Source organism: Dromiciops gliroides, chromosome 4, assembly GCF_019393635.1.
Source record: "Dromiciops gliroides isolate mDroGli1 chromosome 4, mDroGli1.pri, whole genome shotgun sequence".
Classification (NCBI taxonomy): domain Eukaryota; kingdom Metazoa; phylum Chordata; class Mammalia; order Microbiotheria; family Microbiotheriidae; genus Dromiciops; species Dromiciops gliroides.
In genome coordinates, this window is record NC_057864.1 from 20132380 (window position 1) to 20203314 (window position 70935).

General features: G+C 45.6%; 1 protein-coding gene and 1 long non-coding RNA gene across 4 annotated transcripts; one reads left to right on the top strand and one right to left on the bottom strand.

Moving 5' to 3' along the window:
* Positions 1-2847: 2847 nt before the first annotated feature.
* Positions 2848-16916, bottom strand: LOC122726434. Its single transcript, XR_006352794.1, has 4 exons — positions 16732-16916; positions 5789-5891; positions 4054-4151; positions 2848-3543 (listed from the first exon to the last, which is right to left on the bottom strand). It is a non-coding gene; the product is annotated as an uncharacterized LOC122726434 (long non-coding RNA).
* A 220-nt stretch (positions 16917-17136) lies between these two features.
* On the top strand, positions 17137-47491 carry MYSM1 (Myb like, SWIRM and MPN domains 1). 3 transcript variants are annotated; one of them, XM_044001592.1, is made up of 21 exons: positions 17159-17243; positions 19594-19672; positions 19965-20035; positions 22027-22104; positions 22212-22235; positions 23580-23658; positions 25087-25185; positions 27326-28056; positions 31022-31152; positions 32466-32569; positions 32971-33048; positions 34431-34519; positions 35259-35313; positions 36115-36165; positions 36757-36831; positions 37243-37431; positions 38629-38761; positions 42178-42283; positions 42435-42492; positions 44962-45161; positions 47104-47491. In XM_044001592.1, the coding sequence occupies exons 1-20, from the start codon at positions 17176-17178 to the stop codon at positions 45127-45129; spliced, it is 2466 nt and encodes an 821-aa protein (XP_043857527.1). In that variant the 5' UTR covers positions 17159-17175; the 3' UTR covers positions 45130-45161; positions 47104-47491. The 3 variants fall into 3 exon arrangements, with proteins under 3 accessions (XP_043857528.1, XP_043857527.1, XP_043857529.1); XM_044001593.1 differs by lacking the exons at positions 19594-19672; positions 19965-20035; positions 22027-22104 and having other exon boundaries at positions 17137-17243; XM_044001594.1 differs by lacking the exons at positions 19594-19672; positions 19965-20035; positions 22027-22104; positions 22212-22235 and having other exon boundaries at positions 17175-17243.
* Positions 47492-70935: the final 23444 nt, after the last annotated feature.

Consider the following 70935-nt stretch of genomic DNA (forward strand, 5'->3'; position numbering starts at 1 on the left):
TTCATAGAATCTTGGGATCTCAGAGTTGGGAGGGAGCCCAGAAATTGACTACTCCAACTGAGATCCGAAGCAAATCCTTCTCTGACAACATCCCTGCTAAGGGATTCAACTCTGACTTGAAGAGTTCCAGTATGGAGCAGCACTAGCCTCCTAAAGGAGTTCATTCCATTTGGGGATAACTTTAATGATTAGAAACATTTGTCCTTGCCCTGAGTTGAAATCTGCCACTTTGTAGTTCACTTGTTTACAAGTAGCATCCAGAAACCAGCAGGGCTGAGCCCCTTCTGTAGCCCTCATGTAGAGTGAACAAGCCCTGGCTTCCCCTCCCAGAGCTGTGCTCACTCTGCCCTCAAGGGTACCCTGATAGGTTTCCCTAAATGCTACTCACTTGAGCCCCCACTGGTGGTATTTCTCTTACTGTTAGGTACCAGTGATTCTTTTTCTCCCCTTCCCCTTCAAAAGCTATTATTGATAAAATTATTGAAGGTTTGCAAAGAGCTTGACATGTTTTATTTTTTTTTTTATCTTCACAACAACACTATGAGGTAGGTGCTATTATTATCCTCATTTTGCAGGCTAGGGAGCTTGAGCTTATGAGGTTAAGGAACTTGGTTGGGGTCATAAAGCTATTTAGTATCTAAAGGAGGATTTGAACTCAGGTTGTTCATAATCCAAGTCCAGCACACTCCCCTCTGAACCACCCTGCTGCCTTTTTAAAGGCAGTCCAAGGGGAAATAGCTCACTGACTTTGTAACTGCCAGGAAAGACTACTAGAGTAGTCTGCAGAGTACAGCCACGGAGAGAAGCAGGAAAGCATTAGTAAGCAGATGAGGTTAGACCAGAAGTATGTGATGCCTTGTTGCATTACTCAGTGACAAAACAGCACCTAGATCACACTGACCTGAACTAAAATCTAGCAAAATTTTAAAATAAAGCTACAAACCATTATTCAAAAAGATCAACAATGAAGTATGCTGCCCGCCTCCTGACAGAGAGGCGATAACTCAATACGCAGAATGAAACACACATTTTTGGACATGGCAAATACAGGAATTTGTTTTGCTTGACTACACATATTTGTGACAAGGATTTTGTTTTTCCCCTCTCCTCTTCCCCAGTAGAAAATGGGGAAAGCTGGGAGGGAGAAAAAATTATTATTAATTGAAAATATGAAAATTTAATTTAAAATAAAGATGTGGGGTAGCTAGGTGGCACAGTGGATAGAGCACTGATCCTGGAATCAGAATGACCTGAGTTCAAATCTGGCCTCAGACACTTGACCCTTACTAGCTGTGTGACCCTGGCCAAGTCACTTAACACCAATTGCCTCACTTAAAAAAAAATAAAAAATAAAGATAGGATCAAGATTGCATCAGAGAGGAATCTCGTAAAGAGCCGTGTTGGCAATACTTACCTTGCTATAAGGCATTTAGGCCGATAATTATGGCTTTTATCTTCACCTGCAACTTTCTAGTTTCACAGACAAGCTAGAGTTTCAGTCACCTCCCTTGATGTAACCATTCTCTTATCCACAATATTAATGCTACATAAGCTTTCTGTTCTATGCTTGGTGTTAATTATGAGTTTACTGTGTTGGACTTCTTTTGACCATATAGATTCCCCCCAAAATTCTCTATCTTCCACCTTAAGGAACTTTCCCTTCTAATTTCTTTATTTCTCAGGCTTCTATGATGCAGCTTTGGATGGATGTCAGATTGTTTATTTTGTTCCTTGTAGCTTTTTGACTCATTGCATACATTTAGTTCTTTGGCTTCATTTTCAATTGTTGGTAAAGCAGATCAAGAATTTGTGTTATACTTCTATTTTCCAGGTTTCATTCTACATAGTTATTTTGGTTGCTGTCATTGCTTTTAAATATATGACATGGAATTAGCTTTCCACTCTGTGTTCAAGCTAGATGGTGATAGAGTCTTTCAACATCTTTCTCCGGGCCCTCAACTGTCTTCTCAAGCTGGTCTGTCATGACAATTTGATGCTTGTTCTTAGGAATATCTCTAAATAGTTTCACCTTTCCCTGATGATCCTTCCCATGGCAATGATCACCACACACCATCTATAGATTCTGGAATGTTTTTACACTCTGGAAAATATTGTAGCAAAATGCATTTATTCACAATGGCTATAACAGACACCAGCTTTTCCAACTTACTCCATTTTAATATAGTTAGCCAACGAGTTGAATTTGAGCCATTAAACTCAAGGGCTTTTTAAAATTCTATTCCGAGTGTGCCCATAACTCTTTGAAATTCTAATGAGGCTTGATTCTTCCCATCTGTTTACTTTATTATTAGGTAGCACTTCTGGAATTTGCACGCATGTCATCAGATTCTTTGGCTTTTCCCTCTTCAAATATAAGTAGCCACTAAATTTCTGCTCTAATTTCATCTAATGTAAGTTTAAGAATGAAATTATTTGGGCAGTTAGGTGGCTTAATGGATAAAGCACTGGCCCTGGATTCAGGAGGACCTAAGTTCAAATCCAACCTCAGACACTTGACCCTAGGTAAATCACTTAACCCTCATTGCTCTGTACCCCCCCCAAAAAAAGAATGAAATTATTCCATATAATTGTACAAAATTGATTGTAACATTGTTGTGCAAGTTGAAATGGAGTATATCATTGACAAAAGGCAATATATGATAAGGCAATATAAAGTCCTTGCCTATATCACATTCCTTAGCATAATGCCTGGTGCATAGTAGATGCTTACTAAATGTTGCTTGATTGTTAATTGTTCAGATCTGTTTTCAGATTTGTCATAACATAGTACAGGCACACAATTAAAGCATTTGTATCTTTAATATATTTTATGCATTCTTACGGGTTAGCAGTTTTAAGTGGTCATCTCCATCTTCACCGAAGCATTTAGAGTAGGTAGGGTCTTGGTTCTCTTGATTTGCCCTGATGTATCTCACCTTCTTGTGGTACCAGAAGATGAAACAGAGCAACTCACTTCAGTCCTTCTTGTCAAGCTGATCATCACAACAATTTCAAGTAGGACCAGCCTGTGACCCTATGCTGACTCATCCCTTTCTCAGATTTATAAGAGTATGCCCCCCAGGGAGATCAAAGAAAGAAGAAAAGGTCCTCTAAGTATAAAGAGATTTCTAGCAGCTCTTTTTTTGTGGTGGCAAAGGGCTAGAACCTATAGGGATGGCCATCAATTGGGGATGGCTTAACAAATTATGGCATTTTGGTACTGAATAAAATTATGAAGGAAATGGTTTCAGAGAGACTTAGGAAGTCTTGTATGAACTGATTGATGCAAAGTGAATTGAACAGAACCGGGAAAACAACTAATACCAAAAAACATTACAAAAATGAAGAATTTTTAAAATTTAAGAACTCTGATCAATATAATGATCAGAAGTCCAGAAGATTGATGAAGAATGCTCTCTCCCTCCTGACAGAAAGATAATAGACTAGCACACAAAGTGAGAACCTAGTTCTGGGACTTGGCTAATGTGGGGACTTGTTTTGCTTGAACATCCTTTTCATCACAGGGGTTTTGTTTTTCTTGTCCTAGTGGTGGAAAGGATAGGAGTGGAAGAGAGAAAAAGAAATGATTGGTAATTGGAAAAAATGAAATTTAATTTAAAAAAGAGATTCACATGAATAGTTACAGTCTACTGGCTGCTATGTTAATGCTATCGCTAGGAATGCCAAAACCCAAATTTGTTGGTCTTTTAGAGTCTCTGCTAGGCTCTCACAGCTACCACTGTGGGTCTATTGTGGACACACAAAGATCCTAATGGATGTCCATCATGCTGGCTGGCATAATGGATGAAGAGCAGGGCTTTGAGGGGGATGACGATGATGTTGACTGTGGTCGTGGTGGTGATAAGCTTTAGGTAGCATTTTAAAGTTTGTAGAGCTCTTTACTTAAATGATTTCATTTGGTCCTCACATCACCTGTTGTGATAGATGCTATTATTATCTCCATTTACTAGCTGTGTGACCTAGAAAAAAAATCACCTAGCCTTTCTGAATCTCAGCTTCCTAAAATGAAGGAGTCAGGCTATGTCAAGGTACCTTCTAGCTCTAAATATTAGATTCATCCCAGAGAACACTTCATCACATGCATGAGGGTGATCCCAAATCATGAAGAAAGGGTCAAAGGATGACTTTACCTAAAAAGGAAAGAGAAGTATAAAAAGGTTAGAAAACTGTCCCTTCCCAATATAGTTAAAATTTAAAAGTGTGGGTGCTTAAAGGGTCAAACTTCAATGGATTGGAAAATTTTACATCAGAAGCCTTTTATGATTCCATAAAAACAAGGTATTGCAAGAAGGCTGAGGGATCTGCATTCAAATCCTGCTTGGAACAATTAACATCTGTGCAACCATAGACAAGTTAATTACCTTGTTAAGTCTCATTTTTCTAATCTATGAAATGGAGCCAATAATAATAAAGAGTGGACTGCAGTGAGGTTCAAAAGAGAGAACTCGGGTAAAATGTTTTGCAAATCAGAAATGCTGATCATTATCATCATTAAGATAAGATTGTTGGCAGAATCTACTTTAACATATTGAAGGCAACTTTCTGGAAAGGGGTGCCTTCTGGTTTCAGGGAAGAGAAATATACACACACACATACACACACACAAACACACACACACAGACACACACACCACACCATACCACACCACATCACATCTTACCCTTTCTGGAAATATCAAAGCCATTTCAAACACCCTGCCAAGCACAACTGCATAAATCTATAGCTTTCTCTATTACCTCTCCTCTATACAGATGAATTCCCTGTCCTCCCCTTCCCCCCAAATTAGCTTTTTAAAATTTTTCGAATGTGAACTATTTAGTATCGAAAATAATAACAAGTTTACTGGCAGTTATGAGCCATCATGTAATAATAACGAGCTTTAAGGAGAGCTCTAACTTCTGGGCTCCAAAGAACTTTGTAAATATCACCTAATTAACATGGACGCTAACGTGCCAACTTTCTCGGTATTGATACTGAAATTATGTTTTGCTGTTCTCAGAAGAAAAAAAAAAGCCCAGAGATCTGGGTGGCACGAGGAAGGAAAGAAAAGAGAGCTAAAGAGAGGGATCGCAAATGGATTGCAGTCTTAACGCTGATGAACCAAGAGCAGAGCTCTTTATTGACTTGGTTTCTTCCAACCCCACAAAGGGGAAGTTGGAGGGTAGTTTGTCCTTGCTCATTTTGATTCAGTCAAATTGCTCCAGCCAGAAGAATGGATGAAACTGGTTTAACAAGAATGTCCAGGTATATGACGCTCTAAGGTTGATCCACATGAGCCCCAAACGACCCTGTGAGGTGGGTGCTATGATTATCCCCATTTCACAAATAAGAAAGAGTAGCTTGGAGCAGTGAGTGGTGTGGTTTACCCAACTCACCAGAGACTACAAGTTGCTGAGGATATGCTGACTTGTGTTAGTAGAGGGAGTTTCCTAACCTGAAAATTTTCTGTATCAATAAAAAGAGGTCCAGTCCTTATGCACAGAGAACTGAGACTCAGAGAGGTACTACAGATAGGAAATGGAGGGAATGGGATTCTTCCTGGTACAGTGGAGTCCTGAGAATCCCAACTTTACCAGTTACTGCCTGTGTGATCTTAGACAAGACCCCATTTTCATATCTGTGAAGTTGTCCTTCCATCATTTTCAGTCGTGTTGGACTCTCCGTGACCTCCTTTGGGGTTTTCTTGGCAAAGATACTGGAGGGGTCTGCCCTTTCCTTGTCCAGCTCATTTTACAAATGAGAAAACTGAGGCAAACAGGTGACTTACACGGGGTCACAAAGTTAGTGTCTGAGGCCGAGTCTGAACTCATGAAGATAAGTCCTCCTGATACAAGCCCAGTAATCTATCTCCTGTCGCATCCAGCTTCCATCTGTGAAAAAGGGATGTTAATTAATAGTTTAAATTAGAGAAGTAGAAGATGAACGCATGGAGTTGTTTCAAGGTTTCAATAAGATCATATCTCTAAAGCACTCTGTAAACCAGAAAATACTACATAAAGACGAGCTACCCTTAATCCAAGTTCATAAATTCCCCCCCCCCGTTATTCTGTAGAGTACCTTTGCTGAATCAAAATTAGTAACAGACTCTAACCTGCAGATCTCCCTAGATGGTGTCAGAAGAATGCCAAGTCAGTAAAGCATCTGCCTCATATTTGATATCTGAAATGAGAGATTTGTATTAGGTGGCCTCGAAGGTCCCTCTAAATCTCTGACCCCCAAGTCCAGTGTTCTGGCCCCTTCCCCACTGAAAGTGGAGGGGGGTGGGGTGGGGAATACAGCTTATCTGTATCAATCAAATGAATAAACATTTATTAAGTACTTACTATGGGCCAGGCAGTATGCTAAATACTAGGGTTACAAAAAAGGGCAAAAGACAGTTCTTACTTCAAGGCCGGGTTTTTTGCCTTTTTTTTAATGTATTGTTTATTGGGGGGGGGGTGTCTGGGCAATGTGGGTTAAGTGACTTGCCCAAGGTCACACAGCTAGTGTCAAGTGTCTGAGGCTGGATTTGAACTCAGGTCCTCCTGAATCCAGGGCTGGTGCTTTATCCACTGCGCCACCTAGCTGCCCCTCTGTATTGTTTATTTTTAACACTTTAAAAATTTTGAGTTCTAGATTCTCTTCCTCCCTCCAATCCTCCCCCATCCATTGAAAAAGCAAACAATATATCAATTATACCTGCGAAATCATGCAAACCATTTCCATATTAGCCATATTGCAAAAAAAAAGCCGTGAGAAAATTATACTTCAATTTGCATTCAGAGTTCACATGTTCTCTCTTCTCTCTCTCTCTCTCTCTCTCTCTCTCTCTCTCTCTCTCTCTCTCGGTGCATAGCATTTTTCATCATGAATCCTTTAGAATGATCAGAGTAGCCAAGTCTTTCAGAGTGGATCATGATGACAACATTTCTGTTACCATGCACAATGATCACCCAGATCTCACTTCACTTTGCAACAGTTCATATAGGTCTTGTCATTTTTTTTCTGAAACTACCCCCTCTTCACATCCCACAACACAATAGTATTTCCTCACAACCATATAACATGATCTGTTCAGCCATTCCCCAGTTGATGAGCATCCCCTCGATTCCAGTTCCTTGCCACCACAAAAAGAGCAGCAATAAATATTTTTGTACAGACAGGTCATTTTCCTTTTTCTTTGATCCCTTTGGGGTACAGATCTAGCAGTCGTACTTCAAGCACCTTCCTCACTTATACAGGGAGCATCACCACCCAGCTACCCAGGTACTCTTTCCCCTCCCTAAGTCTTGTGGATTAGACCTATACAATGCCTCCAGAACCTCTTCTCCTTTCACCACCAATGTAATCCTGTAACTCAATCCCTGCTTGCCTGACTCCCAACCACTCCATTCAACAAACAAAACTCAACCAATATCTAGTAAGCACCTCTGTTATTCTGGGTGCTAGGGATACAAAACCACAACATCACCTAAGAAAGAACTCCCTCATAATTATAGCTCTTCCCAAAGAAGAAAGAGCAGTGAGCTTTGAATCAGGAAAGATTCCAACTCACCCTCTGTTCCTTATTAGCTAGGCAACGAGGGACAATTTCTTTCATTTCTCCAGGCCTCATCTTTCTCTTCTGAAAACAAGAGCATTGATCCATATTCTACCTACCTTTTAAGGTTGTTGTGAGGAAGGTGCTTTGGAAACTTTGCAATACTATAAAAATGGGAGTTATCATTATTTTGCAATCTGTTGCCTTCTCAGAAAATGTTCTTTAAGTGGAGACTGGATGCCTTTATTATGGGCGGCTAGGTGGAGAAATTCAGAGAGCGCTGGGCCTGAAGTCAGAAAGACCTAAGTTCAAATATGGCTTCAGATACTTCCTAGCTATGAGACCCTATTTAAGTCACTTAATCCTCTTTGCTTCAGTTTCCTCATCTCTAAAATGAGCTGGAGAAGGAAATAGCAAACCAGTCCAGTATCTTTGCCAAGATGACTCAAATGGAGTAGTGAAGAATCAGACAAGACTGAATGACAATAAAAAGATGCCTTTACCTTGTGGAGATTGTAGGGATTGTTGATGCTTTCAGGAAGACTTGACTTAGATAGCCTCTGAGCTCCTTTTAAACTCCATGAATCTATAATTCTATTTTTGCAGGAAAGGGGGAGGGAAGTGTTTTCTTTAAAAAAAATAATAACAATAATGAACCAATCTTTCTACACCAACGATTGAGATTTGTTTTTAAAGGGCACCTGGGAAGTTGGACTGATTGAATTTCTATTACCCCTTGGACTGAATCGATGAAACAAGGCCTAGGAGGGGAAAGGTTCATTTCTGCAGGGAAAGTCTAAACAGGCTGGTTGCTGGCAGTTTACATAGTGGGAAAATTCACAGGTCTCGAGTTCAAGGTCATTTATTTTGCACAAGGTAGCTTCTATTTCACACATGCCAAAGCTGGGCTGGCAAATGTGTATTTGGCTTTCTCAATATTCATTACATTGTAATTGTAGCTTTTGAAAATTAAAAAGCCAAGAATGCAAGAAAAAAAAGTTTTACAAGGCTGGAAAGAGCTAATATTTTTGTAGGTGTGTTTGCACATGGAGCCAGGTTATAGGAGACAGAGTTCTCCCTCCCCACCCCCTTCATTTTTCCTCTCTCCTAGACTTGGGGACATGACTAACATCATAACGAAAAGCCACCTTTGTGAAACTGATGGATTTCCAATAAACTCAGAGCTCATTAGTACTAGATTTTTGTAAGAGAAATTTTAATCTGGCTTGCTTTGTGGGTTTGGGGAGCATTTTCCCAACTGCTAGCAGTCGGGACTAAGCTTTGGGAATCCCACAATACTTTTGCCTTTCAATCTGTGATGCTGGGAGTTCACATCTAGAAGTTCTTAATGGGAGATTTTGGAAGAAGGGGGGTTGAAAATGCCCTGATTAATCCCAAGTAATTTTAGTCCTCCTAGACCACTTTAGACTCACCAGAAACTGTTTAAGATACCTACGTTCAAGTTTCCTCTGTTTCATCTTCTAATTGTGTGATTCTGGCACAGTCGTTGTATATCACCGAACCTCATTTTCCTCATCTGTCAAACTGGAATGGTTATACTTATAGTGATAGTTGCCATTTATAGGCTGCCTTAAGGGTTTTGCAGGTGATCCTCACAACAATTCCATGAGGCATGTGCTCTTATTATCCTCATTTTACTGATGAGAAAATCGAGGGACAGAGAGGTCAAATGATGTGCCAAGGGTCACACTGCTAAGGGAGGATCTATCGGACTCGGGTCTTTTGAATCTAAGTCCAACATTATCTATATGCTTGAACAGCTGGCTGTCTCTGCAGTGATGATGTTTATACTGGGGCTCCCATCAAGGCTCCCTGGGTAGGGAGGAAGCAGAGTGAGCTGGAGGCTCTGAGGTGACAGTCACAAGGCTTTGCACAGGAAGGAGGGAACCTGAGAGACCAATGCTGAGCTACGGTGATAGAAAGGGGTGTCTGAAAGAGGCAAAGGAGAGAATAGAGAGGCTCCCATCACCTGCTAGCCCTGCGTGGGAGGCTGGGTGAGAGAAGCAGCAGCCAGACTTGGAGAGAGCCAGAGTTCAGGGAATGCAAGGAAGCAGCACCCGGGCCTGCTCTGGGTCCCTCTCCCAAGACCTGGTGGAGGACCCTGAGGTGGACACATGGGGGAATCAGTCTCTGCAATGCTGTGAGGGAGAAGTGCCCCATCCTCTAAATATGAGGGAAAGCCCTGCCTCTGGTTATGAGGCTCAAAGTGAGAGAGACAGAGAGACAGAGACAGAGAGACTGAGAAACAGAGATGCAGAGACAGAGAGACAGAGACAGAGACAGAGACAGTGAGAGAGAGACAGAGACAGAGAGACAGAGACAGAGAGACTGAGACAGAGACAGAGAAGCAGAGATACAGAGAGACAGAGAAACAGAGAGACAGAGACAGTGAGAGACAGAGAGACAGAGATGCAGAGAGACAGAGACAGAGAGACAGAGACAGTGAGAGAGAGACTGAGACAGAGACAGAGAAACAGAGATGCAGAGATACAGAGAGACAGAGACTGACAGAGACAGAGAAACAGAGATGCAGAGATACAGAGAGACAGAGACAGAGAAACAGAGGTGCAGAGATACTGAGAGACAGAGAAACAGAGACAGAGACAGTGAGAGAGACAGAGAGACAGAGACAGAGAAACAGAGATGCAGAGATACAGAGAGACAGAGAAACAGAGAGACAGAGACAGTGAGAGAGAGACAGAGATGCAGAGATACAGAGAGACAGAGAAACAGAGAGACAGAGACAGTGAGAGACAGAGAGACAGAGACAGAGACAGAGAAACAGAGATGCAGAGATACAAAGAGACAGACTGAGAAACAGAGAGACAGAGAAACAGAGATGCAGAGATACAGAGAGACAGAGACAGAGAAACAAAGATGCAGAGATACAGAGAGACAGAGACAGAGAAACAGAGAGACAGAGAAACAGAGATGCAGAGATACAGAGAGACAGAGAGACAGAGACAGAGAAACAGAGGTGCAGAGATACTGAGAGACAGAGAAACAGAGAGACAGAGACAGTGAGAGAGAGACAGAGAGACAGAGACAGAGAAACAGAGATGCAGAGATACAGAGAGACAGAGAAACAGAGAGACAGAGAGACAGAGACAGTGAGAGAGAGACAGAGATGCAGAGATACAGAGACAGAGAAACAGAGAGACAGAGACAGTGAGAGAGAGACAGAGACAGAGAAACAGAGATGCAGAGATACAGAGAGACAGAGAAACAGAGAGACAGAGACAGTGAGAGACAGAGAGACAGAGACAGAGAAACAGAGATGCAGAGATACAGAGAGACAGAGAAACAGAGACAGAGACAGTGAGAGAGAGACAGAGATGCAGAGAGACAGAGAAACAGAGAGACAGAGACAGTGAGAGAGAGACAGAGATGCAGATACAGAGAGACAGAGAAACAGAGAGACAGAGACAGTGAGAGAGAGACAGAGATGCAGAGATACAGAGAGACAGAGAAACAGAGAGACAGAGACAGTGAGAGAGAGACAGAGAGATTTCTATACATGTGTGTATATACGGGTACATATGTGTGTACCCGTATATACATATATGTATGTGTCTATATGTGTATGTGTGTACATATATGCATCATGTGTTCATTCGTCTATACATATGTGTGTGGATACACATGTGTATCTGTTTGTGTGTGTATGCACATATGCACATTGTGTGTTCATGTGTCTATACATATGTACGTGTATGTATAAATCACTGATACAAAGAAGACCCAGGGCCAGGTAGCTCGTTTTCTTAGTCTTTACAGAGTGTGGTGCTAAGTAGTGAGGATAAAAATGGCAGAGACAAGATGTCCCTCCTCTCAAGGAATTTACATTCTAATGGGGAAAACAAGACACAAAGGGGAGTTGTGAAGAGGCCAAGCAGCCTGAAGAACAGGCTCCCAATGGAGCCATCCCCAGGTGGAAGGTAGAAGCTAAAGGAGATGAGAGAGGGGGGTTGGGGGAACAAGGCCCTCGGAATCGCTGCCTCCCACACAGGGCACCAGGAAAAGTTACCCCATGTTAAAGGTGGACTTTGGGTCTGTACTGACTCAAAACCAAACGTTTTGAGCACCCCACCCCCCATATGTTTTCTTTAACATTGGCCAGAAGACATAATTAGGTCCAAATGAAGGGTTTTTAATGGAATGGCATAATAAGAAAAGTGCTAATAGGTCCCCCATAAACCTGGGGCACACTCTCTCAGAAACACACCATGCCTGCCATTAGCAGGAAGAATGGACACATCGGAGTTGCACATGTTTGATCAGGGGATGTGTGGTGACCCACAGAGGCACCACCTCTGTCCAGATCATTCATGATTCCCACGTCACTCAGCATTTGGTGTCTTCCAATGATGTCATTATACTGCTCTAAATGGACCTCTTTCTAGCTAGGTCTGCTCCCCTTGGAATCCTTGGGGTCACATCCCAACCCTTTCACTTACTACCTATGGTTGTGACCTTGGACACCTGGTTTGACCTCTCTGGCCCTCAGTTTCCTCCTCTATACAAAGAGTGGGCTGGGCTAGATGGCTTCTAAGGTCCTCTCCACTTAAAATCTATAATCCTAAGATTCTACTTGATGCCAAATCAACCACGCCCTGTTTCCATCACTGGCCCCTACTTGGCTTCAGCAGGAGTGCTCAGCTGAGATGCTCCTTCTTCTCACTAAGAAGAAGAATAGGCTCTGCCATTTCTCTTTTCACTTAGATCCCAGAAGCTCTGTTAGAACACTCATATACTAGGGCAGCTAGGTGGCGCAGTGGATAAAGCACCGGCCCTGGATTCAGGAGGACCTGAGTTCAAATCCAACCTCAGACACTTGACACTTACTAACTGTGTGACCCTGGGCAAGTCACTTAACCCTCATTGCTCCACACACACAAAAAAGGACACTCATACACTAGTCTGAGCAATACAAGGATCCAAGACAATCCCAAAGGACTATTGATGAAGCACACTATCCACCTTCCAAAGAAGGAAGGAACTGATATTGATGGAACACAGACTGAAGTATGCTATGTTTCACTTTCTTTCATTTTTTTCCTTTTATTCAAATTTTCTTGTACAAAATGACTAATATGGTCATGTTTTACATAATCGTACATGTATAACCCGTATCTGATTGCTTGCCACCTCAGGGAGGGGATAGGGGAGGGAGGGAAGGAGGGATTTAAAAAATGGAACCCAAAACTATAAAATTAAAATGTTTATTACTAAAAAAAAAACAAAAAAAAAATACAGGACAGACACTCAGTCATAGGACAAAGTTAATACAAGTCTGTCTGTCTGTCTGCTCTTGGAATCTAAGCTCTCAGTGATAAAGTTCTTTTGAAACACAGAACAGTGAGCCAGGTCATTAGAACCCATAGACATAGTCTCTTTTGAACTCACTTCCTTCTAGGTAGAATCAGTGCCTTTGTCCCAAGCCTTATAATTCTCATTTAACCATTTAGTGGATCTTGTGACCCAGAATAACGATTTCAGAGGACTCTGTCATAAAAGCAACAACAACAACAAATGTATAGGAGCTGTATGGCTGGGAGATTGGGAAATGCCTTAGTTTCCCTCCACCATACAAGATCCTTTGGATCTAGCAAATGACCTGGAAGGAGAAAAAACAAAAAACAAAAAAATTGAAAATTAAAAAGCATTTAGGTGTAGCAGCTGTGAGCCTATTGGTCTGACTACTTACAAATGCTGCCATTTCCAAACTACCCAAGCTCTGAGCTGCCCTACAAAAGGAAAAAGAATATAAATTTGTCACATAAGAGAGGCATCTGATTTAAATCAATATAACAAACCTTTTATAAGCACTTGGACGATGCAGCAAAAGCCAGTCTGCCCCCACCACCACCACTGCCACCGCCGCCTTGACAGTCATGGAGCCTCAGACCCAGATTTAGACAGCCCAGGAGCCCTGGGTAAAGCCCCCAGCCTCCTGGCTCTTCTTCCAGTTAAGCCCCTTGTTGAAATGACTCAAGATAAGAAATGGACACGATTTTATCAAAGGAAATAACATTTTAAAAGATGTATTATGAAGTGCCTAAGGCAGGATTCAAACTCTTCAGGGTCTTCCTGGCTCAAATCCAGTGTTCTATTCAATGACATGACCATTAGGGCTCTCTATATAGATACAAGATCTAAGAGCTAGGCTAACTCCCTCATTTTGTACATGGGAGACCATAAATGCTGGACTAGGGAGTTTAGATTTCATTTTAACAGCAAATGCAGAGCCATGAGAGGTGGTTTGTTGGGAAGAAATGGCTTTGTACACCTTGAAGGGCTGTCGAAATGTGAGTACAAAGGATCATGGGATTGGGAGCTCCAACCCTCCCTCCCCCCTTTGGCAATTGAGGAAACTGAGGCCAAGACACATTACAGACAGGTGAAAATCGCACAGCAGAACTGGGATTCAAACCCGAGTCCAGTGAATAACTTAATCCTTCTTGTTCCTCACTAATTTATTAGTCTACGCTGGTCTGTATTCTATTGCCAGTGTAACCAAATGCCATCGACCACTTCAGCCCTTCTCTAATATTTGAAACCCTTCTTTTCTTTCAAGACCCATTTCAGACGTCTGTCTTCCCAGCTGAAAGTGATTTCTCCCCCCTCAAAGTTTCTTGAGTCTTTCTCCCTTTGGACTTGGACACATCTACACCTTAATGTAGCGTGGGATCTTCCTCGATGTGGGTTCCTGGAGGCTACACCCAGGTTCAAGTGGCTCAAAGCCACAGTCGAAGAGCCCCCACCCATAATTTCCTTTTAACCCACCAAACCAGATTATACATCAATCAAAGCAAAAGGCATTTAAATAGAAGAGAACAGCAAAGCAAATAACAAGGGAAATGCCCCATACATACAGGTCTGTGACCTGGCTAACAGACCTCTTTGCCTCTGAAGCCTCCACTTGCTGCTTTATCCCATAGCTGCTGACAGTGTTTCCAGGCGGATGTTATCTTCTGGTTCTCTGATGAGCTATGCCTGCCATCTACTGAATTTTCCCTGAATTGCAGAGGCAGGGGAGTGGTCTCAGATTTTTGATTAAATATCTCAGTGCCAGAGAGAAGGGGTTTTCCTCCCCGTGGGGTACACAGACACTCCCTTTAGGGGTTCACAGATAGACTTCAGGGGGTCCGTGAACTTAGATGGGAAAATAAGTACATCCTCATTTTCACCAACCTTTAGTTTCATTCATAATCTAGTGTTCAATTTTATGCATTCACAAACATGATAGATCCTGAGAAGAGGTCCCTGGTAGGTTTCTCCAAATTGCCAAAGGGGTCCATGACATGAAAAAGGTTGGGGGCTCTCTGCCTCGGAGCTATTTTAGCATTTTTGTGAGTTAGATTACTCAGCAAAAATTCCCTCAGATAAAATTTGTCTTAGGGGGTGGGGGGGGCAGCTAGGTGGTGCAGTGGATAAAGCACCAGACCTGGATTCAGGAAGACTTGAGTTCAAATCTGACCTCAGACACTTGACACTTACTAGCTGTGTGACCCTGGGCAAGTCACTTAACCCTCATTGCCCTGCCAAAAACAAAACAAAAATTTGTCTTTTGGAATGATTTTACTTCCCCTTCAGAGCAGCTTCCCCAGCCCCACCTGACATGTGTGCACTGGGATGAGTGAATTCTGTCCAACTCCTGGCACAGATGATGTCCTGGAGTGTTACTCAGTAAGACTTGGGGGGAATAGGTTGAAGAGGAGCTGCTAAAGATGGTCCTCCAACGAAGCTGGAATTTCAGCCAAGTTAACTGCTCAGACTTATCCCACCCAATCCTATTCTTTTTCTTTTTTTTTTTTTCTTTTTTGCGGGGCAATGAGGGTTAAGTGACTTGCCCAGGGTCACACAGCTAGTAAGTGTCAAGTATCTGAGGTTGTATTTGAACTCAGATCTTCCTGAATCCAGGACTGGTGCTTTATCCACTGTACCACCTAGCTGCCCCCCCCCCAATCCTTTTCAAAGCTTTAGAGTTCTTAAAAACTAGATGAGGTTCAACCCTCTCATTTTACAAAGGGGGAAACTAAGCCTCAGAGAGGTTATTCAAATCCAATTTTGGACACTCCCTAGCTGTGAGACCTTGGGCAAGTCACTTCACCTCCATCTGCCTCACTTTCCTCATTTGTAAAATGGGGGTAATAATAACACCTGCCTTCCCAAGTTGTTGAGAGGATCAAATGAGTTAATTGATCTATGTAATGTGTTTTGAAAACTTTCAAAGTGCTGCGTAAACTCCAACTTTTACTGTTGGGATCATTATGATCATCATTGCCCAGGGTCACATTTGCAGGGTCTGTAAAGTCCATTTAAGATCATAGGTTTGCATTATTAGTCTGTGATGCTATGTGTTATATAATAATACCAAATGTCATATATTATAAATGTTTATGGATTGACTAACAACCTCTCTGTTCCTGATCTGTGAAATGAGGAGGTTGTCACAATCTGTAAGTCTCCTTTCGGTTTCAGATCTAAAGAGGGGTCAGTTCTGTGACCCTAGGCAAGACTCTCTAGACCTCAGATTCCCCGCTGGCAAAAGATGGGAGTTTGATTAGGTCTCTGAGGCCCCTTCCAACTCCAGATTTATAACCCTACGTAAACTTTGAGGCACTACACAAAATCTCAGCTGCAATTATTATTCCCTGTGACCTTGGACAAGTCACTGTCCCTCTCTAGGACTCAGTTTCCCCATCTGTAAAATGACTAGATGGCCTGAAATCCTAATTCACTTGAAGCTTCCTGGCCATTAGTTCTTTCCTCTTTCCATTAAATGGTCCTCCAACTCGGTGATGTAAAGTCACTTAAGCCTTCTGGGCTTCGGTCACCACCTCGAAATCTCCTCCAGCCTCGATCCTGTTCCTTCCCTTCCCTGGGCCTTGGCAAGTCGCAGTGACACTCAGACCACGGAATGAAACTTACTATAAAGTAAAGCATGGATCACGTGGGACTTTGCCGGATGACGAAGCTTTGTTAAGAGGCTTTTGTTTTTCAATGGTGTGGGGGGGGGATAAAAATGGGGGGGTTGAAAAAATGAAATTTAATCTAAATGCTCATCAAATCGAAGATAAAGTCAATGGCAAAAAGAAAGCCAACGCACCAGCCCTGGATTCAGGAGGACCTGAGTTCAAATCGGGCCTCAGACACTTAACACTTACTAGCTGTGTGACCCTGGGCAAGTCACTCAAGGAAGACAGCTCGGCACAAAATTGACAGCGTCACAAATTTAGAAGTGGGGGGACATCGGAGACCATCCTGTCCACTGTTCTTGGGGGCCGGACCCCTGGCTTCCATTCCATACCACTCTCCGACCTCTGCAGGCTCGCCGCTCCGCCGGAGGCACGAGGCCCCGCCCCTCGCCTCTGGGTCCGCCCCTGAGCCTTAGCCCCGCCCCCCACGCTTAGCACGCTCTCCCCCACCTGTAAGTACGCTCCCGCGCTACAGCCCCTCCCCTTACCGCTCGCTCCAACCCTGCCTTAGCCACGCCCCCTCCCGCCTCTCCTCTCTGCTGTCGCTCTCTCCCCTCCCCATAGCTTTTTCCAAGTCTCGCGGGATCTCACGCAGGGTCGCGCGGGGCCGCGGCGGGGTCGAGAGTCGCAATCATGGCGGCCGAGGAGGCGGAAGTAGACATTGAGGGGGACCCGGGGGCAGCGGTTTCTCCTCCACACGGGTGAGGCCGGGGGCGGGGGGGAGGTCGGGGCCGCCTCAGGCAGAGGCAGGGCCTTTCAGAGCGGGCCAGGCCGGGGTCACGGTCAGGGTCACGGTCAGGGTCACGGTCAGGGTCACGGGGCGTGCGGCGCCCGGGCCGGGCTGGCCTCGCCTTCTCGGTCTGTGAACTGGGAAGGTCGCACTCACACGTGACCCCGGGCCCGGGGCCCTCCCTCCTCGTACCGAGGAGGAAACTGAGGCAGCTCCTTCGGGCTTTGCACAGCCCTTGGTGGCTGGTCTAGCCGCGCCACGTGACCCAGGGAGGCGGCGCCCCTCGCAGGGTCTCCCCTCACCTCCCGGGCACACAGTAGGTGTTCAATGAGGGGCTTCTAGGCTCGGCTCTGATGATGCCCCTCCCCCTCCCCCGGGGTCCTCCCGGTGACGTCAGCAGCTGCCTTGTCATCCCACGTGACCCCCTTCTCCCCCCGGGGTGGGGGCCAGGCCTGTCCTAGGGAGTGGGGGGTAGTGTGAAGCCCAGGGAAAGGGCCGGCAGATCGGGCCCTCCTCGGGCGTCCCTGCCCGTCCCTGCTCGCTGGGTCCGGGGGGACCTCCTCTGGCCGTTGCTGAACCCCTAAGAGTCAGACTCTCCCCCTTCCCCCCAAAATGGCCTCGACTCTGGAGGTTTGCGTTCTTTCCACTGCCCCGGTGTCGGAATTCCCCGGGGGCTTTGGTCTCAGCACTAGCCCGGGAGAGCCCCTAATAAGTGCTTGTGGATGGAGCACCTACTGTGTGTCAGGTGCTTCTCTTGGTGCCGGAGTGAAACAGGCCCCGCCCCGCAGCCTTGACTTCTGTTCTGCTGGAGCTGATGGGCCATGGTGCCCTAGGGCAGGGGGTGGCACAGTGGATAGAGGGCCAGGCTTGGAGTCGGGAAGACCTGAGTTCAAACCTAGAAGACATGTGCTAGTTGTGTGATCCTGGGCAAGTCACTTCACCCTGTTTGCCTCAGTTTCCTCATTTGTAAAATGAGCTAAAGAAGGAGGTCCTTAGGTATCTTTGCCAAGAAAATCCCAAATGGGGTCACGAAGCATTGGCTGTTACTGGCACAACTGAACAAGAGCTGTGCACCTGAAGTCAGAGCAGAGTCTTAAGTATCTGAGACCCTCATTACACCCACTCCAGCTCCTAGTTACTTTACCTTCTAACCTCAGTCGCTTTGTCCTGGCCGGGGAAAAGACCTTCAAATCTCACTGGTCTGTTGAAATCCCATGTCCTGTGTCAAGTCCAGTGTGAGGAAAAGCTTGCTGGCTTACCCAGCTAACAGGGTGCTTGGGTGCCACGAGTTCAGGGAATTTACAGCTGGAAGGTGTAGACTAATATGCACCACATACACACACCCCTTTATGTGGCTGAAGTCACACAGTGGGCAACCCAGAATTAACACTCGGACTAACCTTTTCATTCTACAGAGGAAAAAATTGGTGGCAGTCAGATTAACTGATTTGCCCAGGGCCACACACAGCTCTCCTTGCTAGGAAGCCTTGCTTGACGTCCAGCTTCAGGGGGCCTCTTTTCCACTTCTCGGGGCTCTTGGTTCTGCCTCTGGGCCAAACAGAACATTCTGCTTTCACATGGCCAGCTTTCAAATGCTTAAGGACAGCTCTCACGTCCCCCTTGAGCCTCTTCTTCCCTGGGCTAACTGTCTTCACTTCCTTCATCCTTTCATGTGGCATGGACCCAAGGATCTTTGTCCTCCTTAAACTGCTTTACAGACCTGAATGTTGTACTCCAGATGTTGTCTGACCAGGGCCAAGTTCAGTGGGACTCTGCAGACATCAGGTGCTAGTGGCTTGTTTGGCTGGCACATCACACTTCTGACAGCTCTGTGTTTCATCATCATGCTTAGAGATGACTCTATTGGCAATGGGTCTGTTTTCTTGATGCCTTAAAAAAATTCAAATTGTTAGCCGTTCTGGCTGTGTGCTTATCTTCTAATATCATCATACAAGGCAACAGCAGGGAGAGCTCTAGAGACCTGGCCTGGAATCCTCATGGGCATTGGCACATTACTTTTATGAGCCAGCCTTGGTTTCCTCTCTGGGAAATGGAGATGGTTGGACTTGTGATATGCACCTCCCACGGTTGTCTTGAGAGAGAGGCCCTCTGTCAGTGTGAATAGAGTTCTTTTCGGGAGCTGCCAGCCTGTATGGATGACTGATGTCGCTGTGGGGGCTGGTCCTGCAGCCCACAGGCCAGAATGGGTGTTGTATCTCAAGCATTGAGAGGAGGCCTTCAGGCGTTGTGCAGCCCAGGAGAGGCCCCCAGCAGGCTCATTGTTTTAAGCATCTTTGTGCCCATTTTCTTATTTATTACAGAAGCCATGAAAATACAGCATCTGGTTTACAGCAAGATCACTACCTTGATTCCACCTGGAGACCTGAGCATGGCCTTATCGTAAGTGCTTTAGGAGAAGAACGTGGCATTTTCCTTTTTACAATCTGTAGATGAGAGACGCTTCCTTTCTTGAAATACCACGTTTTCTAGCTTCTCTCTTTGTTCTTGGCCATTGCAGATAACACCCTGGGAGATTTTCCTTGATTTAAAAAATATAAGAAATCATATCTCTTGATCTTGAAGAACGTCATAGTGGGGTCTTTCACTTTGCCATCACACCTTTTTATTTGATGTAGCAAATATTCTCAAAAATCAATTCGTGTAAAAAAAAATTACCTCTCTCTTTTAATAGCCTTGGACTCTGGATAATACCATCAGTGCTGAGAACAGGGCTGTCATCGAGAAAATGTTACTGGAAGAAGAGTATCCTTTCATGCTTATAAGGAAAAAACCCCTCAAGTTTGATTTTCAAAGCTACAAAAAAAAGTTTGGATTAGAAGGCCCTGAGAGGAAGTCGCCAAGGTCTCTGGCTCTCTGAGTGCTGTTCGGGGTGTTGTTGGACCCACTTTTAACCCCCCTTGAGAGAGCAGTGTTGTTTGAAAGTCTGCGATAGCTCCCAGAAGCCACGGCTCCTCTGCTTAATGTTGTTTGTTAATGCTGTGGAAACGGTAGACGAAAAGTAACAGGGCCGTGCTCAGGACACGGAGGCTGGGCCGGAGCCTTGTTCTCCAAGTGCTTGTCCAAACGCTAGTGCGGCAGAGCTTCCCGACAGCGCCTGTAATGTATTCAGGGTGTTAGAGTGAAATAACACGGAGAGGGGCGGCCTCATGCGACGTCTCAGACTTAGCACTTGGTGAAAGTGGTCCTTTGTGCCCAGCCTCTTGCTTCCTTGTCACTTACGTGAATTCATCTTTTCCTGTTTGATTTACAAACGTTCCTCCTGTAGTTAATCTTCAAGGACCCAAGTAAAGCACCAAAAAACCACAGAAGGGAAGGAAACAGAAGCTCCCAACAGTTAAATGATCTTGTAAAAGGTCGTGTGGTTCAGTGGGAAGAGCACTAGAGTGGAAGCAAGAAAACCTCGATGCAAGTTTTATCTCTGCTTCTGACCAGCTGTGTGTGGCCTTGCTCAAATCTGGATCTTGGAGACTTCATCTTTAAGATGACAGTGTTGGACTCCCAGTGGGAGCATTCTAATCTCTTAAATACCCATAGTTGTTTCTCCAATGACATCAGAGCATCTCCATCCTCTAGTGATTTTTACTTTTCCCTGTCCAAGTACAGGAATTAGCAGTCCTCATTTTACCTAGGAAAGATGATACATTTTCATTACGTTCTCTTACTCCTGGTCCCCCCCAGCCATCCCTGTGACCATTTGAAGAGTCACTGGGCCCTTGAGTTTGGGGAGGCAGAATAAGGGTATGGAATTCCATTTGGTTATTCTGACCTGCAAATGCTGTGGTCAGTTAGTTTGATAAACTTGGGAGGATCCTTAGTTGCCTAGCAGATTTTCCCCAACGTGATCAAGGAGTGGCCCAAACCATTTCTCCCTGGAGAGCAGAGATTCTTCACCTGGTATCCAGAGACTGTGGATCTCAGGTCTCTGAACTTGAATGGGCAAAAAATATTCCATCTTTAATCTCACAAACTTTTGGTTTCCCTTGTGATTCTGTGTGTTGCATGAAATTTGTTTAAAATGTTATTCTGAGGAGGGGTCCTGGGCTTGCCAGGATGTCAGAGGTACCAATGCTGTACAAAAACAGGTTAACATGGGGGCATCCAGGTGGCGCAGTGGATAAAGCACTGGCCCTAGATTCAGGAGGATCTGAGTTCAGATCCAGCCTCAGACACTTGACACTTACTAGCTGTGTGACCCTGGGGCAAGTCACTTAACCCTCATGGCCCCCAAAAAAAAAGGTTAACACCCCTTGCCTGTAGAGAAAAGAGGTTCAGATGGCTTTGATTGATGTGAGTGAAATATACTCTGGCCCTCAACCTCATGCAGCCGACTAGAACATCTCATCGAGCCAGCACTTTTGTCCTACGTGCCCTATAAAACAGAATGGGAGAGGGGGAGGTGGGGAGAATAAGGCTGCTTCGTTCTCTTTTCTTCCCAGGCATTCCACTGTAACCTAGGTCAGGCCTTACTAGGACACTCTGCATCTTTTCGTGCCATTAAAAAATTAGGCATCGGTTCCTTAGAGGTAAGAATGGGTTTGGTGATATCATTAGTGTATCATTATAGAAAAATTAGTTTAACTCATATTTTCAATCACTTAAATCCATGCAGTCTGTTGCATTTTAAACTTAATTTAAGGCGATGCTTGTTCAGTGGATAATAACATCTACTGTGCGTGTGAAAGGCATCCATTTTTGCTTCATGTATTCAGAAAGTTTCCTTAGTAACTTCACAGATATTATATGTCTAACAAATCAGTTCCAGACAGATTCTGGCTTGATCATAAGGAAAATAATAAAAAGTACATGAAAAGGTAAAAAAATAAAATAAAATAAAATTGGACAATACCTTGGGAGAATGCAGTGAGTTATAAAAAGTTAAATACAAAAACCATAATTTTCTTCTTCTTGTCTTTTACAGTCCACAAAAATCAGGAAAACTCACGTATGTACTTTTTATATTTTTAAGGCCTTTTTTGATTGTATGAGTTACTGTATCCCATTATCCTTGAAGTAATTTGTAAATCTATATGACAGAATTCTCTTGACCGAGGATTATGTAAAAATGTGAGAGATAATGAGAAAGTTGGGTTTCTTTTGGAAATATGAGAATGTGAGTGTCATTTTTTTATGATATGCATGCAGTTAATTTTAGCCAACCAATGTGATGTGCCTCTTATATACTAGTTTTTTGTTTTGTTTTGTTTTGTTTTGTTTTTTTAGTGAGGCAATTGGGGTTAAGTGACTTGCCCAGGGTCACACAGCTAGTAAGTGTTAAGTGTCTAAGGCCGGATTTGAACTCAGGTACTCCCAACTCCAGGGCGGGTGCTCTATCCACTGCACCATCTAGCTTCCCCACCTCTTATATACTAGTCATTGTAGGTCAATCAGAAAAATTGGCCTCAAAATGACATTTGCAGCTTGTAAATGATTTTATCTGATCATGGGTAAGGTGGTTTGCTAACTCTGAATAGAGCAGTTTGAGGTGCCACTCATTTGATTCTCTGGCATGTTCCATTGCTACGAATTTCCAGGATTATGTTAAGGGCTAAAATTCTAGCTAAACTGTCTAAAATATCTAATGAGTGGTCGCCAATAAATTATAAGCTTTAGCAAGAGTTAGACTTTTAAGCATTTATTAAGGAGAATAAGAATTTGGTAAAGAGAGAGAAAAAGGCCTAGATTCCTATCTATTAAAGGGAGAGCACATTTCTAGCTCCCTTCTCCGCCAGAGTCCAGAGGAAAGAGGCCCGAGACTCCGCGCCAGTCTCTTCCTTCCTCCTCCCACTAGTTCGCGTCACTTCCTGATACCAAAGACAAGACTCCTGGTCTTGCCCTCAAAGACCTTCGCTTCATGGGCAGAACTCTTCTACAGTTAGTATCCAGCAGGTGGCGTTATTCCAATCGTTACAATTACAAAAATAGTCTTTAAGCAAAAGTAATTAAGTACAGAATGACAGAATTTGGGAGTTAGAAGGAAGCTCAGCAACCATTAGGCCAGACCCAGACACAAAAAGCATCTGTTGTAACATACCTCCCTTAAGACCACCAAGAAGGGGAGCTCTAGGCCTCCCATCCCAATTTTGGACAGTTCTCTGTTAGAAAGTTTTCCAGATGTTTCCCAGAAGAACTTGCCTCCCAAGTGTCCCTGAACTTGTGTTTTCTCTGATTTGGGCCTCAGAATTTGAGTGTAACCCATAACTGCAATTTCTGGTTGTATTGAATATGGGTTGTTTGTTTGAGATTCTGTTTTCATATGTTATAATCCCTTTCCCCCTCTCTTCATTAGGATTCGGTCACCTACAAAGCCAGCCAGTCATTCAGTCAAGTGGACAGCGGGAGAAAAAGAGCTGTTCGAGCAAGGCCTGGTAAATAAGAGTCTTCTTGTCATTGCAGATAAAAGTATTCTGGAAGCTCTTTTTCCTAGACACAGACAGGTATAACAGCTGCTGGTAAAGAGATCAGGTGTTATGTATTTCCAGTTCAAACATTTTTTATAATTGCAACTTTCATGGTTTTTAAATAGATGAATGAAATAGTAAACTAGCTCTAAAATAGGCTGCCTGACATAGTAAGCCACTGAAGTGATTGTGATTGTTTTAAGCAGCTTAATCCACAAAAGAAGTTTTTTCTGGCCTCGAACAAACCTAGAGAAATAAGACTATGTGGTGCCAAGTATCAAGACAAAAAGTGAAAAAACCTCCTAGTTCTTAGGTGTTTCTTTACCTAATGCCATCCCATCTGGATCGTTAACAATATCCCGGCAATTGCCTGAAATTTTCATTTTAATTCAAGTATTTGGAATTCTGTAAGCAATCAAAATGCCTTTTTTCTGGTTGGAAACCAGAAACACCCTATTTGCATAAATGCTTCATAAAGATAATTTTAAATGTTTACAGGTAATCAATGTGGGAAAATGTGACACACCCTCCCTGTGCCCTTTGTTAAAAAAATACATACAGAGTGTATTTACTTTTAAATCCTGCTGACTGGCTAAAATAGAGTTTTTTATGCCTTTGGAAATTTGTTTATAATTATCAGAGATTGTTAAATGAAATTAATATGATTGAATCTTAAATATGAGCTTTTTAAAATAAAATTATCTTCACTACGACACCACGATAATACTTGAACGTGGATGTTATTGCATCTAGGAGCAGAGGCAGCCATTTGTCAGTATTTTAGTTGCTCACGGACTACCTGTAGACTAACCTAGAATGAGAGGCTCCAGTATAGGTAGACAGGAGTCATCAGGGGACTGGGGAATAGGCCCCAGAGGTAACCACAGCTGCCCTGGTGAAAGGCTTGTGCTTCGGGAGGAGTAGCCTCGATATTTGGTTGGTCTTAAAAGATAAGCGAGAAAAGCTGCTATCTTCAGTTACTGTCTAACTTTTGTCCTTGTGCCTGGAAGAGCTTTGTTCTGTTGACATAAGTTTATCAGTATGGGCAGGTGTACAGTTGATGGATTGTTTCTTTTTTCAAAAACCCACATATGACAGGGAATATCTTTCACTGTTGAGGGTGAAAGGGTCCTGAGGGTTTTTGAGTTTGTTTTTAAGGTTTGCAAAGTCCTTTACCTATGTTTGTGCAATAGGGGCTGCTGTTATCCCCATAATTCCAGGTCTGTGCCACTTAATTGTGCAGGGTCCTCAGTTTTCACAGGTCAGCAGTAATTATAACTTGATTAACTGTGGGCTAATTTAGGGGAACTTCTCGTTTTTTAGAAGTCATACCTATCCAGGTTATGTTTCCAAGCTAACAAAAACATTTAAAAATTGCTCTTTTTCGTATGGCAGGCCAAGTTTGGCCGGAGGTGGACCAAAATTGCAAAACTGATCGGAAGCCGCAATGTTTTACAAGTCAGGAGTTATGCAAGACAGTACTTAAAGAAGAGGGTAAGTAGGACATAAATAGTGTAGTTAATGATAAATTGTGATACTTAGCTATAAAGAAACCACCACCCATTGAATATAGTAAATAGAAAACACAAGTACTTTCAATTCAGGCTCTGAAATCTTACTCTAAAATTTCATGTTTTAAATCATTCAAAATCTACTAATGCAAATCACTGGGCAAACAGTGTTCCACATCCTCAGAGTATAGTAAGCTAGACTAGTAGATAAAGTCTAGGAAATGTCAATATTATTCCCCATGTCACAGCATTAACCCTTCAGTCAGGGTCAAGCCGTCTCTCAAACACTGGCAATGACAAGTCAACGTTTGCTCTGAAATTCTAGTAGAATGGGCTTCTGTGTTTGTATGCCCAGCACCTGCCTGGTACACCATGGGCATGAATAAATGACTTTTGAGTTTTTTGTTGAGTTGAATGATTTCCTTGACTTTGGGGGGCGGGGTTAGCATACAGTCTTGAATTAGCAAAACCAAAAACCTACCGGATTAATTACCAAAAAATGAAGATTACTCACTTCTCTGCTTCCAATTCCAACATTCTTTTATTTATTATATTTAGCCTGTGAACCTAGTTTTATTCTATGTATATATTGAGGATATCCTTTTTCAGAAATTTTTAATACACATTTTTATTAAAGTTTTGAGTTCCAAATTCTATTTCTCTTCCCCTTCCTTGAGGCAATAAGCAATCAGATATAGATGTGCAAATTATAGGTGTTCAAGTATGTAAAACATTACCATATTAGTCATTTTGTGTAAGAAAACTCAAAAGAGGAAGCAGCTAGGTGGCTCAGTGGATAAACCACTGGCCCTGGATTCAGGAGGACCTGAGTTCAAATCTGGCTTCAGACACTTGACACTTACTAGCTGTGTGACCCTGAGCAAGTCACTTAACCCTCATTGCCCCACAAAAAAAAAAAGAAAGAAAGAAAAAAGAAAACTCAAAAGATAGAGGGGGCAGCTAGGTGGCACAGTAGATAGGGAGCTGGCCCTGAATTCAGGAGGACGTTGAGTTCAGGTCCGGCTTTAGACACTTGGTATTTACTAGCTATGTGGCCCTGGCAAGTCACTTAACCCTCATTGCTCTGCCAAAAAAAAAAAAAAGAAAAGAAACAAAGTGAAAAATAGCATGGTTCAGCCTGTGTTCAATCAATATCATTTTTTTTGTTTGGAGGTGGATGGTATGCTTCATCATTAGTCCTTTGGGATTGTCATTCCAGCATTCTTTTAACTCTGTGATACTGTACATTGAGTCCACCTGAATTTGAAAATCCTGCCTTCCCACCAAGTTACCATCCTTTGGAGGCTCTGTCACAAAATAAATACTGTGAAGCATGGAGAGTGTGGTTTGCACACTGCTTAAAAACGCCTTGCGTAGTGTCCCTGTCTGTTGTGACCTCGTTGTTTGCCCGCCTGCCCTGCCCATTCCTCAGCAGCCCTCTCATGAGGCCGGTAGGATCTGAGAGGGTCGTCAGGGAGAGCACCGAGTCCCCTCTGCCCACATTGCCCATGCAGCACCCCCCGGGAGGGAAGCATTTGTTGACTGGATTTGAATTGATTGCCTGGCTTTCACTTGGAGACCTCCGGCCTGTTACTCTCTTGGAGCTTGATGGCCAGAGGCCTCCAAGGCCCCAGCCTTCATTGTAGAAACGATTGAGGCGGGCCTGGTGGGGAGGTGATAAGCACAGGGTCTGCGGCCATTGCTCCTCCACACCCAAGACCTTAAATGCTTAGAGATTCCTCTTAGTTTCCCTCTGCCTCACCCTCCCTTCAGTTCCTTCCACTGCCCCCCCCCACACACAGCCCCCAGAGCTCAAGGCCAGATTCCACACAGGAGTTTGTCCAACATCCTCATTTTACAAATAGAGAAATCGGGCCACATGCTCATTTCTTGCTGATTACAGCAAGGTCTTAGTTGATTAATAGGAATGACCAGAGCCTGAAAGAGTGAGGCAGATGGGTAAGTTTGAAATTTGAAGGGGTGTGTGTGTGTGTGTGTGTGTGTGTGAGAGCGCACATGTACATGTGTGTAAGTGAGGTGTTACTAGTGTTATCTGTTTTGTGCCTCTTAAGTTGTAAATTTTCTTGTTCCTTTTTTTTTTCCCTGTTTTTTAAATTGGTAAGACCAAAGCCGATGGTCTGGGCAAAGGTGGGCCCAGGCAGAAGAGCAGTGGTCGTCCTCAGGCCCCAGATGGCTTCCAAGGGCGTGCTGACCCTAGCCTGAATGCTGTAAAAATTGAAGCATTATCTGATGATGAAGAGGTGGACATCACTGATGAATCAGATGAATTCCCTCATATCCCCCTAAGGAATCCCAACGATGTTCTTTTATTCGATGTTCCCAATAATACAGACCATAAAACGGACCCCCAAGGGTTTGTTCCCCCTGAGGGACAAGATTGTGCTGTTTCTGCAGCTCCCAGGAAGGACCTTCACAGCCCCTCACAAGGGCAGAGGGAAGCGTTCTCTGCCTCGGGAAGTGCTTCCTGGCCGCAGAAGTCCAGCAGCAACGGTAGGAGATGTGATCAGACGTCCGATCACACGTCTAGTCCCAGCAGCGACAGTGCAGGAGGAAGTGCTGAGGTGGGGGATGGGGAGCCCGGAGCCACCTCGGAGCCTGGCCAAGGGCCGAAGGACGTTCTCAATGGTGAGGTCCTCTCCCACCCCTCCTGCCACGTGGAAGAGGAGAGCCCGGGGGGCGGGGAGCCGCTCAGAGCGCCCGAGCAGGAGGTGGAGGTCAACAGAGACACCATTCAGGAGGAGGAGAAGCAGGCCGTCCCCGAGTTCTTTGAGGGCCGCCAGGCCAAGACACCAGAACGCTACCTGAAGATTAGGAATTACATTTTGGATCAGTGGTAAGAAGCACAAGCCCGTCTGGGTGCGGTTGTGAGTGTCCTTAGGAGCGTGTCAGCAGCACGTGATGCTCCGCATTCCCATTTACTGCTGCTTTTCCTGAAGCTCCATCCATTGGGCCTGCTCTTGGCCCAGCATCAGCCTCTGTTTGTTGGGGGGAAGGGGGGATTGTGGGGAGTCGGGGGGGATAAAAATAGGTAGACCCTTTTTCCAGGAAGCTACTTAATAGAACAGCATGTATCTGTCACCTTTTTTCCTCCTTCCAAGGATCCAAGGAAGAGATGCTCAGGCTCAGGGAAGGCTTTATGAAGATCATGGCCTTGGGCTGGGCTTTGAAGGGTGGAGAGAATTTTTAAAAGGCAAAAACGGCCAGGAGAAGGTTTTCAAGGTGGAGAGAATATCTCAAGCAAAGGTGCGGAGGTAGAAAAATATGAGACTTGTTGGAAATGAGTTCTTGAGGACTCGGTTTGTCTGGGACAAAGATGAGGGGGACAAACTGAGAGGGAATTTCTGGTGTTTTCCCAGTTGGCAATAGGGAGCCAGGGAAGAGTGGTGAGCGAGCTGACTAGGGGGACAACACACGTCTGGAGAGCTTCTAGGGACACTACCTGCCCATTGAGCAGATGGGGAGTTAGGGCTCACAAAGCTCCTAGGAGGGTGAGGCCAGATTAGGGCTTGGTCTCCCTGACCCTGAGTCCAGCATCAGCCACTAGTCACTAACAAGGAAGAGAGGAGGAGGCAGGACCGATCCCTGTGACCCCATCCAGTCACAGCCAGCGAGCCCTCAGCCCTTCCTCTGCCCCAGGCCCTGTGCCCCTTCTAAGGGTAGAGACCCCCTGAGCACAGATGGGTCTCAGATGCGTAAGGATAACAGGAAGGGGGGGCCAGGTGCCGTGTGGGCCTGTCACCCCTGAGCTCGAGGAGAATGCTTCTGGCAGCAGCGTGGGGGCTGGGCAGGGGTGGGAGGAACCATCAGAAGAACTGAGGTAAGGGGATGAGGGCCCCTCTGGGAGGGGGCGGTGAGGAGCAGAGGAGGTCTCGGCCGGGTTCTCGGGAACTCTGGAGAGTTCTGCTTGGCAAGCAGCCCCCTGCTGGGGCAGTGGGGGTGCAGAAGAGCCTGTGGATGTGGGGTATGGGGCAGCTTCCTAGTCTAGGGCAGGTGGCGACCGTTGGGGCAGCGGGAGGGAAGAAGAGCGAACTCTGCACGTGGTGTAACAAGGCCTCAGGAGGATTTGTACAGGGGCTGGGGACCTTGGGCCATCACTGTCAGGCAGCAGGCAGGGATCGATGGCCACTGTGTACCAGGAGAGATTCTTGGCACTTCTGTGAACCCCCTTTCTGCCATCTGTCAGATGGGCCTGCTTGGGCTCCCCTCGGCTTATGGGTTTGGCGCACTCTGCGTGTCGGGCGGCGAGGCTCCCTGGGCTGGGTCTCGGTGACGCGACGCCTGAGCTCACAGAGGGCGCCTGTGAGGCACGCGGAGGTCCCATTCTGCAGATGAGGAGAATGAGGCTTAGAGCGAGAACGAGATGGGCCCTCCTCCTGGCCTGGCACCAGAGCCCTTGGGCTCCGTGTGTTGGCACCCTTGCTGGAGGGTTATCCGTGACAGGTGGGTGGCCAGGCTCCTTCAGATTCCTCAGCTTCCTCTTGCCCGCGGGCCTGCTGGGTCAGGCTGTGTGGAGGGCCTGGCGGTGACCTTCTTCACCCCCCACCCCACCACCCCGGCCCGGAAGCGGCGGCTTTTCCGTGTTATGCCTGTTTTTGAGACCTCGCCAAAGGAAGCGTCTCGGGTGAAGGAAGACCACAGTGATCCTTTCCTCTCCTTTTTGGGCCCCATCAGCTAAATGGTCCTGGCCAGTGTTAGTCCTTGTGGACACCCCTCCCTGCCAGGCTGATCTCAGCAGAACAGGGCAGGGGGAACGTCTTTGAGAAGGATGCGGGGGGGGGGGGGGCATCTTAGGAGAGAGATGGGAGGCTTCAGCCACCAAAACATTCTCTTGGAAAGGCCACACAGACTCCATTTGGCACCATGAGTTCTGGGCTCAGAGTCAGGGAGACTTGCATCCCAATGTGGGTAGCTCACATGGCCCTTCTCAGCCTCAGTTTCTTCATCTCTGAGATGGGTTCATAGGGCCCAGAGCACCTACAATGGTGTCTGTCACGTGTGAAAAGTGCCATGTAAATGGCACTTGTTATCACGATTGTTGGCAACAGCTGCCTGCCTTGTGTGGAGGACATCACGCGAGCCACATTGTTTTCTTGTGATAGCATAGGGGACATTCTCAGTGACCAGTACAGTTTGGAAAGAAGCTCCTAGACTTTGGGAATAGTCTGAACAAAGGACCGCGAGGTAGAGGAGGGCACCAGAGGGTGGGGATTGAGCCCCAGTCCTTCATTTTACGGAGAAGGAAAAGGTTATTGGCCCAAGATCATATTGGTAGTAAGCAGCCTAGGTAAGATTCACACTCAGGGCTTGTGACCCCAGAACCAACCCTCTTTCCATTATAGAACATGGCCTCCATTTTTAACTTTAAAACTCACTCTGCATCAGAACAAGAGCAGATATTCCCCAATAATCAACTACAAATGTATTAAAAAATAATGTGAAACATTTAAAATTAAGTTATCCAAGCTTATTTCTGTAAAACAACAGATCTGCATTTGCATATGTTTATAATTTCCTGCCCCTTTGTAACTAAAATCTGGTGAATTTCATGTTGGAGGAAAAATGATGCTTTTGTGCCTTGTCATTTACTTTATAACTTTTCAAATGAATCAATGTGGTTTAACTATCACAGAAATCTTTCCCTCTGGGACCTTTCTTTGCAAGGATAGCTTCATTTGAGAAAGTTATATAAAAGCATTGGAAAGTTTTACAGTACAGTGGGAGAGAAAATGTTAAGAAATAACATATTAAAATGTTTTTGTAGAAATGAAATTTTTATTTTTATTTTTCCAAAATATTAGGGAAAAATGCAAACCGAAATATTTGAATAAGACCTCAGTGCGTCCAGGCCTGAAGAACTGTGGTGATGTTAACTGTATTGGACGGATACACACGTACCTGGAGTTAATAGGAGCGATCAATTTTGGATGTGGTAAAAGAAAAAAAAAAAAGAAAAATTATTTACCTTTTTATCCTTGCAGCACATGCTAATGCCTTTGATCACTTCAAAAGAGACATTTTCTTGAAAAGTTAGCTAAAATGGGCAGCTGGGTGGCACAGTGTGTAAAGCACCAGGCCTGGATTCAGGAGGACCTGAGTTCAAATCCGGCCTCAGACACTTGACACTTACTAGCCGCGTGACCCTGGGCAAGTCACTTAACCCTCATTGCCCCACCAAAAAAAAAAATAAGAAAAGAAAAGTTAGCTAAAAAAAAAACCCTTTCTTTTGATTGGCTTCTTAACATTTTCTTCTTGACCTGCCTTTGAAAACTTGTCATAGAAGACTAATCTAGCCCTGTGTTTCTTAGTGCCGTTCTTTAAAAATCAGATAAAGGAAAAGGAATTTAAAGCAAAGTCCCCATAGTAGTCAGAGTAACCTACAAAATGCCGGTGATATGTTAATACCCCAAACACCTTCCTAGAAACCAGAACCCCTTTTAAAAACTGCGTGAATAGTAGTGACCAAAGCAACAAATACCCCAGGAAACAGTGGTTGCTCAGCTTTCCTTTAAAAGAACAAAACTCCAACCTTTTTTCCAAGAAGGTTCCTCCCCACCTCACAATGCCCAGTTGTGGGGGTCTTAAGACTGCATTTATAGCTTTAATTGAGTTACATTATGCATTACATTATGTAATTGGCAATTAGGAAATCATTAGACCAAACGTCCCCAGAAAAGAAGCCTTTAAAAACAGAAGGGACGGTCCCTGGTGCAGACCATGGATCCAACAAAGCAGTGAATTTCTAGGAGGGTTTTTGGGCAGGGCCCCTCGCACGCTGCACTCGACTCCTTCTCCTTGGCAACCCCACCCCCCAAATTAAGCTGAAGCCTGATAACTGCTAATATAACCACACTTGTGAAGTGCGTGGCCATGCTTGCTTAGCTCTCAGATTGGAAGCACCCTGAGCGTATGTATTTTGTTAGTACTGGAAACACTTTCATTGCTGCATGAGGACTGCCAAGCATCACGTGGGCCCCACAGCTCCATCTAAAGGGTGCCCTGCTGCCCACCAAAGTCTCCAGCACTGATGGCACACCAAGCCATGGAGGGAGGGGCTCAGTGTGGCCCCTCAGGAATGGCTTGGGAAAAGGACTGGGCTTTGGGCACTTCAGAGCTGGGACCACAGGCAGGGTTGTCCCCCTTCTAGTGCCCCATTCTTTTTCCTGTCTACTGAGTGCCAATCAGTCTCCTCTAAAATTGTTTCATAAAACAAGAAAAGTCAACCTTGTGTCTGGTTTCCAACAGAGCAGGCCGTGTATAACAGACCGCAGCCCGCTGACAGGACACGAGCCAGAGAAGGGAGAGATGCAGAAGAAGCCTACCAGCTAGCGCAGCGGCTGCAGTCAATGGTAAGCCACCCGCAAGGGGCTACCTCTCCATCTCCCTCCGTCCTTCCCACTTTTCCCATCTGTCTCTGTCTCTGCATCATTGAGGGTTTTTATTCAGTGTTTATCATGCAGTGACTTGGCAAGTTGTGATGTCTATTATTTTAACTGACGGTCCTCTCAGCCTTCCATTTGTCTAGCTTCTGCTCAATGCTGCTTTCTGTATAATTTTGCTAAAGCCAAAAAACAAAAACCCAGACTCCTCTTGCCAGAGTGCTATGAAACCGATTCTTCTTCATTTCAACAGCGGTGCTAGGATTCTGCTAGAACTTTGACTGGCGGGATCATTTTAAACTCTATTTCTGTCAGTGGTTTGGTTTGAATAGATTGACAGCGCTTGATTTACTTCAGTCTCCTCATTACAGCGCACACGCAGGCGACGAGTACGAGACCCGTGGGGGAACTGGTGTGATGCCAAGGACCTGGAAGGACAGACGTTTGAGGTAGGCCTGGCTAGGCCCAAACCAGCCTCCTTCCCCCTCCCTCAAAGTCCCGTGTCCTCCTCTGAACTAGATGGGGCTGGTGGGTGTGAACCAGAGATGGGGCTAAGGACAGCAGCCCAATGTTTGGGGAGGCCCACGGGGGCCTCGTCCTCCAGACCACACAGGGCCCTCTCTGAGAGGAAGAGACATCCCTCAGCCGCCAGCCCAGCGTTGGCTCTGCCTTGCCTCCGCCCCTTTCACTTCTGCCCAGCATTGGCTCTCCTGCTGCCCCTCACTGCTCACCCCCTAGCGTGAGGCCCCAGGGTCAGGTATGTCCTGCCCACAGGGAACCCTGCTTCTGTCACTGGGCATGAGGATGCAGGCCAAGGTGCCCGCTTTGATCCTGACTTCTTAGACACTGGCTCGTGTGTTCTGAGGAGGCCCATCAGGATGTCCCAGCATGGTGGTCATTGACAGTTTGTCTTCTGTCTCGAAGGGATTCCTGTAAGCTCAGCACTGACCATGTGTCGCCTAGCTCAGTGAGCTGAAAGGAAGCATCAGGCGGAATCTCCTTGTCCTGGGCCCAGAATGGCCTCTCTTCTCCCCTCTCCTTCCAGCCTTTCCTGAGCCCTGTCACCAGTGCAAATGCCCACCTGCCCTGCCCCCCAATCAGCTTTGTACCTGGTGTCTCTGTTGTTAACTGTATAGATGTGTGCACGCATGCGCACGTGTGGGTGTGTCCTAGTCTCCCCAGTGAGGGTGTCACTGTCTTGTGAGCAGCTTTTGTTCCATTCTTTGTGTCGAATCCTCAACACTGAGCATACTGTAGGTGCTAAATAAATGCTTGGGCCTGGTTGTCATTTCAGTCCTTTGCCCATGGCCATGGATGTTACTGAAGCCCGGGCCTTTGGTTCTTTTTCTTGAGGTGGTCACTCCCTGACCCTCAGTGCTTTTCAGATTCCCAGTGGTCCTTTCAAGACGGGGGAGCAGGGTTATGGAAACCAGGGTCCATGTAGGTGTCACACTTGTGTCCTTGGCCTCACTAGTACTGTGGCGTGAGCCCCACCAGGAGACATGTGAGTAAACTGTCTGCTTGTGGAGGCTGTCCCTGTGCTGGCCTGAATGGAAGCCGAAGGACCTTTTGCTTGGTTTTGTAACAGTAAGGGACAGAGACATGACTGCCAGAGTCACCCGGATGTTGTACCCTGGTGTCCAGCGTCCCCTGTTCTCCCTCTGCTGGGCCAGGCTCCCTGTCTGGACATTCAGCTTGGGTGGGAGTGGGTCAGTTCTTGACCACTCAGGCTGTCTCCCGTCACTGGGGGAGGCGCGGCTTCAGAGACTTTCAGCTTTGTTGCCTCGTCCTTGCCTGGGCACCATTTGATCAAGTGGTCTTTTGTTTCCAGCACCTCTCGGCTGAAGAGTTAGCCAGGAGGAGGGAAGATGAAAAAAGCAAACCCACAAAATCTCCCAAAGCTCCCAAGCACCCCAAAAGGTAATCCCTTGGCTGTTTGAAAAGAGTGATTGGGCGGGGGGCAGCTAGGTGGCGCAGTGGATAAAGCACTGACCCTGGATTCAGGAGGACCTGAGTTCAAATCCAGCCTCAGACACTTGATACTTACTAGCTGTGTGACCCTGGGCAAGTCACTTAACCCTCATTGCCCCACCAAAAAAAAAAAAAGTCATTTGGTATAAATGGTGGAGAGAATGATAATGTCCCCAAGAGTGAGCAGGTCACATAAACTTCCATGTTTGGTGTTTGGTAAGGTCTTTGTGGGGGGGGGGGGGTGTCCTCCACGCAGGCCAGTGGCCAACATCAGTGCTGGCCCTCAACTGGCCTGGACGCCTGGGCCAGGGTCCTTCCTGTCGCATGCCACCTTCCCCACTTGCACTGTAGCATCTTTGGACTTGGGCCTCGATGGGTCCGTTTTGGCAGAGAGCGCATGGCACCTCCTCTCCTTGGCCCTGGGAGAGAAGGAAGTCTCTTGGGGGAGGGTACCCCCTGCCCCAGCTCGGCCTCAGCCCATGCACACTCTCTGCTCTGGGGTCAGACGTTCGGGCTCTGCCTCGCAGTGGGGTCTTCACGCCATGCCCGGGCCCTGCCCTCGTTCTTCCCACGTGCCCCTGACCATGATGTGGAGGCCCTTGTGGTGATTTAAAACCACTTAGTGGGGTGGCCACCCTGGCCTTGTGTCCTCTTAGCTGTAGTAAAGGCTCAACGCTTCCTTTTGCAGCTCCTTTGACCCCTTCCAGCTGATTCCCTGCAGTCTCTTCAGTGAAGCAAAGCAGGTACTCGTTGTCCCTCAGCTTGTGACTGGGGGGGACCCTAAGCGGGCGAGTCGCCGCATGCTCAGCCCCACTCTGGGCTTTTTAGGGCATAAGGACATTTGAGTTGTGTCCTGCCTTTGTGGGGCTCACATCACGTGTCTGAGCAGGCCGCCAGGGGCCCTTCTGCACATCATGGCTTTACGTGCAGTCACTAAAATACATAGGATTACAGAGGAGCCAAAGGTCAGTGACAACAAAGTTGTGATGATTTCCCATCCAAATCCATGGATCTCTTGATGCTCCATGAGCCACGGGCCGAGATCCCTGCCAGCCCACCTAAAGGGCGATCCTCAGCTGGACCGAGAACAGGCCATGACCTTGTCCCTGGGCCCCTCCCTGTGCCGTCATACCTGGGCCACTCTGGTCCATAGCCTCCCACACGCCTCCCCAGGGACCTGACCAGGCTCCCAGGCCCCTCACTCAGTGGGGAGTTGCCCACATCTGTGGTGATGTTTCTGCCCTCACCCTTGGTATACCCCACTGCAGCCCCTCCCGGGCATGCATCACCCCAACAGCCTTCAGGGCCCCCACCCAGCCCTGCCTTGTGGCTCTCCGAGGTCCTCGGGAGATGCAGGGCAGCAAGCAGACTATCAGCACAGTCGGTGCATGTAAGCAAGCTTAGAGGGGCTGTGGCCCGGGTGGGGCGGGCCAGCCAATGCAGGGGACCAAAGCCCAAGCTGAGCACAGCCAGGCTGGGTCGGGGAGCCAGGTGTAGGCCACCCCCTGCCTCTGTCTTTACACTGTTTTTCCCTTATGTTTCAGGAACCATTTCAGGTGCAAGTAGCTTCAGAAGCACTTTTAATAATGGATTTGGTAAGGATGCAAAGCCTTCTGGGTAGTCTGATTTGTACTCTCCTGTATTTGTGTTGCAGGCATAAGGGACAGTTGGAAGACGTGTATTTTGGAACTTAACTATCCTTTACAAAGAATCTAAAAATAAGATTTTTCTTTTGGAGAAAAGCCAAACAGTTGCATGTTCCCATATTTTAGAGAATAAATTAATGTGAGTTTTTGCAGACTGTTTATCACCATTGTTATCCTATTAAGTTTCATTTATTTCCGCACATCCCTTGTCTGCTGCCTTGAGAATAACTGCAACAAAACCCAGCCCTGTAATTTGGGAGTTTCTTGTCTCCAAAGCATCATGGGGATTGCTCTGCTCGGGGGTTTATCTGTCCTGCAGCTCACAGTAGTCTAACTCCACCTCTGCCTCCGGTCCTTTGAGGGGTGAGACCAGTGGCGGCAGGCAGCCCTGTTTTAGAAGGGGAACTATGGAGGCCCCATCCTCCCAGGCAGCCCCTGGCCTTCCCTCAGGCCTCGCTGCCTCTCCCAGCATGTGCCCTCCCCTCTCAGGCTCTCCTAGGGGTGCCTTGTCTTGTCTAAATGTGTTCTTGTTCCTTGCAGCATGCTCATGTTTCCGTGGCAGAAGTGATTGGTCTCTTAGGAGGAAGATACTTAGAAGCTGAGAAGGTGGTGGAGGTGAGTTACGTTTTCATCCTCTCCCTTCTTTCCATGACGTTCAGGGACCAGTGAGGCAGAGGACAAGCCCCTATTACAGACAGACTCTCCCATCGGCGGGGGATGCAGGCCCTGGCTCCCTGATTCAGAAGTGGATATATCCTGTTGAGAGTGAATGAAGGTGTCTCACACCTGGGCATGTGAGACCCCCAGTGGGATATGGGGAAGCCCTCGGAGGATGGGGCAGGTTTTTGGAACGCAGAGCATCCATGGGCCTGAGAAGTCAGCTCCAGGGCCTCATGGCCTGCCTGCCTCATTGGGAGTGCATCCCGTGAGCGCCCCACAGCCGCCTTATCAGAGAAAAGCATGTGAAGCCACGGACCGAAAGGGGCTTAATATTCCAGTGGGATCTCAGAGGATTGTCCTTAACAGGTGTGTGCCGCCGAGCCCTGTAACAGTCTGAGCACAGGGCTGCAGTGCGAGATGGACCCCGTGTCCCAAACCCAGGCATCCGAGACCCTGGCCAACAGAGGGTACAAGGTGATTGGCTGGTACCACTCACATCCTGCCTTTGACCCCAACCCATCGCTTCGGGATATTGACACGCAGGCCAAATACCAGGTAGGTGCATGTTGGAGGGCAGGGGGTGGAGTGTGAGAATGAGTCAGGAAACACTGCTGAAATGCCTACTGTGTGCTGGGCACTGTGCTAAGCCCAGGAGGGAGACAGAAAGAAAGGCAAATGACCACTCCTGCCCTCAAGGAACTCACAGTCTAATGGGAGAAAGGACACACAAAAAGAGGCTGAACCGTGGAGGGGGCGGGGCATGATGGAGTCCAGAGTAGAGCAGCATGACAGGAGATGAAGCGTTTTAGTGCTGGGCACCTTCCCTTTAATGGAGCATCTGAGGTCAGCGGGAAGAGTGTACGATCTCACTAGTGTAGTCACTTGGAGTGAGGAAACACCCCCTGGTGGCAGACTGGCAGCTGGCCCTGGTTACCCACTTAGTATAGAGCAGAATCACAGCTTGCATCCTGGTCTCCCTGGCCCCTCAGGCTGAGCCTCTGCCCACAAGGCCTTGCTGCCTCTCCGATGGACCTCGTTATTTATGTATTTTAAGTTTAAGCTCTGCAGCTTATGTTCAGCCCCATCCAGTGAACCCTTCCAGACTCCTCCTCTCCTCTCTGCCCTCTGTCCCTAGACCCCCTGCCCCCAGCAGCTCTCCACTTCCAGATTACCAGCCCACTCCCGTCCCCTTAACTCTAAGCTAGGCAGTGCAGTGGATAGAGCACTGGCTCTGGAGTCAAGAGGACCTGAGTTTAAATCTCACCTCAGACACTTACTAGCTGTGTGATTCTGGGCAAATCACTTAACCCCGGTTGCCTTAAACATCTGGGGCCACCTCCAGTTGTCCTGATGTATGCCTTGCCATTGGACCCAGATGGCTGTGGAGGAGAGAGTGAGGCTGGTGACCTTACCCGGCCCTCCCTCCCTTAAATCCAATTCACTGCAAGTCATGACGTCTGTCATGGTCGTCTTCAAGAATGAAGGGCAAACAACAACAGAGGGTGAAGGAAGGAAGGCACAGGTCAAAGGACTTCCTGCCTCCCACCCCAAGGGCCAAGATTTCTTCTTATTTATCCCCATCCCCAGAATAAGGAGGCGCCTATTTGTTTCTGATGCTAAGAGCAAATTAGGATTTTTTTTTTCTGCTTTTCTGGAAATGTTCATTATATTTACTGGTGGGGTTAAACCTTTGCTTTTTAAGTGATATAATTGTAACTCAGCATTTCCTGGGTTTTGTCCTCTTTGTTTTAGAGTTATTTCTCCAGAGGTGGAGCAATGTTCATTGGGATGATCATTAGCCCATATAATCGCAACAATCCTTTACCGTATTCCCAAATTACCTGCCTGGTTATAAGTGATGAAATTAGTTCAGATGGTTCTTACCGTAAGTATCCAATGAAAACTCCTCCTATTTCCTATCCTCAGTACTTGGCATTTTAAAAGCAGAGGAATTGACTGATGCGGAATTTTTGCCCCCAAGGGAGTTTTATGGTATGGACAAAGGGTCCCCAACTTCCAGACAACCCAGACTTAGAGGTGGCTGCCACCTCCCCCCGGTGCTCCTGTGGGAACCCTGAGAAAATGTCTCAGAGCTTTTCGGAGGCCCTGAATTCAGGAGGGAGAGAAGCAGTGCCAAGTTGGGTTCTTTAAAGCAAGCAAGGAAGCAGCCAGAAAAACCTGGCTATCTCCCTGTTGTGACACCACCTGAAATTCCACCTAGTCCAGGTTCTTGATGTGTTGGCCAACATCCTCTTCTTTAAAATGCAGATCTCTGTGGGAGGCTGTTTGTCCCATGAGGCCTGGCACAGTACAGGCACCTAAACATGTCTCCTGAATGCTTCCTCAAGCCCAGTGGCTGCCGCTACATGAGGGATTCAGAGCTCGATTGTGGTGGGGGGATGACACGTGTCCCTGGAGAGCACAGAACATTTTGTGGGGGAGGGCAGGCTGAGCCAGGCCTATCTGTGGGTAGGTGGTCCTGTCTGCTCTGAGAAAGAAAGGGGCATCAGCATTGAGAGGGAATGTGGTAGCCCAGTCAGGAATCTTGAGAACCCATGCCAACTCTGTTAAGAACCATTGGACAAGTCTTATATCAGGCTTCACGGTCCTCATCTGTAACATGCCTTCAGGCTTTAAATACTTCTAGTAAGATACTGGTTCCTTCCCTCATGAAGCTCAAAACTGGTGCAGCACGTAAGACAGGTATATAAATAACTACTCTAGTACATGACAGTCTAGGATAGTCCGGGGAGAGAGAGAGAGAGAGCAGGCCTTGGGGGCAGGAAGTCCTGCCTCTGACACTCCCACCCAGGGGCCCTGGGACCCTGGCTGCCCATCGCTGTTCTTGTTGCCTCAGGCCGGTCTCTGTGATGCCATCTCGGAGCAGGGAGTCAGGTGCACTGGCAGAGCAGTCCCAGTCATGGTCCCATCCAAAACCCCCAAAGCAACATGTGACATTATTTTACTGGGGATGACTTTCTCATTTCCAGGTGACAGATGTAAGTCAGGCTACCTTTAGTCACTGACCACAGAGAGGCAGACACCAGGCTTAAGTCCCAGCTCCTCTCCTTGCGGTGCTGCAGTGGGCAGACCCTTAACTTCTGTTACCACATCTCTAAAAAGATGATAGTCCTTGTTTGTCAGGGGCCTCGGAGGAGGGAGTGGGCTGACTCTGAGTAACATTTGAGCATTGCTTGAACAAATCATTGGGAAATGATTTAACTCTTAATTCTCTTTCTAACTTCTTGAGTCTCTTGTGGGTAAGCCCTTTGCTTACTATTAATGCAGAGTATGAGCCCAAGTGCTTCGGTTTTTCTGAATGTTTAGTGGATGAAAACGGAAAGGCAGTTTTTGTTGGTTTACATGATGCACATACATGCATTTGATTCGGCGTTTGAGGGAGTCATTGGTGTTTCCGAAGTTATCTTCTCACTCAGCTCTGGCGACCACAAATAGAGTTTATTCCTTCCTCTTCCTCCTCCTTCCTGTCTTAGTCGAAGTTGAGATTCACCTCCGAGGTGGTGAACAGGTGCTTCACAAATGAACTTCCATTGTGGTCTCCTCTCTTCCTGACTTCCCCCCGTTCCCTTTTATGGGCAGTTGAGTAATGAAGCGAGCAGAGCATATACCTAATTTTGTTTACTAGACTTTCAAGAAAAGATCCTTGAATATAACTCCCACTTAGGGGGCTCTTCACTCATGCGCCTCTCCTGGAGAACCAGAAAATAAAGAGAAAGTTTGCCTGGGGCCGGACTGGGCAGATTGAAGTCATGGAAAAAAATCAGCATAAGACTAAGGGTTGGATCCTCCTTGGAAAGGCTTTCCCTCCTTCTCTCAGCCATCACTCCCACGCTCCCCTTCCCCTGCACCCACTTCCCATCACCTTGTGTCTGTTCTCTGTGCGTCTTCAAGCTTCTCTATCTCCGGGATCCCGCCCAATGCCTGCCGCGTCTAGACACTGAGTAAACCCTTGCTAAATGGTTACTGTAAGGGCTACAATTGTAGCTCTGCCATCTAAAATCTAATGAGTGGTCGCCAGGAAATCAGAAGCTTTACCCAGAGTATTTAAGTGTCTAAGTATTTATTACAGAGCATGAGGATCAGAGAGAAAGGTAAAAAATCTAACTCTTTCTAAGAGGCCCCATCATCCGACCACCCATGGCCAGGCCAGGAGCCAAAAGAGGAAGATGCCCTCCACCAGCCTCCGCTTCCTACTTCAGGTCCCCCTCCCAGAAACGGGAGGCTCCTCAAGTTGATTGGCCAGTAGCTTTGATAGACAGCACCCACGGTCACTTCCTGACCGCATGGCTTGCCCTCAGATGCCTTCTCCTCCTGGCGGAGCTTTCCTGCAGTAGCTCTCCAGCAGGTGGCGCCATTCCAGTCATTACACTAAGAAGGCAGATGTTTCTAAATAATCCAATTTAGTTCTATTTGGGCATAAATATGTTCGTTTATATCTGTGTTTTATATAGAAATCTGTATATAATTTACCTCATGTCTGTGTACATGCCTGCATGCGTGCCTACTGTAGAGGCAGGGACAGAGAAAGGGGGGGGGTATGTGTGTGTACATATGTGTGTGCATGTGTGTACATGTGTGTGTGTGTATATACTTCAGCACTTCCTAGACTGGAATCCATTCATATATGCATCATCCTTCCCCATTCCTCCTCTTCTAGCACATGTCCTGACCCTTTCTCCAGAGCAATATCTGGCAGCCTCTCCTTGAGCCCACCTCCCTCCCTCATGAGCCTCTAAGAGGCTTTGTGTAAGGAGCTTGGAAGATGGGGTTCAGATCCCAGCTGGGACGCTTGCTGTGCTCCCCCTAATCTCTTTGCTTCTCCAAGACTGAATTTCCTTGTCTGTAAACTGAGTTTTGGGTAGGGAAGGCTCTTGGTAAACCTTCAGGCACCACATCATTGAGATTTTATATTTTGGCAAAATAGGATTTTCAGGCCTGCCCTAGTTGTGGGAATGCATGCTGGGATACGACCCAGGCAGCCCCTGGGGAGTTGGTTAGGCCAGGGTTGTAAGAGTTGCCCTCTCATTCATTGTAAGAGATAAAGGATAGGGGGCAGCTACGTGGCGTAGTGGATGGAGCACTGGCCCTGGATTCAGGAGGACCTGAGTTCAAATCCGGCCTCAGACACTTGACACTTAACTAGCTGTGTGACCCTGGGCAAGTCACTTAACCCTCATTGCCTTGCAATAAAATAAAATAAAAAGAACATAGTATTTTTTTAAAAAGAGAGAGATAAAGGATAATGGTTGGTGGAAAGTATGTGTTTGTGCTTTTTCCTAGGTGTCCCTTACAAATTCCAAGTACAGCAGATGTTGGGAGAACCTCGATGGGAATTGGTGTTTGAAAAAGCAAGATGGATGATTGAAAAATACCGGCTGTCCCTGAGGTATATTCTGACTGTAGAGCTATCATGTCTCCTCATTAAGCCATAAAGCCATTAAAGAAAGCCCAAGTCAAATGTAAAATTGGATCACTTCCACCCCAGAGCTGAATAGTTCGTGTTGTTTCCTTACTCTCTTTTCATATTCTTCTTGCAGCTGTGTCCCTATGGATAAAATCTTTCGCCGGGATTCTGACCTGACTTGTTTGCAGAAAGTAAGATGCCTTTTAAAAACTGGTTTCATTGTTCACAGTATCTGAAGCTATTCATCTCTGTGTGTTATCCCCTGGTACCCAGGGCTTCATGGATGAATTTGCTGTCTCTTTCCTTTTATTACTTCTCCCTTTCTAAAATTAATTTCCAAGAGATAATTAGAAATGTGTTTTGGTGCCCAAGCTTACATATGAAATGATGATGCCTTAGAATACACACTTGTTAGCATTGCCCAAGCTTACATATGAAATGATGGCGCCTTAGAATACACACTTGTTAGCATTGCGGGATAAACTTCATTACATACAGTGGATGGTATTTTTCTCATTTTCTTAAGTATAAAAGCATTACGGGTAAATCTCAGCTTTGCATTTGATCACTTTAGGACAGGTTGCCTAAACCTCACAATTGAATTGTTAATCAGCATTTTTTCTGTTCTGCATTTCTGTCAGTGACTTCCATCAAATCTTTGAGTTTTCACTGAGCTGGAAGCCATAACTCACACAATGAAATGACAGGGTCAGGACACTCTGTCAGGATATAGGGATGGCTCAGGCTCCTCAGGCAACATTCAGAAGGTGTAAGACACAGCATAAGATCCTGTATGTGGGTCTAAAAGGTCAGCTCTGGGGCAGAGCAGGGCAATGGACTGGGGGCTAGAAGTCAGTGTAGAGAGATGGTGATGATCTAATAAAAGCATTTATGCGCACGCTAAGGTATACAGAGCTCTGTGCCTCCATTGTCTCATTTTAAAAAGCCTTGTTTTATTGGCCTGTGAGTTTGGGATCAATCAACAGAGGCAGCTAGGAAGGCCTGTGTCACCTTAGGCAGCATCAGTGGATGCCCACAGAAAGGACAAGGATGGGTCTACCTGTCATTCCCCCTGGTCAGACCCATGTGGGGCATCATGTCCAGTATTGGGCACCACAGTGTAGGAAAGACCCTGACCAGCTGAACCAGACCCAGGAATGGGTGAGCAGTGTTAAGACTGCCAGGTGAGGGGCAGCTAGGTGGCACAGTGGGTAAAGCACTGGCCCTGGAGTCAGGAGGACCTGAGTTCAAATCCAGCCTCAAACACTTGATACTTACTAGCTGTGTGACCTTGGACAAGTCACTTAACCTTCATTGCCTAGCCAAAAAAAAAAAAAAAAGCCTGCCAGGTGAGATGTGACAAAGAACATGGGTGTTGATCCTAGAGAAGTATCTTTGAGGTGATGGTATTTGAAGGGCCTCAGAGAAAAGGATTTGGACCCCTGCAAACAGTGCAACAAGGAGCACGGCTAAGAAATGGAACAGGGCTCCTTGGGAGCCAAGGCAGGATGCTTATGGTGCTGGGTGAACAAGGCGGCCTTGGGGAGCCCTTTCACATGTGCGCTCCTGTCAGTTTGTAGTTCCCGACTTGGTGCTAGAATTAACTCAGAGGAAATAAAAGATTGTTTGGTTTTCCGTCCCCTCCAAGTCTCAAGTCTTGTCTGAGGAGTTGAGACCGGTCAAGGCACATTGACGTTTTGAAAGCTTCACTTGGGATAGGACATTTAAATGTATTCTGAACGTTGTTCACAAGTGATCTCATTTCAGAGAGCTTAGTGTTGTGGGTCACATAGTCACCACTTCCACAAGAGGGCTCATAATAGACCTAACCAGGACCAAGATGCCATCTTGTCCAGTCTGTACCTGACCACGTGGCCCCTCCACAACATCCCCAAGCACTCCTGTAGCCTCAGAGACCTCCTGGGAGGATGGCGAGCCCCCTGCCTGCTGGGGAGGCCTTCCACTGGGCTTTTTGTACCTCAGTTGGCTCTGCCAGCCCTGCTCCGCACATGGGAGCCCTCCAGATAATTGAAGATGACCCATGTTCCCTTCTGCAATGACTGACTTCTAAAGATGAGGCTCAGATTATCCAAGCTGAGAAGCACCCACCATCCACTGCCAAGTCATGTGCCAAGAGTCAGTGGGCCAGAATAAGTGTCTCTTCTTGTGCAGCCATTAAGCACAAGTGGGTTTTCCTCTACATTCAAGAAGAACGGTTCTCATGTGAGTTCTGTCAAGGGGCTTTGGTAAAGGGCATTAAGGTTTTCATCATTAGCCAGATTCCCTTTCCTTGACAGTGGTGGGACATCCGGAGAGAGACAAGCCTTTTGAAGAAGTTGGAGCTCAGTTTGCTTATATGTAGCCTGGGGATAGTGTTGCCCATCCTTCCTCATGCCGGGGTTGTCCATGGAAAGCTTAGAAAACGGTGACGTCCCTTTCCAGTGATCGAATTTGTAGCCGTGATCCTTCCCACGATCACCTCTTGGTCCCATCACCTTCCCATTCCTGGCTTCCCACGTGTTCTTAGCCAGTGAAAGGATGACATAAAAACTCGGCTTTCCATCCCCTCCCCTTAAAACTCGTAGAAGGTCGATGGCTATGAGGCATTTCGTGCATTTATTCTGCAATGTGCTAAGGTGGAGCCTTTTCTTTTGAACCAGCTAATGGAGTGTCTAAGGAAGACCCTGGGTGAAGTGACCGACGGCCACGCTGCTGAGGAATTCTTGGCTCAAGTAGAGAATTTGTTCCTTTCCTGTTACAGAAGCACACCAGAGAAGGGCACAGCTGGAGAGGGCTGTGCTGGGCGTCCGCCCCAGCTGTCCTTCTGAAAGCTCTGTCACTGCACGTTGGCATTTTAAAGGTAAAGGCATTGGGGGAACCCACCTGCAGAGTGGCCATGATTTCCCAGTGTCCTCCTCTGGCACCCGTGGTGGCTGTGATGCCCATGTTTTATCTGATTAAAACCATCCAGACTGGAGCAGGGGAATTGGTGCTGTGAACACACCGCCACAGGACGTGGGCTCTCACCTCAAGGGTGCTCGCCAAGGGGCCGTAGCAGCTGTCGAGCGGCTGAGAGGCCTGTCTGTGAGCGGCTGCCAGGGCAGGTTGGTGCTGTTTCAGTGACCTGTACATTTCTGCACTCTGTCCTCAAACAACCATTGTTCTCTTCATTCAACCCCATGAAGTTTTTTCTGTTTTCTTTCCAGCAAGGAAAGGGGCCAGTCAGTGGTGGGTTGGAAGATAACGTACGTGTGTGTGTGTGCGCGCGCGCATAGCCACTTGCTGTTAGGAAAAAGGGAAAACTCGGGAGCACTGAGTCGAGCTGGTCATTGGCTCCAGAAGACTCTCCAAACTTGTGATTATCCCCTTTATTAGCGAAAAAATAAGTTTTCTGTGGGCTGTATCACTTAGTGACCTTAAAAACTTTTCTCCCTATTGCTTCTAAGCAAGAGGCAAAAGACCAAAGAGGGCCCGAGTTCTGGAATTCCACAATTTCCTTTTGTTTGGTCTTATTTGAATTACAGGGTCCATCATAGGGTGAGTCTGGCTTGGGGACAATTTCCTAGACTTTCCTCATTTACCCTGAGGATTGATTCAAAGGAAAATCCCTGCAAGGCACTCAATCGGACAAACCAATTATGTTCCCTGTGTAATATTTACTAAGGCATAAATTGTGATTAGTTAATTGATTGGAATTAGGGCATTCTGCTTAATCCGCAGTTACTAAGAAAATTTGATTAATTCCAATGCTCCCTCTTCTTTCCCCCCACCCCCAATCCTAATTAATAATCAATCAGCAAGTATTTACCAGCTGCCATGCTAGGTACTCACGCTTCACATAGGAATGCCCTGTATTTACTGAGGGACTGTGGCATGTTTAATGGTTGTGTATGAGAAGTGAACAAGTAAGCCTGTGAGAGTGGAGTGTAGAGTATGTGAAGGATAATGGTGTGCAATCAGCCTTGGAGGGTAAACTGGATCAGATGGTGAAGGCTTTAATGCCCAGTAAAGGCATTTGTTTTGTGCTGAGGTCGGTGGGGATCCCCTGAAGCTTCTTGGGCAGGAATATTACTTGGCAGCCTCGTGGAAGGTGTGTGTGTATTAACATGGGGAGAGATTGGCTGCATACAGGGAGAGCCTGGAGAAGAAGATTATACTGCCCAGGCAGTCAGGAGTGAGGGCCTGGGCTGGGGCAGCTGGGAGGGCATGAGTAGGCTCTACATAATGGAGTGTTTCTCCCTAAGCCAGATTCTGGTAACATTTAATTGAGCTTATTCTTAGACAACATCCAGACCTGTCCTGAGGCTGTACAATTTGGGGCAAATCACAACTTCTCTGGGCCTTAAGGGGTTTGTATTAGAAGATCTTTAAGATCCTAAAGCAGTAGCATATACTTCTCCAACTTTAACTATGTTGTGAATTAGTGCCTGGACAGCTTTTAAATGGGATATGTCCCATCCCATCTTTCCCCTACTCCCCAGAAAAATCACTGCAAGAAAATGAGGCGTTCTAACCGCAGCAATGAGCCAAAGAAACTTGTAGGCCACATATGTCCTGAAGCTGTGGGACTGACCTAGACGGTCCCCTGTCTGAGAAGGTAGTACCGGCCGAGAGGTCAGCAGGGAAGGCTCATCCTCTTCTCTGCATGTCACCTGCCCAGTTTTGTTTGAGAAAACAGGAGGAAGGCCTGACTGGACATTCTAGGGCGACCGCTTTCTCAGATTGACTCCCTTGCCAATTATCATAAATAACACCTGCAGGCCTGCTGTTTTAACCATGTACTTAATATAATTTTGATTTAGATCCTCCTGAGTTGTTGGCTCTCTTCAGATCTGCGGTGTTCTATCCCCGAGTTGTGTGTGGCATAAAAGCTTTCTTTGTCTTCCTGCGTGTGTGGCGTGGCCGTTGATGCTCCTTCCCCAAATGCTCGCAGCGTACTCAAAAGGAAGCCTCCACCTGAGCCGCTTTCTACACGAAGAGCCAAGCTGTGCCTTACAGGCCTGTACCATGTGTGGATAGCATTTATTTGTAGAAATATGCACGGTCTTCATCAAGATGAGCGGACCTCCCGTCCCCTGTAACCTACTGTAGAATGGAAAGAAAGACCTAAGGGATCTCTCTGGGGTGTTACCTTGTTCAAGACATGAAAGAAAAAGCCCCTCAAAGATGGGAGATGAATAAAAAGATGGAAAACCAAACTTGGCTTGTATTTGTCTTTCAAACAACTGCATTTATTAAACACCTGGTGTGTGCCCGGCACTTGTACCCGGAGCTAGGAGTAAGAGTTCCTGATCCCCAATTTATCAATAAAAAGTAATTTTGTAGGAAGAGAAGGTCGCTAACAATGGAGGTAACTGAAAATGCCTCCTCTCAGAGGCCAGAAATGGAATGTCGTCTGCAGGGTAGAACAAGGAGGCAGACCCAGAAGCCCAGACCATAGAATTCAGTAGGACGAGTGATGTAAAATCAGCCTGGAAGAGTTATGAAGGGCCTTAAAGGCCAGAGGACTGACCATTATCCTGCATCAGGAAATCCCCAAATGGGGGTGGTCCCTCATGAAGTAGCAGCTCCTGCAAAAGGGAAGGACGGTGTCCCATTGAGCCACTTGGAGTGTGCTCACCAGATCAGTCTCCTGCTGACAGGCACGGAGAGGAGGGAGAGAAAACGCATGCCCAGCCCCTTGCTCCTCTAAATCTGAGCTGGGCTGGCCTGGGTTGGGCACTACTTACATGCCCAGAAATGACTCCTTATGAAGCCTATGGCTGAGGATCACCAGGTGGTGACCCTGGCCACGGTCCTCTCCAGAACTCATTCAGACAGCTTGTCCTTTCTGAACCTCTACTGAGGGAGGCTCCTGGGCCATTCTGATTCCAGGAGGGGTTCACTTTGTTACTAGTTTATTCCTCTTGGCAGATACATTGCTGCTGTGGACCACTGAACGAAGCAGTTAGTTCCTAATTGTTCTGCACAAGCTGATCTGTGCAGATTTATCCCCCAATCTGAAGAGGCTACAATGTACTTTAGTTATGACGCTATGTCCCAGAATGCTTTTCTCTCCCAAAATGTTTCTGTACTTGATCAGAGCCCATTGATAATCAATCGAGACCTCTCTCAAGATCCCACTATTGAGTCAAGTCTGACCCTAATCCGGCTGCAACCTACTCTTTGAGGCTTATTCCTTACCAATCCTGCTTCAGGAATGAAAAATGGCCCCAGACTCTCCATGCCTTCCTTGCCTACCCATCTGCCTTTTTACCCTCCCAGTGTCTAGATGGCTGCTTGGAGCCACTGTCCTCTTGAAATTCTCCCCTCCTTGGAGGTCTTCGAGCAAAGGCGTACTTGTTATAGTAGGGCTCTTTTGGGGATACCTGTGGATTGAACTATGTGCATGGGAGTCTCATCCAGCTCCACACCTGGCGGAAAGGTCACTTCCAATAAAAGTTCCTTGACTCCCCTGCCTTTCCCTGCCCCCTCTCTCCCCTTCTAGACCTCACATTTCTAAGCATCCAGTTTATTATGGTACCCCCATCAGTGCCTATCTTGGGGCTAAGCACATCATGAGCATGTTATTGTTGAATATAAATAACAGCACAATCTTCAAATATCATTTCAAGACATTGAGAAATCAAGGAATTGAGTTAATTTTCTCTCTGATTCCTTGCTGCCTGGCTTCTGTCTGCCCCAAGGTGGCGTTTTTTTGTTTCAGGATCTCTCATGCCTGGAGGGGAACTGGATTTCTAAACCAGAAGTTAAAAGTCCTTCCCGTGGAGTCTTGATCTGTAATGGATTGAAGAGAAAGCATTTATTTTAAATGTTAAAAGCCTGTCTCTGTGTTCAATTAAGCTGGAGGACACTTTTCTAAAAAGCTCAGCCCCTTTAAGAGTTGTCTGAAATGGTATGTAATATTTGCAGTTCTGAGTTCAGAGGAGAGTCGTGGATTTGAAATCAGTCTCATTTTAGAAGAAAAACCAGCAGTTAATCCCCAAAAGTGAAACCAGCAATTTAGACCTACTCTTTTTTTTTTAAATGGCTACGTGCTTCTGATTTCCATCCAACGGGAGCTGCAGTTTCCCAGGTACTCTACTGGGCCAGTATGGAAGCAGGAGATTGGGAAACTGGGCAGTTGGAGTGGAGAGCATATAAAGGAGAATAATAGGAATTTAGACCCGGAAGATATGTGAATGCCGGGCTGAGGGTTTTGTATTCCTATCCTAGAGACATGGACATTTTCCATCTGAGTTGGTGATATTCCGATCTAGAGAGGTCACAGTGTGATGAAAAGAACATTGGACTTTGTCACTTAACTGGCTTTGTGACGGGCAAGACATTGAACTTGTACAGTTTTCTCAACTGTTAGGTGAGATATTGTAGAGCTGGCGTGCTAAGAGCGGAATGAACTCCGCTTACCCAAAGTCACTTCCTTTCTCTGGGTCTCAGCTTCCTCTTCTGTCCAAAGAAAGCCTCGGACTCGGTCTGAGCAGTGCCTTCCAGCTCTAAACAGGTGATGCTGGGCGCCGTGTTATTTATATATTCCAGCCTGAAACACCGTGTTGTCTTCCTCACAGAACTCCTTGAGCTCTGAAGGTTGTTATTTATGGAAACACTGAGTAGAGCGGGAATGCACGTTAATATACTTAATGAGGCAAGGGCCAAAACTGCCTTCAGCCAAGGTGCATGAATCATAAGACCTTCACTAGGCAAGGGCAGGTGAGGATGTGCGGGAAGAAGATTTCAGGTCAGCATTTCTGGGTTTGAATTCCAGCCCTCTCTACTTGTGTGAGCTTGGCCATGCCAGCCTTGGGGCCTCAGTTTCCCTGCTCTGTAACATGGAGGGGTTGGAACAAATCATCTCTGAAGCCCCTTTCACACTACTATTGCATGTTCTAAGACCTCTCCAGTTCTAACCACATATTACGTAAGGCCCCTTTCAGATCTAAATCCTAGGTGAGTTTAAATGAAAACAGTGGGTTCACTTGGAGATCCAGTTAATACCACTAGAGGGCACTCTGTTACAGTGAGTGATTGAAGACACCATTCCTGCACAGACTTGTGGTGGGCTAGTGTAAATGAACAGGGCTCGGGGTGCGTGTTGATAGTACAAGTTGCTGAAAGCTCACTGCTCATGGCAAGCATTCACCTGAGCCCGTGATGCATGTCCAGTTTACCTAGTCTGGCCTTGATCAAAGGAATTCAGTAATCCTTGGAAACACCCAATAATCTCATCCTTGGCTTCAGTTCGATTCAACAGGAGTTTGTTAAGCTTCTATGACATGTCGGGCCTTTTGCTAGATGGCCTCTGGGAGCCTCAGCTCTCCTGCATATGCTTGCATTGACACCACCATCGCCTTCTTTATTATTGATTGAGCGTGGGGTGCATCTCTCCCAGTTGACGTTGACTTTATTTGCCCCTGAATTCACATAAAACTTTGTGCTTTTCATTTGTTGCACTGAACCTTATGGACCGGCCTAAGTTTTCATCTATATAGATGCTTCAGTCTCTCAATGAGAAACTACCCCCACCAAAGACTATCAGTGCCTATCCCCCAACCTGCAGATTTAGAGTTGTCTGTGGCACTGAGGAGTCGGTTGACTTGCCTAGGGTCACACAGCCAGTATGTGTCTGAGATGGGACTTGAACTAGGTCTTCCTGTCTCCTAGACCAGTGCTCTACCCACTCACTATACCATCCCATCTCTCCTCTTATAATTATCACATAAGGGACTACACCAATGATTTCAGTGACCTACCACATAAGGAAGTTCCCTCCACCAATGGGGGTCAGCCCTTCTCTGAAAATCAGTCTTTGACACTTGCTTAGAAGCGTTAAGTGATCAAGCCCAGTGTCAGCCAGCATGAATCAGAGGAAATACTTGAATCCAGCTCTTCCTGGCTCGGAGGTTGGCCCTCCAGCTGCTATGCCATGCTGTATCTCACTAATAATTAAGCAGCCCAATTTTATGGATAAGGGAAAGTGAGTCCCAGGGCAGCCCAAGGTCATGCAGCTAGTGTCAAACCCAGGTGTTCTGCCTCCTGATCCAACTATTCCCGTGACACCGTCTTGTCTGCCTGTCCCTTACCAGGTACTCTGCCGTGTTGTGATTATTTGTGCATGGCTGGACTCTAGGAGACAATCACACCCATCAGAACAGGGCCCCTCTCGTCAAGTCATCTTCCATTTTTAAATGTCTCCCAGCACCTAGAGCTTCATCTGCTAAATAAGCACCTGCTCATTGAAGGCCGGCTGTGAGATGGGCCAACACTGCTCACTCACAGTATGGAGGATAAACATCCAGACATAAGGGTCTTAGAAGGTACTTCTAGGCCTAAAAAGCTACTGAGGCCGAGTCTTATTTCCTGAAAGTCACTGTGGCCTGACTTGGAGTTGGGGGCATGGGTTCAAATTGTGGCTCTGAATGACCTTGGAACAAGTCACAGCCTCTCTAAGACTCTATTTCCTCATCTTTTTGTTTTCTTAACAAGCATTTATTATGTACCAGATGTTGAGCTAAGTATTTTTGCAGTGAAGATCTTTTCCTCCCCCGGCCTGTGATGTAGACATATTATCCATTTTTTACAGCACTTAGCACAGTCCTGGTATACAGTAGGCACCTAATAAATGGTTTTTGCTTGGTTATTGATAGATGAAAGAACCAAGTCAGAGGCTAAGTGACTTTTCCAGGGTCACATAATTATTAAGCGTCTGAGGTCAAATTTGAACTCAGGTCTTCCTGACTCCAAGTCCAACCTAGCTACTTCCATAAAATGGTGGCTTGAAGGAGGGAACAGAGGACAGTGGACTGGATGACCTCTGAGGTCCTTTCCTGGCCCATCATCCTTCATCCTGCTGAGATGCTCACAATAATCCTTCTAGGTAACTATGAAAGAGATGAGGGGGCTGAATCCCACCCTGTGACACACAGCTGGGAATGGCCAGAGCCTTCCCTCCGTGCCCCAGAGAGAGCCAAGTAGAGGCAGCCTGGCTTGTACACCCGCATCTGATACTGATGGAGCCCTGATGAGCTCTGAGGACCCTCATCCTAGCCCCTCCCCTCAAATGAGTGGAGCCCCCTGAGCTTAGCAAGAAATTTTCTTAGGGTTCAGAGGCACCCCTGAGGGGCTGGGTGTCCCCCTAATGCTGTTGGCTCATGTCTCCACCAGTAAGCTTCCCTACCAAGATTCTCCCCTAAGAATCATTTCGTCAGCCAGCCTGCCACAGTTGTTGGGTTTTATTTTTAATACTTGGTCTCTGCCACCCTTGTTAGGTGACTTGGGAAAGATCTCTGTGGTCAAGTTTCCTCCTCTGTTAGATGCAATGGCTGGACTCGTTGTGCTTCCAGATCAGACATGCTGTGGTTTTAGAGGCTTTTAAGTCATTCTATAATTCCAAGGTCCCTTTTAGCTGAAGCTCAGAATAAGGTGTAAACACACAGGACTGGGCCAACAGGTGAGGGCAGTGCAGCATGGAAGATGACTCTGATTGTAGCTCCTTCCAAAAGATAATGCTTGGGGCAGCTAGGTGGTGCAGTGGATAGAGGACTAGCCCTGGAGTCAGGAGGACCTGAGTTCAAATCCTGTCTCAGACACTTAACACTTACTAGCTGTGTGACCCTGGGCAAGTCACTTAACCCCAATTGCCTCACTAAAAAAAAAAAAAAAAAAGCTAATGCTTCCTAAAGCGTGATGAAGTGTGTGGTACATGGAATTTAACTTAATTTTCTAGTAGGAAGGGTGACATAACTTGGAGTCCATACAGGGCTCCCAGGCCTGGGTGACATGCATTTGCTTCTAGCACTTAAAATGTCTGAGTGTTCCCATCACATCAGTCACCATGATCTGTGGCCCCGCATTCCATTCAGAGATGGCAGCTCTTGGAGAAACAGAGCTGGACCAGAAAGCCACTGGGGAGGCTTGGAGGCCCTCCGTCCTCCCAGACTGAGGTCAGACAATCTCCCGGCACGCTCTGTGTGTCTCATGGCAGAATTAGACTCATAAACTGTCTACTTCTCAAATTGTATTCAGTCCTCACCATGCCTTGGATAACTCACGAGTCTTCAATTTAGAGCTAGGGGTCAATCGGTTCAGTCATCTCATTCTTACAGGCGAAGAAACTTAGGTCCAGAGAAATGGTGTCTTGCCCATAGACCCACTGCTTCTATTCAGTTCAGGAAACATTTATTAACCATCTGCTTTGTGCAAATCCCTGTGACTGAGATATGAAGATGGGAAAACCACAGTCTCTGTCTTGCTTTAAAGCAACTGGTGGCACAGTGGATAGACAACTGGAGCTGGAGTCAGGAAGAGCTGAGTTCAGAGACTGCCCCAGACACATATTGACTGTGTGACCCTGGGCAAGTCACTTGACCTCTGCCTCAGTTTCCTCACCTGTGAGTTAATAATACTACTTAACTCCCAAGGTGGTTGTGAGATTAAATGTGCACAGAGTAGGTACTTAATAAATACTTGCTTCCTTTCTCTTTTCTTTCCTTCCATCCTTGAGAAATTTACAATCTGAGACAGCACATTGTGATGGAAAGAGTCAGGAGCCCTGGGTCTGAGTCCAGGTCTTGCCAAGTGCTGGTTACATGACTTTGGGCAAGCCAGTTCACATCTTGGAGTCCACATTTACTTGTCCAGCAGGGATGGGGGTGGTGACACTAGATGTCTCTTAGGTTCCCTTCAGCGTTAAAATCCTACAATTACAGATAAGCATTATACACACATACATCTTTTGTTGGTAAGGGACTATGGGTATGGAATACTGCATACACTGTCAGATGCAATTAAGGCATAAATTAGTTTAGGGTCACTACTTTTTTTCCCTTTGTTACAAGGAAAGGTTATGAAGGACAAGGAGCATCTGGAAATTATTGTCATGTAAAAGGAAAAGGCATTAATAATTATTTAAATGCAGTCATTTTTGGTCTGGACTTATGATTTCATCAGTGTGGAAAACTCCCCTGGTGGACACTCCCTTCACTGATACAGATCACCAATGTGGCTATAACTTAGGATCTTGAGAGTAGAATTTCTAAGGGATTTGCCCCTGTCCAGCCAGCCAGGGTGGACTTGAAGCTAGGTCTTTCTGACTTCAAAGACAGCCACCAGGGGCAGCTAGGTGGCACAATGGATAAAGCACCGGCCCTGGATTCAGGAGTACCTGAGTTCAAATCTGGCCTCAGACACTTGACACTTACTAGCTGTGTGACCCTGGGCAAGTCACTTAACTCCCATTGCCTCACTAAAAAAAAAAAAGACAGCCTCCTCTCTAACATGCTGCCTCAGGTGCTAGGATCCTTTAATGTGGCATGTATAAAACTAAGCATTGGGGCAGCTAGGTGGCGCAGTGGATAGAGCACCGGCCCTGGAGTCAGGAGTACCTGAGTTAAAATCTGGCCTCAGACACTTAACACTTACTAGCTGTGTGACCTTGGGCAAGTCACTTAACCCCAATTGCCTCACTAAAATAAAATAAAATAAAATAAAAAAATAAAAATAAAACTAAGCATTGACATAAGGTAGAAAGCTATGGAGGTTAAAGAAAAGATCAAGGCAAAATGCTCTAGAAAAGGTATAGGAATGAGCCATCAATGTGTGGCTATGGTGGGAGGGAGGAGAGGTGAGACCCAGCTCCATTTCTCCAAACTGAAGGCCTTCCCCCACTCGGAAAATCCCCAAGAGATGACAGTCACTTTTCCCCTGCCTGGCTAAACAGCCGTTCCCATCCAGAGCTGAGCCACACCCTGGCCAAACCTGTTCCTTCAGCAACAATCCGGGCCAGTGTGCTCCTCCCCTGGAGCTGTGGTAAGAGATCAGAGCTTTGAACAGTAGCCTTCCATACTCCTTAAAGGGCAGATCTGAGAAGGAAGGGGGACAGGTGCCCCTACCCCCTGGGCACGAGAATAGTTCAGAGAGCCTATCCAACTAGATGGTCTGAGTGTTATTTCTATTTTACAGATAGGAAAACAGAGGCCTTGGTTCCTGCACCGACCTGTGAGCCAAGCAGCGCAGGAGTGCGGGAGGTGCTCTTGGTGTATGGATTCCCCTCTAGTTTAGGGAAGCTCTGTGTGTGTGTGTGTGTGTGTGTGTGTGTGTGTGTGTGTGTGTGAGAGAGAGAGAGAGAGAGAGAGAGAGAGAGAGAGAGAGAGAGAGAGAGAGAGAACCCCACCAGTACTGGGGGTTCTGACTGAGGAGGGATGCTTTCCATGAGCCATGTTTCAAATGAAGAAGGGAGCTGACCGTGGGCTGATGAGATGTAGGGTTGGGATACTGGGGGGAGGAGATGAGGCAGTCGGCAAAAAGAAGACAGCCGTGTTCTGAGCTCTGGCTCTGTAGCTCTCCTGAAAAACTAGAGCCCCTGAGGCTGTGGCCCTACCAGGGCACAAGGGGAATGATTCAGCAGGGACAGCTTTGTGCCCTTATTTCTAAACCCTTATGTAAATGAACTAACTGTCCCTCCCCTGCTGGGCAGAGAAGCCAAGGGGCTAACTGGGACACTGACCACTTTTCTGAGGGGGGTGACCGCTGGGGAATGGGGGCCTAGAAGGTTTCCCACCTGATCAGTCCCCTGTTACTTACTTAGCTGATACTGATTTGGTAAATGTCTCTTTCTCAGATTTCATGAACCATCTGGTTCAAGTCCAGGGCTCAATCCACCGTGTCACCAAGCGGCCCCACCATAGGCAGCTTTATGATTGGGGGCGGGGAGGAGAGGGAGGGGAGGGGGATGGGCCAGTGTCCTAGTCCTGTCCTGGTCAGATCTCATCTAAAGGACTGTATATGGAAGCAGTGGGCTTTCCTCAACTGAAGGCCACCAGGAGGTGGAGACGAGAATCCCTACTTATGGGCCAGAAGGATGTTTGGTATTTCAGGCTGCCTCGGCCCCTATCATGAGGCTTCAGTGCCCTCAGATGAGCTGAGCTGAGCTGGGCTGAGGGAGCCCTGCCCTGTCTTGTCCCTAAAGGTCTAATCCTGTTTGCCTGCTGGGATGTCGGCCAAGGCGCCAAGCTCTGGGCTTTGGTTTCCAGCCTGGCAAATAGAGCTCCTAACCCTGAGGTCCCTCCGAAGAGTGTTGGAGTGGATGGAAGGAATGCCCAAGGACAGTCTGAGAAGGAGACGTCATCTGCTTGGGCAGGGCAGGTTAGAATTCCTGTGTCTGCTTTCCAGAAGAGAAACTCAGAAACTTGCCTCTGGGTCCCACTTCAGTAAAACTGGTATTAAAAATAAGTATATCCGGGGCAGCTAGGTGGCGTAGTAGATAGAGTACCGGCCCTGGAGTCAGGAGTAGCTGAGTTCAAATCAGGCCTCAGACACTTAACACTTACTAGCTGTGTGACCCTAGGCAAGTCACTTAACCCCAATTGCCTCACTAAAAAAAAATAATAATAATTTAAAAAAATGAAAAAATAAGTATATCTAAGTGACTCAACTGGCCATTCCCTTTGACCCAGAAATCCCCACACTTGCCCCATACATACCAAAAATTTTCACAGCTCTTCTTCAATTGGGGGACACAATGGGGTTCTGACTAGAAGACACTGCTAGCACCCTCTGGGGGGGTTGTCCCAGCCTGGCCAAGCCCTAGCAAACTTGACCTGAGGCCTACTTCCTTCTCTTTAAGGTTGGGAAATGACAGTCATGGATTCCTCAAGCTGAAAGCAGTTTTAGAGCTCCTCTGTCCCTTGTTTTCCCCCAGAAGGAGATAGGTACACCGAGGGGGATGTCGCTTTACCAAGCTTACACAGAGTTTAAAGGGCGATTCCAATCCCAGAGGACCTGGACTATTGAATAGCCAACCAGGGAGAGGACTCGGGGCACACAGGGGAATGTAGGAGAGATAGTCGGGGGGTAGGAAGTACGGGGAGTGGAGTCAAAGGCCTTAGCCATTAGGCAGAAGAAACAGGATTCTAACCCAGGGCTTTGGACTCTAAATCCCGCTCTCCTCTACTACTTTCTAGCCCTATTACCTTGGGTAAGTCACTATCCCTTCCTGGCCCTCAGTTTCCTCATCTCAAATTGACTCAATTTAGCATGTAGACCAGTGCTACCCCATGCTGGGCACCAGACTCAATGCTGGAAGTAAAGGAAAATTCTTTTAAATGTTAGTTAAAAGCTTTCATTTTTTACCACATTTCCCCCCTTTGCTTCCTGAAGAAACGGGACATTTCCTTGATGAAACAGTCAAAAATAACAGAATATAAGAACCTATGCTAACTAACAATATGTTCATAACAATATAGAAAAAGAAGAGAGGAAAGTTTTGTCCAGAGGGGCAATTTTTTTGTCCTCATGAGCTGACGCTTTGACATTGTTCTTGCAAAGGGAGGGCCACTGCAGAGAGTACATGTTACAGATGGCATATAATAACAGAAAGGAGATAGTAAAAACTAACAAAACAAAACTCTTCATATAGAGTCTCTGATTTCTCTTGTCTTCTTGAAGTGGTAAGATGTCATCAGGAGGAAGCTGGATTCTGGTCTGGGAGATATATAAGGGAAAGGTTAAAGGGGATTTTAATGCTCTTATATCCAATTTTAAATCTCACAGTTTGGTGACCATGAAGGGATATTTTAGACAGAATAGCTAGAATTTTAGCCCTTAACAAAATACACCCCTCTACCCTTTACCCAGTAATATAGACTAACATCCCCTGTCACAAAGATTTTAAAAGAAAGGGGAAAAAGCAATTAAGAAGCAGCTGCTAGGTGGCACAGTGGATAGAGCACAGGCCCTGAAGTCAGGAGGACCTAAGTTCAAATCTGGCTTCAGCCACTTAACACTTACTAGCTGTGTGACCCTGGGCAAATCACTTAACCCCAATTGCCTCACACACACACAAAAAAAAGGCAATTAAGAAAAATTGACCCACACTTAACCATTTCTGAAGGTATATGGAATTTTTCACACCCATAAACTCCCACCTGTTCAAGGAAAGGAGGGAGATGCATTTTCTCAACTCTTCTTCAAGACCAAGCTTGGTCATTATCATTTCACAGAGAAGATCACATTTTTTAAATAATTTTTATTTCTACCTTTTGTTTTTACACAGCCTGTGTTTTCTCCATGTCTCCCTTTCTTCTCTTCCTCCTAGAAAACAGTCACTTACTTATGCCACCAAATAAAAAAGAGGAGGAAAACCACTCAGCAAAAATAACCAACATATTGGGACAAAAATCTGACATGATAGGTGGGGTTCTGCACACCTTGGCAAAGGAGCAAAATGAGATGCTCTTTTTTGTAGCCACACATAGTCATTGGACTTGGGCAGTTAATGGTTTCTGTTGCCGTATTGTCAGCCTCATCATTTACATAACTGTTTTCCTGATTCTGCTCACTTCACTTTGCATCAGTTCATATGAATCTTCCTGAGAGAAATTATTATTAAGCTTCTTCAGTTTTTTCATCTGCAAAGTGGGCACAAGAATTTGAACCTGCCCTTGGTTACAGCTCTGCTCAATTCTCAGTCTCCTGCATTCTAGACCTGGGCACTTTTGACCACAGCAGGCTGACGCCTCCTGCCTATTAGGTTAGGACCAGTCCCAGCCTGACCCCAAGGAGGTCCTCTGGACCCCAGATGATGTGCCTATATTGCAATCCAGTTGTCATTTATTGTGAGAAGGAGTGAGAAATAAGCTGTTCTCCTCAAAAATAGACCCATGACTTCATAGTGTACCTTTTATTGGGACTGGCAGGCACTGGGCACAAATTGGCTGAACTGCTTCCAGAAGTAATATTGATGAGTCCCATCTCATCTTCCTTCCTTCCTTCCTCCTCAGAGGGGGTGAGATCATCTGGAAGGCTTGTTCAGAGCCTCCTCTGACAGTTTTATGCAACACATTCAGATGAGAACTTCTTGCTATTCAGAGAAGAAAGGAAGAGGGGAGGGCTGCCCTCCGTTGGCTCAGAGTGATAAATTCTATTAACTCTCCCTCTTCAGTGTCTCTCTCCTCTGCCTTGTCCTTGGTGTTATGACCACTACCATTGGCACTCAGGCCCTTCTTACCTCTTACCTGTATCATTTCAGCAGCTTCCAAACTGTCCTCTCTCCTAGACACTGAGTGCTCCTCTGCCCACCATCCTAGTTTAGGTCCTGGTCACTTCTTTTTTTTTTTTCTTTTGTGGGGCAATGAGAGTTAAGTGACTTGCCCAGGGTCACACAGCTAGTAAGTATCAAGTGTCTGAGGCCGGATTTGAACTCAGGTACTCCCGAATCCAGGGCCGATGCTTTATCCACTGCGCCACCTAGCCACCCCTGGTCCTGGTCTCTTCTTGCCTCTCGCCAGGCCACTGATTCTACTCCACCATGCACACAGGTGCCTCAAATGGGGCATATCCTATCATATTATTCCAAATTGTTTAAGGCCCCCAGTACCTGCTGAATGAAGTCCCAGTGACTTGGTGCAGCGTTCAAAGCCTTCTACACAATCTGGCCCCAGACAACTCACCCCCTTGGGGTCAGGTCAGGACTGGCCCTAATTTAACAGGAGAGAGAGGTCAGTCTGCCTTGGTAAAAAGTGCACAGGGGCTGCCTCTCCTTCTCACCGGCCTCAGACTATCACACGATCCCACCTCCATCTTTGTTTCCACTCTGCACTTTTCAGTTGAGCCCCTTCCTGTCCTTGAAGCCTTGGGAGATGGATTTCCCCCGTCTGGGTATTCATTTGGCTAGATGACCTCAAAAGTTGCTTCTAACAAGTCAATGAGTCAACCATTTCCCATCCACAAGGAGCGCAGGTGGTGGCACTTGACAGAATCCCCGAGGTCCAAGGGAGCTCAGAGAACACCCAGTCCAGCCCCTCCCTGAGCAAGAATCCCTGCTGCATCATCATGAACAAGGGGCAATACAACCTTTGCTTGGAGGCCCCTGGAGAGAGTCAGGGCCAGCCAGGGTTCTCACTGGGAGGTTCTTCCTCAGGTCAAACCTAAACTTGCCTCCCTCTTTCCCCATCACCCTCAGCTCTGCCCTAGGAGGCCAGTCTGCCCCTCCCCCACAGGACAGTCCTGTCTCATTCAGAGTCGGCTCCTATGTCTCCCAAACCCTCCCTTCTGCCAGAGTCCTCATGGGGGAAGGCCCTCCACCATCTCATTGCTCCCTGGCACTCCCATTTGCTACCTCTGTCACCTGGGAGCTCTCTGAACTTCTTTTTTCCCTGGAAAAACAAATATGCAAGATGAAGGAAATAAATGCTAGACGCGGAGTCAGGAAGACCTAGGTTCAAATCCTGCCTTAGACGTTTACTAGTTGTGTGAGCCACAGAAAGTGATAACCTCTGTGTATCTAGGTTTCCTCATCTGTAAAATGGAGATAATAAGAGTTTTTGGTGTGAGCATCAAATGAGATAATGAATGTAAATGTGAGCTATTTTTTAAACTAAATTCATATTATCATCACTACATGACTTCTTATGCCCCAACTAGCTCTACATCTAGGATCCCATGGACTCTCCAACTTTTTTTATTTTTGCAAGGCAGTGGGGGTTGAGTGACTTGCCCAGGGTCACACAGCTAGTAAGTGTCAAGTGTCTGAGGCTGGATTTGAACTCCGGTACTCCTGAATCCATGGCTAGTGCTTTATCCACTGTGCCATCTAGTTGCCCCCTCTCCAACTTATTCTTATCCTTCCTAGGGCCCAGCAAGGAGTTGCATACACGCTAAGGGAACTTCATGCACGAGGAGAAAAGGACTTTCCTACATTGAGGGACTTGAATTCCCCCTTTGCTGTAAGTGATCTCATAGCTTGAGCTTATTTTCCCCTGTATTCTGTCAGTCCTTGTGGAAGAGTGTGTCTTAGACTTTGGCGGGGAGGGGGGGTTGGTGTTTTTTGTGTCAAACATTCTTACTATATCATCTCATTAAATTAGCCTTTTAGGAAAAACTAATTAACTCTGGTTGGCTAATTGAGAATCTGTGAGAACCCTGCTATATGGGCACCTAGAACCCTGAGGAGATGAGCCTCGTTCTAGGGATCCAACCTGCTAATGCCTGTGGGAGCTGGGAAGTAGTCTAAGAGGGAGTGCTACCCACAGATGAAGGCAGTGAGATTCAGAGAGGGCAAGTGTTTTGTCCAAAGTCACACAGAAACATTGCCAGCATCTGAACCCCGACCCTCCAACTCATGGTGTTATTTTCCTGAAGAGGGTTCTTCCCCCCGGACTGTGGCACTTCTGACTCAACTCCAAAGTCGATTGTTATTTATTTGAAAACAGATCTTCCCTTCAATCCAGGTTACCTAACTGTGGAAGGTGTGGTCCAGTTACCAGGTAGAGAAACAGTGGGGCTAGACATGCAGGAATTTGCTGGGGGGTGGCGGAGCTCAAGTGAATAATAGAGGTTGAAATATGGTTTGGGGGTCTTTGATCCATTGGAGGAAGTGACAGAGAGGCTGGTGAAACTACTCCCCTTGTAGCTCCATTTAGCTCCAAGTCATAATCTGACTCCAAACTCTGGGTGGCATAGTGGATACAGCACTGGCCCTGAAGTCAGGAGGACCTATATTCAAATCTCACCTCAGACACTAACTGGCTGTGTGACCCTGGGCAAGTCACCTAACCCCAATTGCCTTCAACATCCAAGGCCATCTCCAGTGGTTCTGATTTATGTCTTGCCACTGGACCCAGAAGGCTCTGGAGGAGAGTGAGAATGGTGACTTTGCATAGCCCTCCCTCACTTAAATCCAATTCACTGCAAGTCATGACATCACCCCAATGTCACGGTCCTCTTCAAGAATGAAGGACAAACAACAACATGCGGATTGCACATTACTCACCCTTAGGAGCTTTGTCATCTGAGTCATAGGTGAAACGTCCCCTTCCATGTGTTGTTGTCTCCCTCCCCCCTCCCCCAATTAGAATGTGAGTTCTTTAGGAGGAGAGGCTGTCCAGATTTTCTATTCATATTTCTAGTGCTTAGCGCAGGGTTTGGCACATAGTAAGCATTCAATAATTACTCATTCATTCATTTATGACATTCCAGTAGTACCTAAATTAATCTGCTTATTCAGTGCCATGCCAATCAAACTACCAAAGAATTGGAGCTAAAAAAATAATAATAACAAAATTTATCTGGAGGAACAAAAGGGATTCTCAAGGGAAATAATGAAGAAAAAAAGTTGGAGGGAATGAAGACTAGCAGTACTAGACCTCAAACTATACTACAAAGTAGTAAGGATCAAAACAGTTTGGTACTGGAGTAAGAAATAGAGGTAGATGTGTGGAATGGATTAGGTGCACAATATACAGAAGCAGATGAGCCCCAGAACCTAATGTTTGATAAATCCAAAAGTGGCACCCTGTTGGGGAAGAGCTCACTATTAGCTGGAAAGTCTAGCAGAAACTAGGTCTAGATCAGCATCTCACATCATACACCCAGATAAGCTCCAAATGAGTACTTTATATGACATCATAAACAACTTGAAGGACAATGGAAGAAATTACTTGTCAAATGGGGGGGGGGGGTGTTATGTTTAGTTCATGACCAAACAATTGGTGGGGGGAAGGGAATGTCAAGGGAGGTAAAATGGACAATTTTGATCACGTAAAAAGGTTTTGCCCAAACAAAACCAATGCAGCTAAAATTAGAAGAGAAGCAAGTAAATAGGAAATAATTTTTATTGTGATTTCCCTGCTAAAGGCTTCATTTCTAAGCTATATAGGGAACTAATTCAAATTTATAAAAATAAGGACCATTCTCCAATTGATAAATGATCACAAGATATGAATGGGCAGTTTTTAAAGAGAAAAAAACCAAAACTATCAATAGCCATATAAAAATGCTCTAAATCACTATTAGATAAATACAAATTAAAACAACTTTCAGGTTTCATCTCACACCCCTCAGATTAGCAAAGTTGACAAAAGAGGGAAATGATAAAGGGCCTGGGGGCGGGGGGGGAGGGGGGAATACATTAATGTGCTGTTGGTGGAGCTGGGAACTAGTCCAGCCATTTTGAAAAGTAATTTGGAACTATGCCCAAAAAGCTATTAAACTGCACGTACCCTTTGACACCACTACTAAGTCTGTACTCCAAAGAGATCAAAGAAAGAGGAAAAAGACCTATATGTCCAAAATATTTATAGCAGCTCTGTTTGTTGTAGCAAATAATTGAAAATTGAGGGAATGCCCATCAATTGGGGAATGACTGAACAAGGTAGAGTATATAAATGCCATTGAATACTATTGTAAGAAAGTGAATAGTTTCAGAAGAGGACAGGAAGATTTGTATGAATTAATACAGAGAGAAGTTAGCAGATCCAGAACAGTTTATACAATAACAACAATATGGTAAAGACCAACAACTTTGAAAGACTTGGGAACTTTGATCAACACAATGACCAAACACATGAGGAAACATGACACCCACCTCCTGAAAAAGAACTAAAGGACTAAGCACACAGACTGAGACATGATGTCTGAGGAAATGGACAATGGGGGAATTTGTTTTCCTTGCCTATAGTTATCTGTAACAGGGATTTTGTTTTTCTTGATTTCTCAGTCGGGAGAGGGGATGGGGGAGGATGGAAGGGAGAGAAAGTAGATCTTCATTTAGAAAATATTTTTTGTAATATTTTTAAAAATCTGTTGACAAAACACATTTTATCCTCCCAAATGGGATGTAGACACTTGTGAGCAGAGACTAGTTTTTGTTTTGTCTTAGTATTCTCAGAATGCTGTGAAGTACTTTGCACACAGTTGGTGTTAAATAAATGTTTGTTGGACTAGATTGAACTGGATTGGATTGGCTTCAATTGGAGTCCTAGTTTAGCAGCAAAGTTACCTGCCTTATAAAGAGATGATGGATTCAATATACAAAATGAGATAAGGATAAGTTTTCGGACATGACAAATATGAGAACTTGTTTTGCTTGACTGTAAATATTGACTGTCAATAAGGTGGTGGCTGTTTTTGTTTGTTTTGTTTTGTTTTGTTTTCCAGTGGAGATAGGGAGAGACAATCAATGGTTAATTAATAAAAATTATTATTTTTTAAAAAGTTTACCAGCAGGGGCCTCAGAGGTCATCTAATTCAATCCTTTCACTTAGAGATCCTAGAAAGGGCAAGTCACACAGTAAGAAAGTTTCAAAATTGAGACTGAGCTTTCTGACTCTCATCTCGGGTTTCTCCTCCTTCCCCACAATTTTCCCCAACCTCAAGACGCTCTGAGGGACCTCAGAGGCCAGGAAGTCTAAGCTGCTCATTCTCCCTATGTGGAAACTGAGACTCAGCGAAGTCAAAAGTACTTGAAGGCTTGGCACTTGGAGAAAGGATTCCATTTCTTTTGTCTGGTTCCTGAGGGTAGGACTGGAAGTGGTGGTGGGAGATGGGCACTGCCTGGAGACAGGATTCATTCAGCTCCACATGAAGACAACTCCCTGGCCGTTGATTGATCCTATCAAGAAGTCACCCAGGCCAAGGGACAGACGGTGGGCTCAGTTCACCGGAGTCCTCCAGGGACAATCTGGATGTACCCCATTGACTTACCTGGTGGGCTGTCTAGAGGATTCTTTTCAGGTGTGACTTGAGTGGAGCAGCCTCTGACTGACTCTGATATTTGGGTGCCTGGTTAGTCTCTGGGGCCCTTTCCAGGGAAATTCTACATTCTATGATCCAGGGCCCAGCCCAGGGGGGTTTCCATATGTAAATAAATGAGCCTGAAGTGAGTCATACCTTTCTCGGAGGAGGTGCCCAAATCTGCCTGACCTTTTCTGCGTGCAGTCACTGACTGGGCTGTGTGTAACAGGATGTCTCAGAGGTAACCAGGCAAAAGGGAAAGAATGCAGTCTTCTCCACTCTGTGCTCCCTCTGCTTGTCTGAGCATGCAAGTGTTCAGAAAAAAGGCCACTTCCTGGGCTGCTCTCCACTCTCTCCTCCTCCCCCCCGCCACCAGCACCCCATCTTAAACCTGGAGTCATTAAGGGCTCTTCAAATATTGTTCCTGGATGTGATGCAAACATGAGTTAAGGAGAGGCCCAGGGATACAGGACAACTTCACTAGAAAAATCACATCCCACCCCCAGACAACCAGTCCAAGCCTAGTAAGCAACAACCTGTATCTATACAGGAATACCCTGTATGGTGACGCTCAACAAGAGGTCAACCAGCCTCTATCTGAAGACCTCTAGTAAGGGGGAGCTTATGCACTTTCATGGCAGCCCATTTCAGAAGGAATGGAGCCCTGATCTCTGTTTGTTTTTCTTTTTGTTTTTTTTTTTGCGGGGCAATGAGGGTTAAGTGACTGGCCCAGGGTCACACAGCTAATAAATATCAGGTGTCTGAGGGCAGATTTGAACTCAGTTCCTCCTGAATCCAGGGTCGGTGCTTTATCCACTGCACCACCTAGCCACCCCCACCCCCCATCTCTATTGATCAATTAAGAATTAACTCTGAAGTATTAATTTAATTAATCTTTAACTCAATTCTTAATTTGATTGATTTTTCTTTCTTTTGGCAAATACAATTCATGAAGTTACTGAGCAGCAGAGCCACAAATCAGTTTGAACGAGTCTCAAATGATGGGAGCTATGTTGGTTTAAAAAAACTAAGATTGCTTAAAAACTTGAAGATGTGAGTGTTGATGTGCTAGGTATGTTGACATTTCAAGTTGCACAAGGATTTGATAATCACCCCATAATCTCAGGTGATTCTCACAACAACCCTGGGAGGTAGGTGCTATTACCAACCTCATTTTAGAGATTAGAAAACTGATGCTGAAAAGGTAGGTGACTAGCCCAGGGTCATGCTGCTAGGACATGTCTGAGGCAGGATTTGAACCCAGGTCTTCCTGATTCCACATCTAGTGCTTTATCTTTGAAGCATTTTTTTTTGGTGAGGCAATTGGAGTTAAGTGACTTGCCCAGGGTCACACAGCTAGTATGTGTCAAGTGTCTGAGGCCAGATTTGAACTCAGGTCCTCCTGAATCCAGGAGGAGTGCTTTATCCACTGCGCCACCTAGCTGCCCCTAGTGTTTTATCCTTTAGTTCATGCTGCTTCTCTAATCTAGAACATCATTGTTCCTCTCTGGGCCTCAGTTTCCTCATTTGTAAAATGAAGGAACGGCACTAGAAGGTCTCTCAGGGCCCTTCCAGCTCTAACAATGGATGGACCTATGAGTACTGGCTTTCCTGGGCCCCCCAAGTACAGTCAATATCTAGAAGAAGAGGGTGAGGTCCCAGTGGGGGCCCAAGTGCAGGACCTTTAGTGTCAAACTCAAAAGTGTGGATTCCTTCCTGTAAGCAATGGAGAGGTATTAAAGTGTTTAGAGCAAGGGAGTAACCCAATCAAAAGCATGGGGGGCTCCTCCTCCTTAGAGGTCTTCATATAGAAGCTAGATGCCCCCCTTGCCTGGCCCATTAATTCGATTGGGGCCAAATTCTGTGACTTCTCAGGTTCTGTGACTCTCTCCCCCCCACCATTGCTATGCCCAAGGCTCCAGGCCCCCTCCCAGTGTCCCCTGCCTTTCCCCTCTCTGTATCACCTTCCCCTATTTCAGTGTAAGGTCCACAGCATCCAGGATGGCTTCAATTTTGTATTTATAACCCGGAGCTGCACCAATGTTGGGCAGGAGAGTGGAAGTGGGGACTGGTTTACAAATCCTAGCAGCCAAGAAAGTCCCTGCCTTCCGGGAGCTTGCATTTTAGTAGGGTAAGACAACACGTATAGTGGCGGGCATTGTTGTATCCACAATGCTTGCCATACAGAAAGTGATGAGTGAGCGTTTTATCCATCTATCCTGTGATTCCTGCTTTCAGAAAATTCATTTAGCATCAATGTGCAGCATGCATTGGATTCCATCTCTCAGAGCCTGATAAACAAAGCCCAGGACTCTGAACCCCTGGGGTCAGTGACCTTGGTTTTATTAACATTTTTTTTTTCTTATGAGATATTTTATTTTTTCCGTTACATGTAAAGATAGTTCTCAACTTTTGTTTATACATGCTTTACAATTTCAGATTTTTCTCCCTCCCTCCCCTCCCTCCCCCCTCCCCTAGACAGCAGGTAATCTGATATAGGTTATATCTATATATCTCTATACATATACATATAGATATATATATACACACACACATATATATACACATAATAACATTAATCCTATTTCTGCATTAATCCTGTTACAAGAGAAAGGATCAGAGCAGTGATGCAAAACCTCAAAATAGAAAAAAAAAACACAACAGCACCCAAAACAAAAGAAATAATATGGTTCAATCAGCATCTATACTCCACAGTTCTTTCTTTCTTTTTTTTTTTCTTGGATTTGGAGATCCTCTTCTATCATGAGTTCCCTGGAACTCTTCTGTACCATTGCATTGGTGAGAAGAATATAGTCCATCACAGTAGGTCAACACTCAATGTTGATGATACTGTGTACAATGTTCTTCTGGTTCTGCTCATCTCACTCATCATCAGCTCACGTAAGACCCTCCAGGTTTCTCTGAACTCTTCCTGCTCATCATTTCTTACAGTACAATAGTATTCCATTGTATTCATATACCACAACTTGTCCAGCCATTCCCCAATTGATGGGCACCCCCTCAACTTCCAATTCCTTGCTACCACGTAAAGAGCAGCTATAAATATTTTTGTACATGTGGGTCCCTTTCCCCCTTCCATGATTTCTTTGGGCAAAAGACCTAAAAGTGGGATTGCTGGGTCAAAGGGTATGCACAGCTTTATCGCCCTTTGGGCATAATTCCAAATTGCTCTCCAGAATGGTTGGATCAGCTCACAGCTCCACCAACAATGCATTAGTGTTCCAATTTTCCCACAGCCTCTCCAACATTTATTATCTTCCTTTTTTGTCATTTTAGCCAATCTGATAGGTGTCAGGTGGTACCTCAGAGTTGTTTTAATTTGCATCTCTCTAATCATTAGAGATTTAGAGCATTTTTTCATATGGGAATAGATAGCTTTGGTTTCTTCATCAGAAAACTGCCTGTTCATATCCTTTGACCATTTCTCAATTGGGGAATGACTTGGATTCTTATAAATTTGATTTAATTCCCTATATATTTTAGAGATGAGGCCTTTATCAGAAGCACTGGCCTCAAGAATTGTTTCCCAGCTTTCTGCCTCCCTTCCAATTTTGGATGCATTGCTTCTGTTTGTACAAAAATTTTTTAATTTAATATAATCAAAATCATCCACTTTGCATTTTATAATATACTCTATCTCATGTTTGGTCAAAAACTGTTCTCCTTTCCAAAGATCTGATAGGTACACTATTCCTTTCTCTCCTAATTTACCTATGGTATCACCTCTTATGTCTAAATCATGTATCCATTTTGACCTTATTTTAGTATAAGGTGTAAGATGTTGGTCTAAGCCTAATTTCTGCCATACTATCTTCCAGTTTTCCCAGCAGTTTTTGTCAAATACTGAGTTCCTATCCCAGAAGCTGGAGTCTTTGGGTTTATCAAACACTACATTACTAGTGTCATTTACTACTGCATTTCCTGAGCCTAGCCTATTCCATTGATCTACCACTCTATTTTTTAGCCAGTACCAGATAGTTTTGATGACTGCCGCTTTATAGTAAAGCTCCAGGTTTGGTACCGCTAACCCACCTTCCTGTGAATTTTTTTCCATTATTTCCCTGGATATTCTTGATTTTTTGTTTTTCCAGATGAATTTTGTTATTATTTTTTCTAGCTGTATAAAATAATTTTTAGGTAGCCTGATTGGTATGGCACTGAATAAGTAAATTAATTTAGGCAGTATTGTCATTTTTACTATATTAGCTCTGCCTATCCATGAGCAATTGATATCTTTCCAATTATTTAGATCTGATTTGATTTGTGTGAAGAGTGTTTGGTAGTTGTGTTCATAGAGTTCCTGGGTTTGTCTTGGCAAGTAGACTCCCAAGTATTTTATATTACCTACTGTTACTTTAAATGGAATTTCTCTTTCTATCTCTTGCTGCTGGACTTTGTTGGTCATGTATAGAAATGCTGATGATTTATGTGGATTTATTTTATATCCTGCTACTTTGCTAAAGTTGCTAATTGTTTCAAGTAATTTTTGACTTGATTCTCGAGGATTCCTTAAGTATACCATCATATCATCTGCAAAGAGTGATAGTTTTGTTTCCTCCTTGCCTATTCTAATTCCTTTAATTCCTTTCTCTTCTCTGATTGCTAAAGCTAACATTTCTAGAACAATATTAAATAATAGGGGTGATAATGGACATCCCTGTTTCACCCTGATCTTATTGGGAAGGCCTCTAATTTATCTCCATTGCATATAATACTTGCTGATGGCTTTAGGTAGATACTGTTTATTATTCTAAGGAAAGCTCCCCCTATTCCTAAACTCTCTAGTGTTTTTATTAGGAATGGGTGCTGTACTTTGTCAAAAGCTTTCTCTGCATCTATTGAGATAATCATATGATTTTGGTTGGTATTCTTATTGATGTGGTTGATTATGTTAATAGTTTTCCTAATGTTGAACCAGCCCTGCATTCCTGGTATAAATCCCACCTGGTCATAGTGTATTATCCTGGTGATCACTTGCTGTAATCTCCTTGCTAATATCTTATTTAGGATTTTAGCATCAATATTCATTAGTGAAATTGGTCTATAATTTTCTTTCTCTGTTTTTGCTTTGCCTGGTTTTGGTATCACCACCATATTTGTGTCATAAAACGAATTTGGTAGAACTCCTTCTTCACCTATTTTTCCAAATAATTTGTATAATATTGGAATTAATTGTTCTTTAAATGTTTGGTAAAATTCACCCGTAAACCCATCTGGCCCTGGGGATTTTTTCTTAGGGAGTTCATTAATAGCTTGTTCAATTTCTTTTTCTAATATGGGTTTATTTAAGGATTTTATTTCCTCTTCAGTTAACCTGGGCAGTTTGTATTTTTGTAAATATTCATCCATTTCATTTAGATTGTCAAATTTATTGGCATACAGTTGGGCAAAATATTTCCTAATTATTGCTTTAATTTCCACTTCATTGGTGGTAACATCACCCTTTTCATTTTTGATACTGGTAATTTGGTTTTCTTCTTTCTTTTTTTTAATCAAATTAACCAATATTTTATCTATTTTATTGGTTTTTTCATAAAACCAGCTCTTAGTTTTATTGATTAATTCTATAGTTTTTTTGCTTTCAATCTTATTGATTTCTCCTTTAATTTTCAGGATCTCTAATTTAGTGTCTAATTGGGGATTTCTAATTTGTTCTTTTTCTAGCTTTTTAAGTTGCATGCCCAATTCATTAATCTCCTCTTTCTCTTTCTTATTCATGTAAGCATTTAGAGCTATAAATTTTCCCCTAAGCACTGCTTTGGCTGCATCCCATAGATTTTGGTATGTTGTCTCATTATTGTCATTCTCTTGGATAAAGTTATTGATTGTTTCTATGATTTCTTGTTTGGCCCATTCATTCTTTAGAATGAAATTATTTAGTTTCCAATTGATTTTCATTCTACTTTTCCCTGGCTCTTTCTTACATGTAATTTTTATTGCATCATGATCTGAGAAGGATGCATTTACTATTTCTGCCTTTCTACATTTGACTATGATGTTTTTGTGCCCTAATACATGGTCAATTTTTGAAAATGTGCCATGTACTGCTGAGAAAAAGGTATATTCCTTTCTATTCCCATTCAATTTTCTCCAGACATCTATCATGTCTA

Bases quoted from the DNA above. Each gene is read 5' to 3' on its own strand.
- MYSM1 (XM_044001592.1), top strand. From the start codon at position 17,176: ATGGCGGCCGAGGAGGCGGAAGTAGACATTGAGGGGGACCCGGGGGCA. The intron at 25,186-27,325 runs GTAAGTAGGACA...TAAATTGGTAAG, and splicing joins GACAGTACTTAAAGAAGAGG to ACCAAAGCCGATGGTCTGGG. The intron at 38,762-42,177 runs GTAAGTATCCAA...GCTTTTTCCTAG, and splicing joins TAGTTCAGATGGTTCTTACC to GTGTCCCTTACAAATTCCAA.